Source organism: Triplophysa dalaica, chromosome 13 (assembly GCF_015846415.1).
Source record: "Triplophysa dalaica isolate WHDGS20190420 chromosome 13, ASM1584641v1, whole genome shotgun sequence".
NCBI classification, from domain to species: domain Eukaryota; kingdom Metazoa; phylum Chordata; class Actinopteri; order Cypriniformes; family Nemacheilidae; genus Triplophysa; species Triplophysa dalaica.
Window position 1 is genome coordinate 17317155 of NC_079554.1, and position 70651 is coordinate 17387805.

The 70651-nt window shown below is 38.9% G+C and overlaps 6 protein-coding genes across 11 annotated transcripts in view; 3 read left to right on the forward strand and 3 right to left on the reverse strand.

The window, feature by feature from the left end:
- Positions 1–223: 223 nt before the first annotated feature.
- On the reverse strand, positions 224–3194 carry rpl7l1 (ribosomal protein L7-like 1). The gene is made up of 6 exons (XM_056765295.1): positions 3123–3194; positions 1563–1671; positions 1305–1468; positions 1026–1163; positions 823–932; positions 224–682 (listed from the first exon to the last, which is right to left on the reverse strand). The coding sequence occupies exons 1-6, from the start codon at positions 3134–3136 to the stop codon at positions 474–476; spliced, it is 744 nt and encodes a 247-aa protein (XP_056621273.1). The 5' UTR covers positions 3137–3194; the 3' UTR covers positions 224–473.
- A 2007-nt stretch (positions 3195–5201) lies between these two features.
- ncoa1 (nuclear receptor coactivator 1) lies at positions 5202–46752 on the forward strand. Of its 4 annotated transcripts, XR_008908736.1 has the most exons (22): positions 5202–5714; positions 15770–15941; positions 24162–24267; positions 25871–26052; positions 34062–34168; positions 34370–34547; positions 34684–34863; positions 35055–35153; positions 36343–36483; positions 36579–36726; positions 36949–37924; positions 38195–38360; positions 38452–38631; positions 38707–38833; positions 38917–39085; positions 39231–39536; positions 39773–39874; positions 40173–40572; positions 40656–40830; positions 41017–41203; positions 41989–42536; positions 42620–46752. XR_008908736.1 is itself a non-coding variant. In XM_056765290.1 (21 exons), exons 3-21 carry the CDS (start codon positions 24170–24172, stop codon positions 42154–42156), a joined length of 4089 nt encoding a protein of 1362 aa, XP_056621268.1. In that variant the 5' UTR covers positions 5202–5714; positions 15770–15941; positions 24162–24169; the 3' UTR covers positions 42157–46752. The 4 variants fall into 4 exon arrangements, 3 of the variants coding, with proteins under 3 accessions (XP_056621268.1, XP_056621270.1, XP_056621269.1); XM_056765290.1 differs by having other exon boundaries at positions 41989–46752; XM_056765292.1 differs by having other exon boundaries at positions 25886–26052; positions 41989–46752.
- A 1341-nt stretch (positions 46753–48093) lies between these two features.
- On the reverse strand, positions 48094–50741 carry slc25a27 (solute carrier family 25 member 27). Of its 2 annotated transcripts, XM_056765293.1 has the most exons (9): positions 50313–50741; positions 49944–50135; positions 49719–49803; positions 49522–49644; positions 49331–49443; positions 49159–49243; positions 48979–49071; positions 48769–48871; positions 48094–48699 (listed from the first exon to the last, which is right to left on the reverse strand). In XM_056765293.1, the coding sequence occupies exons 1-9, from the start codon at positions 50395–50397 to the stop codon at positions 48628–48630; spliced, it is 951 nt and encodes a 316-aa protein (XP_056621271.1). In that variant the 5' UTR covers positions 50398–50741; the 3' UTR covers positions 48094–48627. The 2 variants fall into 2 exon arrangements, with proteins under 2 accessions (XP_056621271.1, XP_056621272.1); XM_056765294.1 differs by lacking the exon at positions 48094–48699 and having other exon boundaries at positions 48771–48871; positions 48979–49048.
- Positions 50742–51023: 282 nt separating this feature from the next.
- abracl (ABRA C-terminal like) lies at positions 51024–52801 on the forward strand. Its single transcript, XM_056765296.1, has 3 exons — positions 51024–51088; positions 51907–51974; positions 52385–52801. The coding sequence occupies exons 2-3, from the start codon at positions 51914–51916 to the stop codon at positions 52567–52569; spliced, it is 246 nt and encodes an 81-aa protein (XP_056621274.1). The 5' UTR covers positions 51024–51088; positions 51907–51913; the 3' UTR covers positions 52570–52801.
- Positions 52802–54116: 1315 nt separating this feature from the next.
- Positions 54117–58757, forward strand: heca (hdc homolog, cell cycle regulator). Its single transcript, XM_056763647.1, has 4 exons — positions 54117–54518; positions 55620–56729; positions 57929–58083; positions 58267–58757. Exons 1-4 carry the CDS (start codon positions 54350–54352, stop codon positions 58429–58431), a joined length of 1599 nt encoding a protein of 532 aa, XP_056619625.1. The 5' UTR covers positions 54117–54349; the 3' UTR covers positions 58432–58757.
- Positions 58758–61088: 2331 nt separating this feature from the next.
- Positions 61089–70651, reverse strand: part of txlnba (taxilin beta a) — a 15855-nt gene continuing 6292 nt past the window's right edge. The window contains exons 5-10 of one of the 2 annotated variants that reach the window (XM_056765321.1): positions 67440–67634; positions 65562–65681; positions 64161–64235; positions 63330–63422; positions 62730–62825; positions 61089–62641 (exon numbers count right to left, since the gene is read on the reverse strand). In XM_056765321.1, coding sequence (XP_056621299.1) covers positions 61445–62641; positions 62730–62825; positions 63330–63422; positions 64161–64235; positions 65562–65681; positions 67440–67634 — 1776 coding nt within the window. In that variant the 3' untranslated portion in view covers positions 61089–61444. Of the gene's footprint in view, positions 62642–62729; positions 62826–63329; positions 63423–64160; positions 64236–64294; positions 64370–65561; positions 65682–67439; positions 67635–70651 lie in introns of both variants that reach the window. The other variant, XM_056765322.1, reaches the window with a different exon arrangement.

A 70651-nucleotide genomic window follows, 5' to 3' on the forward strand; every position in this document is an offset into this window, starting at 1 on the left:
AAAAGTAATTATCTTACTATTTTATTCTGTAAATAATACGAATATATAATAAATATGTCCTGTAGCATAACAGCAAACATGTTTAAATTAAAGATAAATCTCTATTTTGCCTCTTTATATTTATATTTTGCTGTTACACCATAGGACCAAGACACATGTAAGGTACATTATTTATTTTATTATATCTACATTCATTATTGTTCATATATAAAACACACACACATTTGGAATTTTCATTCTTTAATAAAAATATTGAACAACATAGTATTGAATAATTACATTTGAACATGTAATTTATTTTGAGGGAAACCCATGCTTTAACTGAACGTTCAGTTAAAACAGCACATAGAAAGACTCCTTTTGGATTGAGAACACTGGTAGAGTAACCATCACAACACAGTCCGGCATAAACCCAATAGGATTTTCCAAAGAGAAGCATCGAAAAGAAGTCCAAACCAAGAGTTTTTTATAGATCAGTTAAGTTTTCTGATAACTGTGTTTATGTCTTCAGCTCTGGGTCCGGGGTTTCCAACATCTTTCATTAAGCCAACTTGGTCTCTAGCAGCATGCCGAGGTACTGACAGATTAAATGGCCACAAGAAGTTATTTACAACCCTGAAGGATTTTCCAGCACAGTAAAGTTCATGAATAAGGTCCTCCAAACAGATGATCCCATGCTCGCCTGAGGATTAAACAGGCCATTCAGTCTATATAACTTCACTGACATTGAAATTTATCAAAACTAATTCTTTATACCATGTCAGAAAACTAAAGATCTGCGTTTTCAAGACACTATTTACCATGTTCATTAAAGATACTTACCCAGATGTTTCTCAATTAGTGTATTGTCGGTAAGAGGAACTTTTTTCTTATTAACCTTTCCTTGTCCCCTTTTCAGGATGAGCTCCCGGACAGATTTCAAGTTGGGAAACCTATTAGTCAAATAAAAATGTAATGAGACATGAGCGAATAAATTATGACTGAAAAGTAACTAAACACAGTGCAAACAGATGATAATCTCTTACCCCCACGCAACATAGGGCTCCACAGTCTTAAGCATTTTTATAGACGTCTTGCTGACTTTGACAAAGGTTCCACTGAAGATCTTCCTCAACCTCAGCATCTGAATGACCTCCCTCACTTTGGGGCTAATACCTTTGATCCTAAAAAGAACCATAAGCAAAGATTAAACCCTGCCAAAACCTACAAGTGGGTGACACTATATTCCAATTTAAATAAGTCAACTACACATATTATAAAACAAAGCTGCATTTTAATATAAACAGTGCAAAAGTAGACCATACTCTTTGATGCGGACAGCAAATGCCAGTTGTTGCTTAGCTGGTGGCATGGCAGGCGGAGGTCGTTTTTGTAGCCTTGCCAGTCGAGTCTCATCTCGCTGACGCTTTTTGCTGTTTTTAAGAACATCTTCCAAGCGCTTAAACTTTATTGGAATTCCCTTTTGTACCTTTAAAATTTAAGACAATATCAGTCTTGTTCTGAACAATTGTATTATTCATTTTACTATTAACAGAAGCATATTTCACGTAATAAAGTCTTACTTTTCTTTTCTGCTGTAATGCAAGTTTAGCTTGATTTGCTTTGATGGCCTGATAGGCTTTGCGTTTCTTGAGAAGGTTCTCAGGAACGAGCTTGATTACTCTCCCACTTCTAAACAGATAAAAAAGATCATCAGTGAGAAATATTCATATTATTTGAATTCATTTCATTAACAAATTTCTGATGTAAAAGATTGGAGGCACAGAGATTGATGTAGCTGTGAAGGCGGGTGGAATGAAGATGTTATCTTCACCTCCACAGAAGAAGAAAATCAATCTGACAGGACTCACAAATGTTCACAGACGACTTTTTGAAATAAAGCTTTATAATGTTCATGTTTGATCATTTATTTTAATCGAATACATCAATCGAGCCACTGTGAAGGACATCTTATGTGTCTTATTTCACCACACAAATAAAGGAAGCTTCCTGAGTCGTGAGCAAGGGGTACAGGTGTACCCTTCCCCTGCATCCTAAAGGGGTGGAGCTAAGGACATTAGGAAAGGAAATGGGGACACATTAAATAAGAAATGAGAAGCAAGCTCCCTGTTTTGAGTGGTTTCTACAGCTGTAAAAACAGAATATGAGGATAACAGCAACAAGACAACATTGATAGGTGATGTAATTGTTATTTCATCTGGAATTATACATCTTTGGAAATATTTGGGATAATGCAAGAACACAAGTGAACAAAATATAACACTGTGCTAGTGGTTTTGTGGTACTTTAATAGAAAACCTTGAGTCATAACAGATGGAAAATTAAAGATGCTTTGCCTAGAAATCATTACATTTATGAATTTGCACAGAGTTTTATCCAAAGTGACTTAAAATCAATGTACTAATTACCAGTATATATGAACCCTAGCAATAGAACACACAACCTTTGTACCACTTATGCAACGGACTAAAAGTAGTCTTTGGTGCTCCTGGGTAGTGCTTGTTTACATCTAGCTAAATGGTCGTCATTTTATGCTTACAACAATTTCAACATGAGGTTTATAAACAAGGGTCAGCTGTTCTATATAACATTCTGATCGCTTTCCCTTCCAAAGTGATCATCCCTATGCCCTACTCCCTTTAAAGAGTAAAAAGCTCACGATGTGGAAACTCTGGAGGGAACAACATAACTGTATCTCCTAATGTATCTGTTTAAAATGAACTTGGCAAAGGGCCCTTCGGAGGGGAATATTACCCGTTTGGAAAGCGCCATATGTTTCGAGTAATAGACATGCTGCTACATCATTACAACACCAACCAATATGCGGGAATGTAAAACACTTGAACCAAAATCTTCAATTTGAACTAGCATTTAACAATGAAAACTGAGTGCGTCTTGTATAGAAAAATGACCAACATCAAACTATTGATCATGGACACAGCTAGACATTCGCCCCATGTGAAAAAGCTCGCGACTTTTTTTAAAACGGCATCAACCTCTAAAATAATCGCACTAATACATAACCAACATTGCGCTTATTAAAATAAATATAAAACATGGTAAAAATGTTATGATATTCACTGTAGATGGTTTTAGATTGGTCTAAATAGTCAAATACATACCCAGGTTCAGCCATCGCGTTTGCTGTGACGATGTCCTGTCGCACGCATATGACGCTTTACTCGTCTTTATTGAAGTAATACTGCCACCTATCGCTTTGGAGTGTTTATCTCATTTATTTTTTGACTCACGTTCACCACCGTGTGACGATGTATTGTGCACGCATACTGCACAATTTGACGAATTAATATCATGATAATAATTATGAATACTAGATTTTCGAAGGAAAACCAAGAGCCAACAAAATGCTTTTCCCGTCTCCTATGTTTCTTTTGCTAGATGTATTGGGATTGTTTCTTAAGCGGTTTGTCCATTTAACTCATCTCGCTTGTCTACTCTGCTTCCTAGTGTTTTTGTAGTAATTTGTGTAGCCTACTCTTATGTTTTCTAGACTCCAAGAATTCTAATAGAATGATGACTGCTCAAACCAAGAATTTTAAGGCATTTATTTTGCATTCCAGCAGTGGTGAATGCAATATATTATGATTCCTGGTCAAGTTTAGTTTTGCATTGAAAGTTTATGAATTTTATATCAAAGGTGTAAGTGACGATGACATGACACATTAATTGCTGTCAAACCCGACATGTGGAACAAGTTATAAATTAACATACACTTGACTTTGATATTCTACTTTGTCTCACATGAACCAGTTGAACCAGTTGTCCAGACACAAGTCAAAAAACTTCAAAGATTGTCTTTAATTGTATTATGCTGTACTACTGTGAATACAAATAAATTTCAGGAATCAGATTAAACTTTTTAGTTAGCATTTGCATTTGTATAGAGTTGTCCTTGTCTTCATTCTGTATTTATCAAATAAGCTTATAATAAAGCAGAATTTCCTGAATAAAGCAGAACTTCCTGAATGAAGCAGAATAGTCTGGTGACTGACAGACTCACTTCTAACAGTCCCTTGCCGCCACCTTGGCCGTATAACTGGACTGAAATCGTTGAAAAATGCCCACAACACTAACACACAGACTGACAGACGGTCTCGTCACATTTTCTAGTTTTAATATCTAATAAACTAGTTTCTTGCTTTTAAAGAGTCATTTGGAGCAAACATTATTATCACAAAGTGTCAATCATCCAGCTGTTTTTAGGCAAAATAGCAAATACTACATTGGTAAATAATGCTTCAATTATTCTGTTCAACATTGTTCAAAAAGTAATTTCTGTTCACCAAGCCTGCATTGACTTGATCCAATATACAGTAAAAGAAGCCTGATCTTTAATGCAAGCCTGTTTTTAATAAATAGTATATAGTTATCCATATTATGGGGGCCCCCATAAGACATGATTCAGTTCGAGCACTGCACAATATAGGAACTATTCACAAGGATAAATATCATATACAGTTTTGAAATGAATTTCTTCAATTTTTGAGAATAACTTGGAAACTTTAAATAGAAGGATTCTAACACACTGAAGCATTTGTTATGATATATGATACGAATAGATTTTTATGTTTCTATCAAATCTAAAGTGGCTAAATTGTTAAATAAATGTAAAAAAAATATGTAGGCTAAAGAGTATACATAAGAGTGTAAATATAAGCTAAATAGTTATTTTGTAAATGGTTCGTTTATATAGTTCGTAAATAGTTTGGGGCAAAACATATATATTTAGTTACCCCCTCCGCCCACCTGGAAAATCACTTGGCCCACATTTCATAGCATATCTGGAGCCGGGCCAGAAGGGACTTTTCTCCCATATCCCGTTCACGTGGGTCGCCTAAATAAAAACAACTTGTCACTATTTCAACTCCCTAATAATGCTGTACTGGACCAACGTATATTATACAAGTGTAAGCATTATGCTTATGAAAAATAAAGAGGGATAATATCAGCAGTGAAATAGTTTGTAAAGCCCAAAGGTTGAATGTTACTTACTGTTCATTCGCACACCCTTGCGGGTCCCCGTGAGTTGCCGCGCTCTAAATGGACCCCGTTATTGTACGTTCTTGCACTACGAAACCCGTCAATTTACACAAACCTGTGCAACCAATCAGATCTTCAAATCATGTGTCTCTACGCAACCGTCTCCGCCATGCCATACAGATCAGCACAGTCGCGCAGCTTCTCTGTGACGTGAGCGATCCTCCTGTTTGTTTGTGTAGCTCGAGGATGAAAATGGCGGTGGGGAGAGATCAACGCGAGAATTAAACACACAAATGACCATTTGACTAGGATGACAGCAGCGCAGCACCGCAAAGGAATAAACAAGCACCCAAGCGTCAACTGTGTGCATTTGCAGCGACAAACACCCGGAGTTTAACGGAGAAATAACAGCGCCCTGGATTTAAAATAGCTTCCGAAATTAGCCCGCTAACCTCGTTAGCTTAGCCTGCACTCAACTGGAAGATTCAACGGCCATCACAACACCGCATAAACGGAATTATTGTGTCATACAAAGATGAACTGCGCTTTTTTCGTTTTAACGCCTCAATTCAAGCTCGGTCGTGTGGACCGGGCTTGCAGACACATTTGCATCTGATTGAATGCATAACTAATCGTTCCATCTGGCAGCATTAGCCAGCAAACACCATCCTAAAGTTCAACGAGCATCTGTTGGAGACGAACGCACTGAACAGGTAACTCGAATGCATAATTTGGTGTGTTTTATGTATATTTGTTGGTGTTTCATGGGAGGAGGAGATCATCTGGCGAGGCTGATCCAGTCAGAGGAAAAAGGCATGTGCAGCATTAAATGCCCCGTGCGCATAGTTATTGTTTTGAATCATTTACTAACCTTTGCACGCACTGCTTTCTTGGTGAAATATATTTCGGCACTTTATTAAAAGGACGTTTTGGTTGGATGTTTGGTTATGTTCTTGTATTGTTTTACTGCATCAGAGGAATACAAGGTTTATCACTTCATCGGGATCCAGAATGATGAATACTGACATCTCAGGTTTGGCAGCGTCACTCATGTGACACGAGCAGGTCTGCAATTGAAGTGCATTGATTTTTAAAGCCGGTGTTAGTTGCATGGCTTATAATTTGACGAGTTTATAATAATTCTATTCAAACTTTTGCTGAAAGCACGAACACAAAAAGTTGTTGAATTTCTTATTTTAATAATAAATGGAGCTGATTATTTGATATGCGTTAATATTTTTCCTGATTTTTTATGTTAAGTGCTTTAATAATTTAGTAAATATGCAAAGCGTTGTTAAATATGTGTAAATTTAATTGATTGAAATTAATTGATAGGCGTGCTCTATAATCTGCTGTGGAAGTTGTTTGTATCGTTATTGCTGCTTAGTAATAACCAGTTGAATACATTGGTTGATATTCAGTTAGGTGGTGCTGGTTTGTTAAAATTAAGCTAATAATTTCATAGGTGCTTTCTTTTTCATAAGTATTCAATAAGTGTAATTTTATAGATGCCTTACTTTTTCAAAATATTAATTCGACGATAATTAAACTTTCTTTCCTGTAGCTCAGTGGTAAGAGCATTGCGTGAACTACGCAAGGTTGTGGGTTCGAACCCTGGGGATTGCAAATACCTATGTAAAAAGCATAGGGTAAAGCAATGTAAATCGCTTTGGATAAAAGCGTCTGCCAAATGCCTAAATGTAAATGTACATTGAATGTTACGTGTAAAAATGCATAGACATCAAATTGAAGTTATGACGCTGCATCTATGCCATTTTTGTAAATAAAGTTAATAAAATTATTTAATATTTTTTTTTATATTCCAAATTAACAAGTGTTAAAGATCCTTGCACAAATAACGATATAGAAAAGTAAACGATATCGTGCATTGCGCTGACGCCGTTTGTGTCCTCGTGAGTCCGCGCGAGCGTCTCCCTGCCGCAGCACACAGAGCAGCTCTCAGCTGTGCCTTCCCAGTCTTTCGGAGAGCTGACCTACATCTCGCTAGAAAAAAGCTTGTGCGGCAGCCTGTGAGAATGTGTGGGGGTAGGGAGAGCGCGCCAGAGAGAGCTAGAAGCAAATGAACAAGCGAGAGAGACAGGAAAGAAATTCTGCTCAAACCAGCTAACAGACACCCAGTGCGCACAGAAGAGAGAGAGGGGACCTATGGCTCAGTGTCCCACTTCTTATCAGATCATGCTTGGCCTTAGCAACAACCGAGGGTTCTTTTTCAATGAGATCCAGAGCCAGAGATGGACAAAGTCAGTTTCCAATTTGCCTAGACATTCGGGCAACAGTTACTGCGATTGTAGCATCTGCTGACTGCTTTCCTTGCCTCGGGAGTTGTATTTACAGATAGAAGAGGTGGGAGGGCCGGTCTCACCCCTAAAGTTCAGAAGTACAGGATGTTGTAACAAGCTTAGCGCGAGTGAAACATCAGTTTCTCCACGCCTGATGCACTCTCTCCTGTTAACCTTGGAATTTTTGACAACCCTTTCTGCTCTGGCACATTTGAAGTTTATCAGCGGTCATTTATCAGCTTTTAATAAAAGATTTGTGGAGCTGTGTCAGTTTGGGTTGTCAGAAGGTCATTGGTTTGTCCTAAAAGGAATTTGAATTGAGAGGTCATGATAGTGCAATTTTAATTTTGGATGCATAATTCTTTCTGAATCAAATTCTATTACCCTGTGATTTTTATAATTGTTTTTTTTTCTTATGACTTCAAATGTTTTAAGGAGAATTTTAACCTGTCATGCAATTGTTGTGTTTCATAAATGAATCAACAATATGCACAGAAAAAGACAAGGCCATGTATGTTAAAAATGGAGACTTTTCACTAAAAGTTAGTCAAAAAGTAAAAAAGTGGTGTGGCACAGTTGTTATTTATGTGCCATGTCAGGCATACACATTGGTTTGGTAAGAAAGCTCCACAGATTATTAGCTAACAAGAGAAACCGCTTTAATCAACAATCCTCCTGATCATATGGGTCCATAAGTACTGTATTAACAGTATTATTAATTTAATAGGGTTATGTTAAATTGTTTTGGCTTGAACTTAAATAGTGACTCATAAAAGTGAGATGGTGGTCTAGTGGGTTAAACCACTGAACTGGTAAATCAAAGGTTGATGGTTCGATCCCAGCATCCACCACCAGTGTGTCCTTGAGCAAGACACTTTACTCCATGTTGCTCCAGGGGGATTGTCCCTGTAATAAGTGCACTGTAAGTAGCTTTGGATAAAAGCGTCTGCCAAATGACAAAAAAAATAAAGGAATATAAAAGTAAAGTTCTGCTTCAAGCCTGGAATACATGTCTTGTGCCATGTTGTCTTTTCAGATAACTGTCGTGAAAATGCCTTCTAGTGCTACTGCTATTTATTTCACCAAACTTTTTTTTTACTATTACAAACTAGACTGGTAAATTTGTAGTGTTTGTCAAAAGTTGTGATACTGTTTTTGGTATTTTTTTCCAGTTTTATAATTAGTGTCATTATCTGACACGATCTGATTACGATCCAAAACTTTTTGGTTTCTCTTTGACGAGTATACCTGTTATGTAATAGTGTTGTTTGTGACAGACGATAGAAAAATTACTACCCGAGTCTGACACTTTCGATTGGTTGAATTTGTGTTCTTGTGACCGCAATATCCAAAAGGCACTGACTGCTTTGGGAACTTGTTGTGATTGAGTAGCTGTTGCAAAAGTTTTTTAATTTAAAAAATCTTTCTGTGGTGATCATTCACTTACTGCTATTAGCAAAACATTGTTGATATAGGTACAATATGTAGATACAGTATTTACTATTTATGAATTTGTACAAAAAAAGCATATTCTTTTAAACCACCTGCTATCTGAATGCTTTCTGACTTGAAATTTTTCTGACTATTTTTGTGTTATATAACAATCAAACTTTAAAGCAGGGGATACCTGCATAACTCTAAAGGTCTTTTTAATAAAACAAGCAAAAACTAAGAAGCCTAATGTCAGATTATGAATCAATTAGTTCAAGGGTGTCAAACTTATTTTAGGGTATGGGCCGGATTGGCCTAATGACTTTGTTGGCGACGTACAGTATGTTGCACATTATTGTTGTCACGGTACCAACATTCAAGTAGTCGGTACCGTTACCAGTAAAGTTCAACGGTTCTCGGTACCAATTTAGGTACCAAAGCAAACCGCAGTACATGCTAATTGAGATACAATTTTATTAATAAAGCTCATTGTTAATATAAATGTATAAAAAGCAATGCCATTTTGGTCGGAGCCAATGGTCGAGCGGTTCGTGCTCCGACATAAGGCGCTGTTGCGTCCCGGGCGACCCGAGTTAGAATCCCGTCTGCCATTTTGTATACATGAAGTACACAAGTTAATTGATGCTGAAATTGTTGTGTGCTGCTCACTGGGGTCTTGTATGCTGATGAACATCCTCCTCTGTCTGCTGCTGTATAAGACAAATAGAATAAACCTCAGTTAGGCAACTGACTGAACAAACATGCATAATCATTATTAAAAGAAACATCCGCTTTATACTGCTTTTACACAATATATTTATATATATTATAAATGCAACAGAACAGACAGATTTATGAAAATATTTGAAAAAGGATGTTGAAGTCCTACATGTAGCAAACATTTTGGACTTAATTGCACTTTATTGCTATATATTCGTCCTTATTGTTCTCGACATGTGGTTGCTATCGTCGTCTATTGCAAGATTAATTACAGTTTGATACTTGATCGAAAACTCCAATAAATGGAAAAAGTCACAACTTTGTAGTTTTTAATGAGTTCTAAACAAAATATAGAAAGTTTGTTTTATATTTGTTGCCTATCTGGCAATGCCCGTATTAATAAGTCAAAATACGATTTTTTTTAAAGATATTATTTATTAAACTGTTTCCCCTGTATACTTGAATGTTTGTCCTTATTAGCAGGGGGTTTCCAAACGTCTCAATCCTTGACCCACCGACAGGTAATCTGTGTCAAACACCAAATTTTTTACATGGCGAAAAAAACATTTGTTTCAGTAGTTTTTATTTGATAACGAATAAATAAGATTAATTAAGTATGGCAACAGCCATCCTGACATATAATAAAGCACAAAATGCTTTTAATTATCTAATGATAAAAACATGATATAGTTTAAAAACAAATGGAAGCAGATCTATTATGTGATGTGAAAATTTAGAATAGTAAGTTCAGCGGATTCTCGCCTGTTTCACGGCAGTGTTAATATTATTTGTCATGAGTCTTTCGCTCTAATGTTACACCACTGAAGCCATCGATAAAGAGGCGCAGTTTTTATACTGTTTTCTAGAGGAGGTCGCCTACGTTTTTCGCGCATGTGAAGCCCATGAATATTCCCAATGAGTTATTACAAAAATAATTTATTAAAGTATTGTTTGTGTCGTCTTTGTCCCCACCACTTTTCAAAAAAAGTTAAGCCACTGCTCACTTTTTGCTGCTGGATTATTGTCCTATGTAAACCGCATGAGCCTGAATAATAGCACAACAGAAGACATTGTGTCACTCACCTAATGTGAAATTTACATTTGTTCATTTATCAGACGCTTTTATCCAAAGCGATTTACAGATGGGGTTAACAATGGAAGCAATTGAGACAGCATAAGGACAACAAAAAGACCGGTCTCATATAGCCTACCACAGAATACAGAGTAGAAAAGAAATTGAAGTCAAATCTGATCAGTCAGGTGTTGACGGAAGAGATGCGTTTTCAGACGATTCTTAAACATGGCTACAGAATCCGCAGATATTTTAGCAGCGAGCAGATTATTCCACATAAGTGAAACCGAGAAGGTACATGAGAGAGATTTTTTTACCTTTATGGGATGGCATCACAAGATGTTGTTCGTTTGCATAGCGCAGGGATCTGGCGGGTACATATGTCTGCATTAGCGAGTGACGATACGGGGGTGACAAGCTAGTGGTGGTCTTGTAGGCCAAGAGCAGAGTCTTGATTTTTTTTTTTTTTTACTTTATTGGACCGACAGTGATTTTTTTTTGAGAGGATAGGAAGCGATGTGGATGAGAGAGAGGGGTGGGGTGGAGGAAAGGACCGAAAATCAAATATACTTTGTTATATAGTTGTAATAAAGTTATTTTAGGCACTCTTTAAATAAAAAAATGATAAAAAATATGGTCTGTAGTGTCACAGAATGTCGGACTGAAACACAACTGCCCTTTGTCACCCTACTACTTAAAATGACACATTATTTTAATTTTATTTTAAGAAGTTTCTTATAAACTGAAAACAATTAGGCTTACTAGACACATTTTATGACCTGAGGATTTGGTTTACCGGTGAGCGTGAGCGCTTGCTCTGGTGTGAGGAGCATGGCCGCACGCGTCCTCCTCTTCAGTGTTCACATGCACTGTCTTCCGATGAGCTCCATGCGAGTGCGCAAGCCCTCGGCCTCTTGCATTTAATTGTCACTTGCATTTAAAATAAAAGAAGCGTTTGTAATACAGCAACACATTGTCGAGAAAGGGCAAAAAGCATAAAGCCGCTCTTTAATGTAGATGTACAGTATTGTGATTTAATTTTGTCCGAGGATGTTATAAATCAGGATTTTTGCGACGGTTAAAGTGACTAGTGGTGGCATCCCGTTGTAAAATAAAACAGTAAATGTGACAGATAAGAGAGTAGAAGATAAACAGATAAGTGCTAACACTAACACGACATGAAGACATCACAAATGTGCTAAATAGTTTGTGACCTCACCAGCGAGACAAATCTGGGAAACATACAAGACCCAAATCATGTCCTCCCATTTATTTTACCCCAAAAAACGTCCATGCAAGCAATTCTGACTGACAACCAAATCAGGTCACGTCTCTTCTCCAAACCAAAGCGCGAGCAGCAGGGCTACTGTCGAACTGCCCGCTCCAGTCTGAAGTACATACCAACCGGTTAAGACGTTTTCATTCAGAAATGTACTCCGCAGCGGCAAGTTCTGTGCTTTAAAATGCTCCACACACTGCCGTCTCTCTCTTAAATGCATTCGGCCATCTCACTTATTTGTGAAATTCACAAATTTTCGGTTGCCGAACATTCGGTGCATCCCTACATTTGACAACACGATTGCACATACTCGAATAAAAGTTTTCTCCTGCTGTAGCTGAAAAGGATACTATGAATTGATCATACCAATATAATAAAAGCAGTCTTTAAAAAAAACTGTAATTTAGTTTTTTTCCTGAAGTCAGCACTATCACACATCAACAATGAATTCGCAAAGTTTAATTGTATTCCATGTAGGCCAAAAAGGCCATTTCAAGAGCTCTCTTCTTTCATCAACACATGTACTAAATGTATACATGGAGACATTAATTCAACTCTGCTTCTGTTCTTTCATTTTTCTCCAGGGGTAAGTGTTTTGAATATTTGAGTGTTTCCTCAAAGTAGTTTGTCTATACACAGATGTTAAAGAAATAGTTTACCCAAATATGAATCTTTTCCCATTATTAACTCACCCTTATGTTGTTCCAAACTCGTAGATTTTCCTTTCTTCAGTCTAACACAAAAACAGATGTTAACCGAAATGATAGTGATTGACAAACTCAGTCCCTATTCACTTCCATTGCTTGGAAAAAACAGTTACTTCTGTCTTGAAAGCTTGTTTACTTATGTTTACTTCAAAATTAAATAATAAGGATCTACTGTTGATCTTTTTTTGTCTAAAACAGTCACAAACTTTGTCATAATAGTACTTCACTGAGTAATAAAAGCTTTGTTGGTATTTTTGTGGCCGCATTAACAGACTGTGTTTACATACTTGTCCTGTATCATTCCTTCCTGTGCTCTAGAAACAGATATTTAAGTGTTTTAAAGCCACTTGTTTTCTGTTTTTGAGATTCTTCCAAACATAGCATTTGCTTCTTCTCAGTCATTTTCAAACACCGGTCTCTGTCCCTGTTATGTGCTATTGAACTATTTTAGGTACACAAGACTTTGCCATGTTGCAATAAAGGAATAAGCCCCAGGAAGCAGTGGGTTACAGTGCATTTTATAAAAGCTAAGTGCGTTGTGGCACAACTCAAAGCAAAGTGCCTAAAACCCCCTTAGCTGTTATAAAATGCACTGTAACCAATTGCTTCACAGGGCTTATTGCTTTTATAAGACGGTTATTCCATATGCGTAGCAAAGGTTTCATAAAATAAAGTGATACTGTAACTGCGGTCTGCCGTTTTAAATCGGGACATTTTATAACAGCTTAGAACTCTGCTAAACCAATCAGAACCAAGGACCAGAACTGACAGTTTTATAATTCATATTTTAGCTTTCGTTACGATGCAGGAAATTTTACTTGTATACACAAACATCTGTACGGTCTATGTAGGCTTTAAGTCTAGACTTTTTTCTGTTGGGTAAACGTTCTTCTTATTTATGGCTTGTATATCTAATCACACTTCAGGCTTGGCAACTAGGTTTGGTCAAAGGTAATGGACCAAGCATTGGAATGTTTTAAGAGCCCCATTAGAATCTGTATTGTCTGAGGGAGCATTGGTCTGGAATCACAACAAAGGCCCATCTCAAGTTTTAAGTTTTAATTGTATGCTAGCGCTATAATCTGGAATTCATTCACGCACATATTCAATCAAACCATCAATGCCATCTGCCCCGAGTCTCACATCTGTTGAGGTGAAGGAAATGGTTGTTCATTAAAGCAGCACTAAAACTTTGCTTTTATCTTCTCTTTGTATGAAAATGATTAGATTCAACATGATGTCACTATTCCGAGTGCTTTTATTAACCTCTGCCAAATACACCAAAAAAGGGGCGCGGCCTTCATTAGAGAAGCGGAATAGCCGCTGGATATATTGTTTATACCGAATACTGGTGTGTATTTTTGTAATGATATGATTTTTTTATATACCGCATTACCGGTGTATGTTGCTTAAACAACGTGCAAAATGGGTTTAATTTGTTTAAGTGGGGTCCCTTTTCACTGTTGCATGGTGACCGGCCGTTCACACAGAATTCATCTTTTTTATGCCGCGGCACTACTTTAACATCATTTTTCTATATAAATGCCAACCTCATTTATATAGTTCAACCTCACGGCTGAACAGCAGCACATTACGTTATATTAAATATACGATTAAAAAAACGATCGTGTTCCCCTCCTATCTGCTCAATATAAGCATATAAAACAATGTATTTTTAGTTTGAACTTTTTCTCTGTACGCTATGATGAGAGACAAGGGTCAGCAAGGAGCACCGTGATGCGATCATTTTCCTCTCACATATCTGATTTAAGCCATTGTTTTATGATAAAAAATATGATTTCAGGAAATCATGAAGCCATTGTGACTATGTAAAACACAACAGACATCACATGCATGTTTTAATGGTACACTTGTTACTATTCTGCTCTTCTAAAATAAAGCTTTTCTAATTTTGTTTTCAACTATTCTGCTAATAGTTTCTGGGTGGATGCTCATAACTCTTCTGGGAGCACCAGTGCTTCCAAGGAAAAAGTCAATTTCGAGCCCTGTTCTTTGTTTCTTTGCTAAAATGTTATGTGTGCAAGTTACCTTTGCATGCTATTCAGTTGTTAAAGAAGTCAAAACTCTGCAGTTATTATAGGGGATACTGTCACTGTCACCATGACAGTATAAAAAGGTTATTTTAAGTCAATCAACAGCACTATTTCCTTTCTCAATCAGTAGAAAATGTGGTAAAAAAATACCGCCATGTACCCGGTAAACAGAATAAATCTGGAAACCCCGTTATAGTCATTTTTGGTCATACCGCCCAGCCGTAAATCACCGCTTAAAAACAGCAAAAGACTGGCTCCTGCAACAACCAATGGTGTGAGTTTGGGGCTGGACTGTCTGTTGACAAATGTCTTTGTGAGATATAGCTGTCAACCCCAACAGTTTAGTGTAATTTTTGATGTGGTTTGCTAAATGCACCGATTGCATTGAGTGTCCGTTTCCTCCTGTTTCTTAAAGTACCACTGACCTCTTGTTCCCATCCTATAAACACAGTGGACCACAGTCACAGTGTTTCCTTCAATAAGCATCTGTTCTTTAATGTAAATGCTCCCTTGTGTATTCAAACAAACAGAAATGTTAAAAACAGAACAGAAATGTGACAAATTCTGTTGATGTAGGAAATATCCGTTATTTGGGTGAGTGTGGGTTACCACAAAAATTGTTATCTTCCTGCAAACATAAGAACTCCACCATTTCACTTTTACTTTCTTATGACATTCAATCACATTACTGTAGCCTTGCACTAACAATGAGAGACATGGCATCTTCTGCCTTTGCATGGGCAGGAAATACTGTATTCACCCACTTTGTAAACCATCAAACCACAACGTTCAAGTCACAACGGATGGCATTAGTGATCTGCAGCAGTATATTGATGTGGATTTGAGCGCAATTGAAAAACATTTGACCAAACCCTGGAAGCTCTTTTTGTGTGGCTCATTACTAAATGCGTTGCCTTGTTTCTATGGCAATGCAGAAAACGATTTTGCGCGCAGAAGCATCAAAGTCTAGACTGCTTCAGTGTGTTACACATTTCCATGTTCACTTGTATGCTGTTGACTTTTGTGTAGTACCATAGTTCCTCTGCACAAAATTCCAAGTAGTCTTTTATGACAGATGAAATTTACAGCTTAACAGCTGGAAATAAAGTTGACGTACAGAACCAGAAACATTTTTCTTTCTACTCTTCTTTTATTGCTGAATCTTTTTCAGAAAATCCTAACAGAACACTTTATTTCATTCACAGGTTACAACAGGTGTCAGCTTTCCGCTGCATCCCCCGGTGGGATGGGCCTGCATGACCGAGAGGGTGTGGCGCCATAGCCCACTCTCTTTGAGGTCTCGCTCGTCTCATAAACCCAGTGGACCACAGCCATAGTGCTCCTCTCGATGAGCATCCCTCTGGAGCCCTAGATCAAGTAAGTCAGCCCGATCCGGCTCTCTGTACACCCCGTTAAACTGCTCATACCACGGAGGCTTGAATTGAAATAATTAGGTCTGCCGACAACTGAAACAGCAGGTCTCTGAATAAATTTGTTAATTGTAAGTTACCAGGGATGTGATAAATCCGTATAAATATGTATTGCCGTATTTTTGGACCTCGCTGGGATCACCCGAATAAATTGCATAAATCATTATAATGCACACGCTTGTTATAAACGCAAACTATTCAGAACATAATTTAGTGAGAAAATCAAACCTCAGGAGTGACAAAGTCATCCAACAGCAATTTGATAGACTGACAGAATGACAAAACTGATAATATCGAATTCAAGGTCATTGCATAAAAATAATATTTGAACTTTTCTAGATACATTTACAAATATTACTGCTGTATTGCAAAAAAGTGAACTTGTTTTCTTTGCATTATTTGAGATCTGAAAAAATACAGAGCATCGTTTCTCTTACTTTGACCGGTTTCTCCAGTTTGAATTTTGTGCAAACAGAAAAAAAAAGAAAAATAGAGTTAGTAGTTCACAAAATGGAGCACAAATTTTCATTTAACCTACATACACATATAAATTGTAAATTCAGAAAAACAGAAAATAATTTTGAAATGATTTCTTAATGTTTTCTCTGGCTGTATTTTATAATCTTTATAATGGACAGTTGAACTCAATTTTGTTTAAGATTTTTAGGAATATGTCAAGTAAAATAAGTATATGCTTAACATATAGGAGTGTTCTCACAATCATACTCATTTTACCCGGGATTCTGCTTTTGCTTAGACTGGATGCTTCGTGGTAAATCAGCAGACCTTACTGTTGTCATGGTAATGGGAAGCCTGATTTTGCCCGCACTCCATCCGCATGTAATCTTTTATTGTGCGGATACATTTTTAAACTTAAACTTGGATAGTTTGATTATTAGTGTCATTTTCTTTTTGTGTGTTTGTTACATAATCTCTTTCATCTGTTCTGAAACTATCGTTCTCACTTGAAGTGATGGGCTTTGTGAGACCTGTTTTATTGCACTTATGCTTTTTGTTGTCCTTATGTTGTTCCAATTGCTTCCAGTGTTAACCTCATTTTTAAGTCTCTTTGGATGAAAGCGTCTGCTAAAGGACTGAGGACTTTTTTTACCATTTAGTTTTTTTTTCAATTGGACATCAGGTTTTTGTACAAATTTAGAAAACTGAATTAATATTTAAGCAATGTCTACCTATATGTGTTTTAAAAGCAAGTTTACACTTTAATTTAGCGTCATTTGACAGCTGCACAATAAAGAGATTTTTTTTTCTAAAATAGAGCTTGCTGGAAATTGTCCACTTATCTAGCACAGTTATAGTATTTGAACCCTCAAAAATACTGACGCCTCATTGAATTTATTCAGCTGTCTTAATCTGCCAGGCAGAAATTGGTCAGACATGCATAAATGCATAATTTTCTTCCAGTTTTGTGAATAATAGGAGATTAGCACAGTACTGTACTGTAGGTAAACGCTGTCAAATGAGATTGCACCTCACTGTTATCATTCAGGCCGTTTGCACGAACATGAGTTGAAAGCAAAAGCTCACCAAATGAAATTGCTACATTTTCTAATGTATGGAAAAATGCTCATGTTAATCATAGAGTTGCTTGGAAACCAGTTGAATCGACAGACCTCCCCCTTACTATGAGGGCAATCACTGACTTGCATGAATTAGTCAAAGACACTAATGGCTTCTCAATTTAGTTTGGAAGAAAGCCAGTTATTTCCTTTATTTGACAGTTTCGTGAGGACGCCTTTGTTTTATTTTAGGCATGATTTTACAGGGATAAGACACCTGCTTTTCTACCTTATTCTGAAACTTGGTCGTCAGATTTCGTCTTAATGCTCCTGCATGCTTAAGCTCTCCCACCAATTTTCTCCATAATTATCGGCTTTTCTTTGACATGTGTTTCGTGTTATGGAACCCGTGATCTTTTTAATGTCAACAGTACAATGTCGGCAATAACATTTGTGTATTTATGCGCAGATGAGAGTCAAATTAACTGTGAACATGCAGAGTGAAAGATTTTGAAAGTACTTGAAAGATGTTTAATTTAACGCACAATTTGGTGTGGTAGCATCAGTTCCTTTTTAAGACCAAGATGCTGGGGTCTGCAAAGATGAATGCTACTATCAAGTTACACTGAATGTTCTGTTTTACTGGTTCTATAATTCACCGTATATATATATATATATATATATATATATAGGTTATAAAAGTTGTAGTATTTTGAGTTCCAGGCTTGTAACCGAAAGACTGTAGTCGTCATGAAACAAAAGGTGCTTTTTCTCCCTATTGTGAAAATGTATCCAAGTAAAACAGCTTCTAAAATGTAAAAAAATGAAACTATTGCTGTATTTTGAGCATTTGCCTCTCTCAAGTAAAAATACCAGTAAAAAAATGACATGACTTCCCCAATTTTTTTTCTTGTAAACTTGCTGTCTTCCTGTAATTTGACGGTGTTTCACCGTATTAAAAAAAAGTCGAAATCTGTAAAAAAAACCTGTAAAATAGTTTTACGTACTGTTCGAAGGGCTACTTGAGTTACAGTAGTTTTTTTTGGGCTAAATTAAAGGCCTGAAAACAGGGCAGAAACAATAAATATGTCAACCCCATGAAACCGGCTGTAGGTATGACCAGTCTCGTCCATTACCATGATACTAAGCCAGAAGATCTGTCCGATTAGTCATCAACACAGGTATAACACAGACACTCACATTTGCCATTGGCAGCGTATAGCAGAAAATGCATGTAGATCCAAGGGTGTGTGAAAATTCGAAACCGCTCGGATTAGCCTTAATTGACCTCTCCTCGTTGTATCATCCGACACTCCACAGGTTTCTCAAAAGAGGGCAGGTTTATCGGACGTTAGCAGAGCCTAATTTACAAGGAGGGCTTCCAGAAGAATTGTGTAGAAATTCTTGGGTGTGCAGGCTAGGGAGGGAAGGATCAGTTTGGTAACTTGAGTGTACCTGGTTGCTATGACAATGGTATGAATGTACAGTATTTAAATCAAGGGTGCGAAATATACACAATTGTGTGATGCAGAGAATAATTGCTTGGTTACATATATGGAAACAAGATTAATCGTCATTCCTAGTATTCCACCAAATTCAGAAAAAGGATAAACAACCATTGCTGTTACATAACACTATTGTGCAGATGTCAATATATTATCATATCACAAGGTTCGTCTGCTCAGATTTGTCGTGTGGATTTAGTCATATTGCCGCAGAAAGAAATATCACGATTCTCGGGAAATATTCAATTCACTGGCACACCGTCAAAGAATGAGTCACGACTGCTACAGCATCACACTGACTTCACGTTTTCAGCGAGGGCTGTATTTTCTTTCCTGTGCTGGATTGCTATGGGGAGGTAGACGGCAACAGTGACTGCAAGGCTTCTCATGGAGCAAACCATTGAGAGGCGGAGGAGGGCGAGTGTGTGCAGTCAGGCGTGGAATTCATCCGTTTTGAAACTTGCACGCTCCTCTGTCCACGCTGGCCTTTTGTGTGAGATCCTCTCCACTTTCTTGTCCATCCGTCCCCTCTTAGCTCATTTGATGAGAGCGATTTTGTTTTGTTTGCCTAGTTTGAATGCTGATAAGAGTGTGTAAACAATACCCCTCTACCCTAGCTCTCGGTGGTCCGTCCCTTTCCCCCAGCGACATGCGTTGCTGCTCCTTCTGCGCGCGAGGTGATTAGCGTAGCTCTCGGCGAGAAGGAGCCCCGTATCCTGGGAAATGGCGGGACACGCGGCCACAGCCCGTGCTGACAGAGGGGTTAGCGCAACTGTCGTGGACCGTTCTTTCACCGGACAGGCTGAGTTGGCCAACTTCATAGGTGACAGCTGAGCTCTGCCTCGGGTGCGTGAGAAGGAATATCCCTCCCACCTATTTTCTCACTTAAGCAGGTTGTTTACCTTTAGGTTGAGTTGGTGTGCATGCACGTGTGTGGGTGTATGTGTGTGCCGAGCATGTGAGGAGATCGCAGGCTTCTCTGTCTGCTTTAGGGAATGTGAGGAGAATGTTACATGCTAAAATGGAATTGGGTTCACCAGGTTTAGCCAAAGTGAGCTTTCTGTCATAATTTTTTTTATTTCGCATTTGTATGTTAGTAGAAAGAGACGGATACAGTTTGGTCTGTTTGCTAGAACTGTATTTGTTGATTTCGGTGTATTATTATCAAAAGTAGATTTATTGAAAGACCTGATGATGGCGGTTGGTGGATTACCACAAGGAATGGACCTCCGTCCAGCGTTCATGTCTCAGGACTTGCCATAATCAGGTCAGCAGCCAGCCCGCACAAGTACCTGTTCGGCGCCAGGGGAAAATTTCACCCTTGATATAAAGAGCAAGTCAAGACACACACAAGCTCACATGTTCCACCTGCTGAATAAGATAGCAAGTTTTCAAAAATGATGTTATTCATTTATTTTACATTGATTATTAATATCTGCTGATAGCTGAATACAATCCATATTTTCATTTTGTTGTTGTTTTTATGATGTGCTTGTCCAGACCTCAAGACAATTTTTTTTGCTATGTACTGTATGTGTGTTAAGAAATCATGAAGAGCACTGACGTCTGATCATTTGTGCAGTTGGAATTTTGCTGTAATGAGTGTCAAGTTGTGTCAAGTTATATGACTCTTCTATTGACTATAAGTGCAGAGAAAAAAGATTAGTGTAAATGAAAAGAAATGATTTAAAAATAAGTGTCACGTGAAGTCTGATTTGTTGGTTTTCTTGCCTCTTGGCTGTAAAAAATGATGAAACGTTCTTTTTTCCTGTGCTTTTAAATCGATTTCATTTAAGGTTCATTAAAAATACTTTTTTTATTAGATATTACCTATGAGCGGCAGTTCGTACGTATAATGTAACCAAAACTGATTGAAAGCTGAAACGAGACCTAACTGACCAGTAGGCAGTCTATTATACACTTTGGTGGTTAAAAGGATAGTTCACCTTCAAAATTTAAATTTTGTCATTGTTTACAAGCCCTCTTGTAATTTCAAGCCTGTATGATTTTCCTCTGCTGCACAGAAAAGAAGATATTTTGAAAAATGTTGGGAACAGAAAACTGTTGATGGGTTGGTGGGTCCAGCGGTTTTTGGTTACCAACATTTTTCAAAATATCTTATTTTATGTTTTGCAGAAGAAAGAGATCACGCAAGTTTAAAATATCAAAATGTAAATGATGGCAGAATGTTTCCTTTTGAAAGTGAACTATTTCTTGAAAACACGATATACACACAGCATCTAAAATCGTATCTAGCAAGGCATTTGAGCTGCAGCGGACAGCAGAAAATAAAAGAGACTTCTTCATCGAAAGTAAAATGTATACTTTAGACTCTAATAGAAATCAGTCTTTTGAAAATTTAGTAGATCTGCCTTCGTGCAGCGGATATTTCTTTGTGATATTCTGTTAATGATAATTTGACAGACTTTCCATTAGTTTAGCACACTAGAAACACTCATTTCATATAGCTGGCTCATTTAAAACAGCCTATTTTTGCAATGACAGAAAACAGAAACAGCATTTCGGGATTGCACATTTTCTTGAGAATACATTTCAAGTTGATGGAATACATAATATCTCCGAACTGTTACCTGTGGATTGCACCATTCATAAGAGCTTTGACTGAGGCTCTGAAAGCGTTTGTGTATAAGTTTATCGTTTTATCGTGGAACCCGAGCAGGCTGGCTGGTTATTGTCAAGTCTGAGTGCCGGGATCTTCATTACCTTTGGGTTGTTTTTTGACTGACCATATTGAAGCAAGCTGTTGATAATTACAGTAAGGGTCACACACAAATTGGAGTCATTATGCCTCAATGGAATTCTTCGAAAGATCCAGCCTTATTTTTTTACTATTTTGCACGTTCACATGCACGGTCATGTTTCACATTCTCCGGAGGATTGACGTGAAGGCTCAGGAGCCTTGAAGAAAGGGTAGTAAACTCAATAGAACATTAGTTCAACTTGTTTCAAGAATTTCAAAAACAATTTGGTAATAAGAGTTTGAAAAGTTTTTTGATGACACAAACAACATTAACATAATCATTTTCCCCAGGGCGTAATGGTGAGAGAGTTAAAAATTGAGAACACTTATGTTAATCCTTTGTTACAAGTTTCATCAGATGTTTTTAGCTGTGATTGACATCCTTGAATGTGTCATCAGCAAAACTGGTGGGACAAGAAAATCTCGTCATGTTTTGCTGGCTAATCTAAAATAGCAGTTTCATGGCCTTAAATGTTAGAACCAGCCTGATTTTTGTAGTTTTTCAACTTAAATAGGCTTGTTTGAGGTAATTTTGCTGAAAATGGAGCTGCCATGGATTAGGGGCCACTGGAGGTTTTCAGCAGACCCACAATAGCAGTCTGTTCAGGGCCTGCAGATCAAAGCAGACTACGCCCCCAAGAACCAAGCGGTGGTCTGTGTGACGGCCTTCCCGAGTGGAGAAATAGAACATGAGATATGGCGAATGATCCTCTTCACCTGAAGGAATTAACAGGAAGTGTTTTGTCTATTTAGTCGCAGATGTTCTCTCAGTTGGGGCTGGTCTGAGATGTTCAGTTCTAGTGGTTCAAAGTGTGATGTTGAAGCAACCAATTTATGGAGTGGTGGGAACCTGAAATTTGCAGGTCAAATCTCCAGTTCATGAATCTTGACCTCTAACCTTTGTGTTTTTAAGCAAGGCCTTTCGTCGAAGTTTGCTCTTGTGGCCATACATATTCAAATGTTGCATATTTGAATACTTTTCACCTGAGGATAGATTAACAGAAAGCTTTTATAACTTAGCATTTGATTGAACACCACATGCTGGCATTGTTTGCACAAAAAGAAGTTGTGCCATTTCTGTGAGTTCAACAAGTTTATCTTTTCACCCTGTGTATTGCAGTAAAACCACTTTCATAGCTAGAATGAAGACTAGCTCTATATCCTACATCGACAGGAACTTTTTTTATTTTATGAAGGGTTTGTGCATGGGTAAGTGAATGGTGTAATGTTTCTGAATATCCACAGTGGTTTTGTTCAGCGGTATGTGTGCATCAGTATCAAATGCTGTGTGTGCTTTAGGATTCCCTTATGCAGAGCTTCATCGAGTCCTGTTTCTATGGTAACATACTAAACTGAGGACACCTGATGCTCGTAGGGAACATTGTGCGTTTGCTCAAGTAAACAAGACGTGAAAAGTGGCTTTCATGGCTTTATAGCATTTTCTAACATTCTCTTTTATTAATTTAAGCCGCTTAATTTGTTGTGTCTTTGTTTGGCTTTAACATACTAAAATGGTCTGGAAATGGCATAACTAACCACCAAATCAAAAGATAAAGGCTTATTTTGCATTAAGGTTAAATTAGTAATTTTTTAAAAGATCTATTGACAGAAATGCAATATTGACAATATTGGCATTGTAATATTAGAAAAAAAAATATTGGAGAAAAGTGTCTGAAATTTTGGTTTCTTTTTAAGAGATTTTATTTGAGGCAATAAAGTTCTAAAGCAATTAAGCATGGAGAACAATAGAAACCCTGTTTAAGATCTCTTCATTACAAGAATGTGCGTGTTTGAAAATTTTTAATTCCCAGTGTCACAAGAATAGCCGTTACTCGCACATTATTGTCACAGATGGGCATTTCTGATGTTGCGCCTCTAGGTGTTTACAGATCTTTTCTCATGGTGGACGTCATCACAAATCAAAGCAGGCTTTCAATTAGCAAACCCCTTAACAGCAGATTTACGATCCCCCTGCAAGGAGCCATTGATTACGTGCATGCTAGCGGGAATGAGCTGTCACCTCAGGCCGTGCTTGACATGCACTCATCTATCTGATAAAACTCCATCCCATGAAGAAATGTTGCATTTCATGCTGTTTACATTAATATGTTACCTGTTATGAAACTGGTTTTCTGGTTGTACCTAATCAGTTCTAGAAGCGGCACCTGAGTTTTTTTGTTGGATGATATAATCTAAGCAGGTTTACGTGAAACGGTAATGTCTGTCGTTGGCCGGTTTCCATATGATTACTGACTCAGTTCCATTGTTTACACTTGGCTGAATGACTTAACTTTAATTGGCATGCTTAGAATGGATTTTATCTGGTTTAGTGAAATGACTCATTTGACTCCAATGGCTGACTCGTGACTTTCCCTGTTTTGCAGGTGTGCGTATGGTCAAAATGAGTGCTGCAGGGGACAATGCCCTTGACCCCCACACCCCAGAGCAACGGAAGAGGAAGGGCTCTCCATGTGACACCTCCGGTCCAAGGTGACGTAATGATTCACATTTAAGTTACTGTGCAAGAGCTCAGTTATTTTCCCAACAAATAGCCATTAATAGGAGACATTTTCAAGTATAACAGGCATGTGTGTTTGCAGTGGTAAATATGTCATTTTGAAATCAAGTTTTATTTTTAAATGGTGACAGAAAATTTTTATATGCTCAAGTGTACGCATTTGTAAAAGAGCCTACTAAAAGAAAACATCTCAATGAATGTCAACTAGCATTGAATCAACTCGCATTGACATATGGCGTTCGCGATTGACACCTTAGCATTGACTTCTGGGCGAGCCGTTGTGCTGTTTTGAGGTCCAGCGAGGTATTTTTGAAGGTTTCCTTGTGGCTGTGTAAGGGTTGGCTAAAGCAGAACTGGTCTGTCTGGATGAGTGATACTCTTCCATAGGGCCTTGGCGGGGCTGATGTAACCGCCTGTTTCTACAGCAACCCCACGCAGCGCCCTGACCCGTGTACACAGCGCGCATGCGCACAGCCTCGGCAAAGCACTGACCTACTTTTCCTCTCTCTTCTCCCCACGCACACACGGTAACATGTGCACGCACTTGCAAGTCACTCGTATGTACACGCACTCGCTCACCCGGGATCGACAAAATTTCTAACAGATAAGCGCTTTTCTCAGTGCTAACACATGCGTGTGCGGTAGCGTTTGCTCACATGTGTGCAGCACCCACGCCTGCGACACCCCCACACTCTGTATATGTTAGCCAATAGCGCGGGGAATGCTCAAGGATAAACATGGCCTGATGAAACACTCTTACTGAGCCGCTTTAGAATCCTTGCATTTTTCTCAAATCTTTTGAATTGCTTTCTTTCATGTATTTCCACGCTCTTCGCCTTCGATTACGGCACTTTTTCACCTCGACATCTCAAATCTTTTGTTTTCAACCCAATGATAAATGAGCCCTGATCTGAGGCCTTCACATTCCATTGATATCTAGCATTATTTTACCACAGCCCCCAGATCTCTCTTGTTTTTAGCCTTTCTCTCGTTCCGCGCCTTCACTCAGCTTGATAACCCATGCGCAACATTAGAGAAATGTCGCTAGCGTATACAGCAACGTAAGGACCGTGCCCGGGTCGGCCCTTATTAGCTATACAATGATACATCTATGTTTATATGACTGCTTTCGGCCACCCACATCGTGTCCTTGTGTGCACCTATAGACTCCTTGCACCCAGCGTTCCTTTAACTCCCTCTATCAGGTGGCGAAACACTGAGGCTGAGGCTGAAGACGGGGTTCTGTTTGTTACAGGGGCTGTTTATGCTCACAGCACGCTCTGAGCATCATGAATTATTCACTCCCCGTGTCCTTGCAGAATGCACATTCAGCCTCTGTGCCAAACTTTACCATCTCAAGGCTTTGTCTTGAAACATCATAACATCTAGACCAGCAGCAATCTAGCTTTCTTCTGTTTTATCCTGGCAAAATTTTGTTGTTCATGTGCCAGGACAGGATGGGAGAGTTGATTGTTATATAAATCCACATAAATAAATGTTTTTTTCACATACGTAAGCACAGTGTTTAAGATTAATGCAAACAGATTATCCTTCACTGTACTTTGCAATAACCAGATACTTGTGTGGCAGTTTGGAGAAACGACGGCGTGAACTGGAATGCCGCTACATCGACGAACTGGCAGAGCTTCTGTCGGCCAACATGAGCGACATCGCCTGCCTGAACGTGAAGCCGGACAAATGCCACATTTTAAAAAGCACCGTGGATCAGATCCAGCAAATCAAACGGCGTGAGCAAGGTGAGACCCCTAATAAATGCACTCAATTTTTTTTTCATTTAAGCGCAACACTGCATATGCGCTGGAGTTCAAGAGTTTCGCTTTTTTTATCACTTGGTTTGCTTGTTGACGTCCCTGATTAAGTTGGTTGGTTCGTTCACGTCTCTGAGGTCATTGGCTTAACTCTTGTTTTCGTTCAGGATAAATCAGGGTAACAAGAGTGAAAATGAAATGTGAAACACACATAAAAGGTTTCAGTGTGGTTGTAAATCACAGTGGTGAGAACTGGATGGTTCTGTCGTCACTCGTTTTTTAAGAGCCTCTAAATTGGTGGCGCAGAGCTTTTACTGGGATATTTTTTGGGACCCAAAGGATGTGATTATTTGCTCGCCTCTTTGGTTGGTTTTAATGAGTAACTGGTCAGAGCTCTTGGGAAAAGCCATAAAATGATAAGAACACATTATGTTTAAGGCACGCCGTTACAAGGTGCTTTATTATCTGGTTGCCACAATTGTATGAATTAAAAAGAAATAGTTTGATTCCTTTTGTCATAAAAAGACAGTGATTGTGTGTAAAGAACATGGAAACACATAATAGTGCGTAACTGATGATGCAATGTTCTTTTTTGGATGAGCCGTTCATGTAAACCGGTTATTTTGGATGTGTGTGCACTGTGCAGTCATGTGTTGTGAGCCTAAATGATATAATGAGTAAACGATAGTTTATTGTGTAATGTCATATTTAAAGGGCGACTAACAGTTTGCAGTCTATTAAAGCATTTTGGCAATATATGATGATTACTGTTTAAAAGAAGTGACCAAAAATACCAAAATCATGAGCATCAAAGTTTGATTTCAAGTATTAATTTCACTGTGATTTTAATATTTGACGTGGCATTACTCGGTCAGTATTTAAGATATCAAGGTTATTATAGAATGTTCTTTACATTATGTAGGATGATTGTATGTAAAAAACATAAAATCACCAAAAATTACTTGAGCTTTCACAATGTAAAAATCACTACCTGTGCAAATATTTGGAATAATGTCAATACCATACATTATGCATTCATTTCATATTAATATACATCCTCACTTTCCAAGCAATATAAACATACTGTTTTCGCCAAGTTCTTAAGATGCATATGTATACCTGTATTTTTTTTGATGACAAGTCTGCCTGATGGTTAAATATTTTCCAAGAACAAGCGGTGAGATGTTGAGTAAAGTCTTAATGAGCCAGGCTCCTTTTCCTATCATTGATAGTTTTATTTGTTGGTAGGTTATTTATGGTTGATGTTAAAGCAACACCAATGTAGTATTAATTTAATTTGTGTAAGCAGTTCTCAAACCTTCCAATATTTACATTTGCTTTAGGAATGTACTTATTTCCACAAAGAAGCTCTTCTTGAATCAATGGAAACAAAATCACAATTCCATGAATTATTCCTTTTCCATCTTCCAATACTTGAATTTGGGAAACTTGCAAATGCATTGAACAGGAAACAATGCATGTCATCCAACTTCAGATCTCCTGTTATCTCACCCTTGGAAGTCATTCAGTACATGTCCTGGGTCATTTGTCATTTTGACACTGGTAAACATGTCAGCTCATGATTTACAGCCCTGAAAAATAGTTTTGTTGGCATGGTAAATTAAAGAGCCCCTGGAAGAGTCAATATCACTTAGGCAAATACAAACCACTAGAGAAGGTTTATCTGAAGATCTAAAAATGTGTTTGTCAGTTGCAGATAGCCGTGGGCTGTGTGTATTAGGTGGACATGCACTGGCTAGCGCACACATTTAAAGCTGTGTCTGATGTGTAATGTATACACCATAATCCTTTAAAATGGCACTTGACAGATAGTCGCTGAACCTCTGCTCTATATCTGGCACAACTGCGTGTGCTGTGGGGGGAATAAGTGATTATTATTAGCAAGTTTGTCTCTGGGAAATAGGTTAAATTATATTGCATTGGAGCACATGATGAGGCAATGCTGATGTTTTTACATACATTTAAGGGAAAAAAAAAATTTTTTTACACAAATTTATTTTTACTCAAATCTTTTAAAGCATAATACTGCCTTAGATGTACTTGTGAAATGTGTTTTTGTCATAACCTCTGATATGGTGCAATACAAATTGATTTGTATACACAGAGTATATGCGTATAGAATATTGTTTAAAAGCTGCTTTGGGTTAGTTTGACAAACAAATGTTTCTGTCCTGTGTCAATATTTAGGGTCATCTCAATCTTTCACTTGTTTTCGTTCTAAGGTTCGTCACCCAGAGCACAGACCCTTGTGTTTTCGTCCCGAGCTCTCGGCCCAAGGGAAAGGGGGGCCGCAGGGGCGTGCGAGATGGCAGCCAATGGCTGGGCTGCCCTGCCCCCTGACCTTGTGCAAGAGAGGGCCTCTCGTAGGCCTCAGCTTCCCCTCTCTTCCCGCGTGAAAGCGAAAATGAGCTCGCCACCCGTCCTCTAGTGTTGAGTCGAACGTGACAGATGTGCACCTGCATCTGTTTTTTCAAATGTGTTTACCTGGACTGTGACCTGACCAGTCACTTATGACTCTACCAATGATTACAATCATCAGGAATATTTGAGATTAGATTGCACATGTTAAAATACTTCCTTTTATCTATGAATATTAACTACACACAACTTATTTAAACGATACATGAGTTAATACAGTGGAAAGCATTGTGTTTTGCAGAAGAAAAGAAAGTCACACAGGTTTAAAATGAATGTAAATGATGACATAATTTTCATTTGGTGGTGAACTTCTCCTTTCAGTGTTCTGACATAACATTGTGCCAGTCGATCATATAAATGTGAGATCAATATTGACATTTTTTACTTGGTTACTTCGTTTGTGCAAGTAACAAAAAACTCACTTTTCACTATTCATTTCATTTGGAAATACATCTATACAGACATTAAGCTAAGCAAGTTCCGGTTAACTCAGACCTGCAGGTAATTCTGAAGTGCTTTTAACGTATAACGTATAATGTACACATTTGACTTAAAAGCGGTCTTTTGTAGAATCAGTCCTGTTACTGCGTGGATATTGTAAAGGGTGACCGCTATCTATGTGTCTGTTAGTTGATTGAATGAGGACACAAGAGAAAATGTCCCCTTCACTTTAATGAAGGATACATCAAAGACATTTTTCACATTTCAGCCATGCTCTCATAAAGCAGTGCACTTCATTAACATTCCAGTCCCTCCGCAAATGCACTTGAAAAAATCAAATCCGATTCAGTTTGAAACCTGAGAAAGTCAGAGTACCTCGAATGACAAAGGTCAGGAAAACCGACAGCCATTAGCTCTGTTTGGTCAGAATGCCTCCTTGAAATTGTTTGGTGTATTAAGCTTGAGGACTTTGTATAATTGATAATGATTTGTTCACTTTAATGATTATAAATGGGATGTAGGGAGGGATGCACGATAAATCATAAACCGTACGGCTGTACGCTGGTCACAGTTAAAATACAGTACAGGACTATCTTTCTGTCGTGATCATTCACTTACTGCTATTAGCAAAACATTGTTGGTGTACGGTATGTAGAAACAATATTTATGAAGGTTAAATTATAGGGGCAGATTGTTTGAATTAGCTTTCTGTCTTGAGACCTGTTAGACATGTGGCTATTAAGAATTTTTTTTGGGTTAATCTTGAAGTTGTTTATTAAATAAAAAATATACCAGAAAAGTTTGAATGTTAAAGAATCGTTAACTAGTGTGAAGCAGGCTTTGTTTATGATTTTCAGGGGGAAAAAAGAGAACTATTGGCTACCTTGTTTTATGCAGTCAATGTTTTTAAATAAAAGCAGTTGTCCCCTTTTTGCCTTTTGTGAGTCTCAGGGAATTTTATATGAATATTAAAGGTAAATTTTAGATACTGTATATCGGCCAATACATTGGTTATCAGCTTTCAACATTAAAGAATTATCAGTTAGAATTATCGGCAAAAAATTACATATCGGTGCATGCTTAATTTAAAAAGAGGACAGAATGAACAGATTGAATGGATTCAGACTCTGAATTACTTACATTTTATAAAGAATGAGTGGTGCTGCAAAGCCTAAAGGTAGGGCGTTGTTGGTTAGTCTGTTGCTATGCGGGATGTGGTTGCTAAGGTGTTTCAGATGCTTGCTTTGTGGTGACCTGTTGGCCCGAAAGAGCCCCCAAGTCTGTGTAATATTTTGATCTCTGGTCTCACCTTCATTGTAAATGTTTTATTTTATCGGTTTATAGTAATAGTGCTTGTCTCAGTACAACTATGCCCTTATTATACATGAATTCTAGTTCATTTGCTCTTTTCATTAAAACCATGAAAATGATGTTATCATCTCTTGTATTTTCCCTGGAGGAGAAGAGGAGTGGGAGAGTGTTCTGGCAAATATCTGTGTGTAGGCCAGCTGTCTGTGGATGAGTGTGTGTCACACGCCCAACGCATAAAGCACTTGTATCACTCCGATTGAAGCCCTTTTGTTATCGTTTCAGGTATCGCCTCCTGCATCACTGCCAGGGTAACGCTGCTGTCATGGCAACTGGCTTTGTTTAAGGTGGGAGTGGTGTTAGAACAGTCCTCATAACAGTGTTATTGGTTGACGGGGAGACAGACTAAGAGACATAAGGACTATCCATCAGAGCTCACCATTGAGTTTTAAATGAGGATTGTGGGTGGGAACATGTGATCCCTGATGACCTCCTAGAACCTATTGACCTCATCTCATCAAATAGTAATGGAGTACGGGATATTGCACAGCTTAAAGGTGCTGTGTGTCATTTTTTGGAGGATCTATTGACAGAAATACCTTACGCAATGAAGCGTTATGTTTTTATTGAACAGGGGTCTTCAAACGGGGGTCCACGGCCCATAGGGAGTCTGCTGTGGAACTGCAAGGGGTTGATAATTACTGTTTACGCTCAGGCAACTTTTTGTTTAAAATGTGTAGTACTGATGGTGCACGTCAAACAACTTGCCCCGAAAATAATGCAGACTCATTGCATGTTGCTCTCTAGTCTGATATGATGCTCTGCAAAAAAAATAACTTGTGGTCATTTCCGTGTACAGCAGTGACAATGCTGATCCACGAGAAAGACAACGGAGCTCAGAATTATAAACATGCTGAGAAGCGGAAGACAAGATCTGCACTATTTACTTTCGCATCCAGAGACAACATCTATCTATACTAGAATAGTCTTTGTGCCATTAACCAGGGACAGTCATCTCATTAAAGCCTTAACAAAAACCAAGGTTTAAGTAAATGTTTAATTGTCCATCTCACAGTAAAATGAAAATGTTTGATGCTGCAAATCACTTAAAATAATCAAGCAATCTATATTAAAACTCAAATAATACACAGAAAAGTATGTAGCCTATGTGCAACAATGACATAATAATGCTGTAACAATAGGGTTGTTTTTATTTAAATAGCTCGGTTATACACGGTATAAGGGGGTCCCTGCTCCATGCATCTCTCATCTAAGGGGTCCTTGCCCCGAAAAAACGTTAAAGACCCTTGCATTAGGGTAATCTATTTCTATCTACATACACCGCGGGTCCCCTTGCATGGAATTCATCATGCTGTTTCTACAGGTGCCCTAAACAGACAAGCTGCTCTACAGAGTGCATTTCATAAATAAGTTATCTCCTTCGGCAAAGAAGCGAAAAAGTGATGACATCTTAGTCATGTGTCAGCCACCGTAGTGCTTCAAAAGAGAGTGGGGAGAGTGGGGAGGGTGGAGTATATCTTTTTCTGTATATCTTTTTTCTAATGCAGAGCACAAATGGAGATATTTTGGACCCCATTGACTTCCATTGTATGGACATAAAATCACCAAGACATTTATCAAAATATCTTTTATGCACCACAGAAGAAAGTCTTTAGTTTTCTTCTCCAATCTGTTTTCCCTTAAGGTCAACTACAGTTCACAGATTGAACAAGACTAGATGAGCAGGGTGCATTTAAAGGTAACCCTTTTGCCATCTTGAGCATTGGGGTTTGCTTCCACCACAGTAACGCAAGGACAAATTAAGCATAACATGACAGGACAGCGTGCTTGGAATGCATTGGCTAAGCATTCACGTCTGTGTTTGTCCACTAGCATAGAATGTTGTTCTGGCCCGACTCTCCGTAGCGTCCAACAGCTCCTGTCCCCTCCCTTCACACTGACCTAATTTAAACTCGCACTCCAAAGTTCAGAATGCGATTGAACGGATTCATGCCGTCCTGCAAAGATTTCTCCACTACGCTGCCCAATATGTATGTAAATACGGTGCATGCATAGTGCTCAAGCTCTGATCTAAATTTAGCCTTCGCTTCAAGAAGTCTTCACTTAGAATCCAACCCAAAACAAACAGACTCGTCCTCTCTTCTTTCCAGCCGTCGGACTGAGCGGTTCTTCTCATGCGGTCCTTCAGAAGCTTTGATCTGAAGAGGAGAAGGAAGGTTAAGTAGTTTGGCTGAGGAGTAATCATTGATACGTTATTTTAGGTCTTTTAGTCGAACTGCCAACAGGAGTGACCGAATTGCGACTCGTGCTTCTTGAGAGCACTCGGTACACTTATTGCGCTTGGCTTCCATCCAAAAGTACCACTTTACTCGCATTAGTCTTGGAGAGGCCTGCGCTGCGTAGCTTTCATCCACCCAGTCCAGAAAAGGAAGAAGGACAATAGCGAGATGATGTGTGTTTCACATGGCTACAAACAAGTACACGTAATCCAGGCTCTGATTCACGGTCTCTGCCTATGAGTATTATAGTGTTGAATACTCATCAAATCACAATACTGTTAAGAAAACCACTCATCTATTAATACAGCATGAACACAATTCATTATCGCTTCATCCCTGGATAACTTGATTCACTAATTTTTTGTTGTGTACCTTATGCCCGTACTCGCCGATTGGCAACAAAACACAGACATATGACTCTGTTTCACTTACCGCGTGCGGTTCATGACCGGCATCTTTTAATGTTCGGATCACTCCATCTATCAGTTTCAATCGATATGCAAATCCAACTTTTTATATCCACCATTTATAAACATTCCTCACTGAAATGGCGTGATAAAAAACACAACTGAACATTCGCGAACGCAGTGGTCTGTCTCGCTTGCTCCAACTGGTTGACATGTGCGCATGGTCCTTCTCCCGCTCTACCTGGTTGTTGCGTCGTGCACTTTTTCATCTGGCTCTTGTTAGTTCACGCGTGCTCTTTCATTTCGCTCTCGCTGGTTGACGCATGAGCGTGCTTTTCCGGGAGAATTGTCCAATAAGGGACTAGGTAAAATTGTTACGTAAGGGAATGTCGATGTTCTCAAAAAAACTCTCAGAAACCTACACAAACTCTGGGGGAGTGTATAGAGCAAAGAAATACTACGACATACGTCCGACTTGATTTTTGATAAGTTGACCAGAGAAGCCAACATGTTTAACATTGTAGAGAAGTCAGAATGCATGAAACTGTGACATTTAACTTAATATTGTTACATATTTTAACATGCTTTTATGTTTTTAGTTTACTTTTTAACAATTCTGTTATGTGGTTTTTTGTGTACTTTTATATTGCCATATAATATTAATTTATTAATTTATTTTGTTTTTTATTTATTTTCAGTGAATAAATTTAGTGCCTCACCTAACACTTTCATTTAGGTTTACGTTTTTTCAGTCAATGTATATTTATTGTGTTGTTATTGTTCTAGTGATCTGTAATCTTGATTTTAAATATAGTTGGTTTCACCAGATAACTTAGAGTCTGTGTTCGGTTATAATATAACCATATAATATTTATTTTATATTTAATTTATATGAATTTATATAAAAATTGTATTAAATAGTAATTGTACTAGACAGTTATAGACTCTTTGCGGAGGTCTACCGGAAGTTTTGTTTGGGCAACATGACGTTTGTTTATGTTATGTACAAAGTAAACTATTGTCAAATTTAGCTTGTAGCGATTCCTGATATGTTGATATTGTGGCAGTTGATTTTAACGTTATGTCTTTAATGTGTTCACAGAGAAAGCAGCTCTAATGTCTCCAGATGATGAGGTGCAGAAGAGTGACATATCGTCGAGCAGTCAGGGCATGGTGGAGAAGGAGGCCCTCAGGCCCCTCCTTTTGGAGGTGTGTTTATCTTGAGAAATTGATGTGGTATGACTTCATATTTGTATTCTGTTCATATCTGAGGCTGGCCCACTTCCAGAACACATGAACTGTGGCCCTCAGCCGCTTTTTCTCAAATCACCCCCTCTTGGCTGTGTGCTTCATGTATTATCTTCTTCTTGTCTTGTCTTCCCCGCCGCTGTTTCCTGTCCGTTCCTCAAGGCCCTGGATGGCTTCTTTTTCGTGGTGAACCGTGAGGGTCGCGTCGTGTTTGTGTCTGACAACGTCACCAGTTATCTGGGTTACACCCAGGAAGAGCTGATGACCTCCAGCGTCTATAGCATCCTCCATGTGGGAGATCACAACGAGTTTGTGCGTAACCTGCTGCCCAAGAGCCTTGGTGAGTCTTTCCGCGAGGAAGGTCACTGGGAAAGCAGACAGATAAAAGCTGTTCCAAATTTCCTAAGTGAATGGTTTGAAATGCTCTGTGTTGGTTGCACACCCGGTGGTCTTACCTTGTCTACTTGTGTTTTCAGTTAACGGCGTGCCCTGGCCTCAGGAACAAGGCCGGAGAAACAGCCACACGTTTAACTGCAGGTTGCTGAAAAGGCCTCCGGATGAGATGGACACGGAGAACCAGGAGGCCCGACAGCAATACGAGCTCATGCAGTGCTTCACGGTTTCACAGCCCAAAACAGTACAGGAGGAGGGCGAGGGTGAGACCACACACACTTTATAGCCACATAAATTTAACTTTGTTTATATGTTAAATGAACAAAATTCTAGTGCTGATTTGATGCAAGAATTATTAAGGCATGTTATTCGTAGGTACACTCTTAACAGAATGATAAATCTGTAGTATATTGGAACTTGTCCAAAACCACATTATGATGTTTGTTGTCCACAGACCTACAGAGCTGCTTGATCTGTATAGCATGTCGAATGCCCCGTCCACCTCAGATCCCTGTTAGTCCAGAGACCTTCATCACCAAGCAGGACCCTACAGGTAGTTTTTCATTATGTACACACACGTTCCAGTCTCAGCTGTTAAGACATGTTGCTCTGGACAGATATTATAATGAGCCAAGCTTTTTTTTGTAGCCCATGAGACACCTTGTGTTTTGTTCCAATCTTGCTTTACACTTAAACTAATAAAATGTTTCCCGCAATAGGGTTCTTTTTTAATGCTTGTTTGGTTGTAAATCTGAACTTTGTACAGTTTTTTTCTTGACTAACTACATCCACTTAATCAGAAACTGAAATGTCATCAAGCTGAATCAATAAGCTTTCCATTGATGTATGGTTTGTTAGGATAGGACCATATTTGGTCGAGAGACAACTATTTGAAAATCTGGAACCTGATGGTGCAAAGAAATAAAAATATTTAGAAAATCGCATTTAAAGTTGTCCAAAGCGCATATTACTAATGAAGGGAAATGAATGAATGCTCTCTGTTGTCTTTCCGGTGTAATGACGTTATGAAGTGGAGATGAACCCGAAAGCGGTAATTCTAAGCTTTAGATAGATACCAAACTTGAGTGGGTGATTCCTAAAGAGCAGGCATCAAAGACTGAAGTTTGTAGGCGTGTTTCTGTACATTTTTGTTGGCGATTTTGCTGCATCCACTCAAAAAAAATAAGTTTTGATATATTTACATTAGGGAATTTCCCATTAGCATGATCTTTATTAAAATCCTAATGCTTTTGGCATAATTGAATAATCTATAATTTTGTCGCATACAATGTATTGTTGACTATTGCTACAAATATACCTGTGCTTCTTATGACTGGTTTTGTGGTCCACGGTCACAAATCTATTAAAATAAAATATGTCCACAGAGTGGATTACACACTGTTACAAAAACTATTCCAACATTTCTGAAACTGATTACAGAATTTACAGGTTTCACTAAATTTTTTATGTATGTTTCACTGAATACAAATTAGTAGAACGGAGAGATTACGCAGCTTTGGTGTTGCACCGATCACCCAGGGTGTCGCCTCTTATCAGCCAAGAACAGAAGAACAGTTGGAGCACAATAACAAACATGCCGAATGAAACTGAAACCTTTTCTATTCTTGTACAAGGAAGCGCTGAGCGATTGTTGTCAGATCTGGACTTTGAAAAGATTCCTCTTCGGTTCTAAGTGCTGTTGATAAAAACCTAACGGTCTTTCCCCGTGGGGTTGTGTGCAGGGAAAATCATCTCTATTGAGACAAGTGCTCTGAGGGCCACAGGGCGACCAGGCTGGGAGGACCTGGTCAGGAAGTGCATCTACGGATTCTTCCAGCCTCAGGGCAACGAGCCCTCCCATGCCAAGAAGCTGCTTCATGAGGGTAAGCACTTTACCTTTTTAGTTGCTATCGTTGTTTAGATTTTATTTTGATAATAAATGCGGAGATAAGTCATATCAACTTTTTTGTCTCAACAGTGATGACTCACGGCATGGCCGTCAGCCCTCTATACCATTTCACACTCAGTGATGGGACGCCCCTCAGTGCGCAGACGCGCTGCAAATTCTGCTGCCCCTCAAACCCAGATGTACAGCCCTTCATCATGGGCATTCACACTATAGACAGGTACCACACCCCTCACCACAAATTTGCTGTCCAGTCAATAGACTAGAATCATCTAAGACAATGAATTTGAGCTATGAAACCTCTGAATTTTTTTATGAGCATGACATAAATTCCATACGTTTAAACAAAGCTAGATCTGTTAAAAATATATCCATGAACCTCAAAGCAGCAGATAGGTTTGATTCTTAGAGATTTGGTTTCTGACAGTTTATGTTTATTTAGGGAACACAACACTGCTAGCTCTCAGGAAAACACTACCCCCAGCCTTCCGTCTCCTGCTGCTCCTCCCTCCCGTTCACCTGCCCTACAGCCCTCCAGTGACCTCAGCCTCCATCTCAACAACAGCAACGGCACCTGTGCCACTCCTGGACCCCCTACACCCACTCCGCCGGGTTACCTGACGCCCAGCCGTGTCGGGCCCTCTCAGCAGGTCAGCAGCCCGTCTCCACTAGGCAGCCCTCTCACTGCCACCCCTACCTCATTCATGTCACCTCGACCTCCTCGGGGAAGTCCAGGCCTGGCCAGCAGTCCCCGTGTTTCCGGCCACCCTTTTTCACCCATGGCACCCGGCATCCACTCGCCTGCTGGCAGTCTGACCAGGCAGCAGTCCGGCGGCGAGGGTTCCGGTTTCTCTCTGCCCTCTCCTCTCCCCCCTAGACAGACTTCAACCCCCAGTAGCTCTCCGGCACGTCAGCCCCCTGCCAAACCCCCAGAATCCGAAGAGCCTAAGAGTTCCGCGGTGGGCAACCCCAAACTTAACCAGCTCTTGGACGCCAACCCCAGCACGGCCGAACACGACTCCCAACCCCGTCCTGCGGCTCAGTGCCCAGCCTCTCACAGCAGCCTGACTGAGCGACACAAGATCCTTCATCGCCTGCTCCAGGACAGCAGCCCCACAGACGTGGCCAAGGAGCCTGAGATCAAGAAGGAACCTCCCACAAGTCCAAACTCGGCCTTGGCGGCGAGGATGGGAGTCGGGAAAGAGCCGCAGGACCACCAGCTGCTTCGTTTCTTGTTGGACACGGATGAAAATGACCTGGAGGACCTGCCACCTCCATCTGCGCTAAGCCTTCAGACGGTCAAGGTGAAGTCAGAGAAGAAAGGGAGCAGAGATAACGTGCCCTGTGCAGCTGGCGCAACCAACGCAGCGACTCCCGCAGCAACATGCTCACCGAAATCCAGTGACAGGCAAAGCCGGGTATTTATATCCGCCCTTATTTATTCATTGTTTGTACTGAAGTTTATGAACTTAATATTATCCATTTATTTTGGGAGGGCTATTCCTAGGAGCCCTTTTTCACACCCATCACATTTTTTCTATTCCTTTGTTGTTAAACTGTTAAACCCATGTGCTGTTTTGAGACAATCATGCTTGAACTTTGTCTTGCTCATGCTCTGCTGTGACTTTTGAAGTCTGTGACCTTTGCTCTCATTTCCACTCCACCACTTTGTGTGTTTACACGAGTAGCAGTTTCCCAGTACTGATTTGGATACTTTGAACCAGCTGTTGCCCTCTCTGAGAAGCCCGGCAGGAGGTAAATCCACAGAGGAGCCAGCGCTTATCCAGCCCAACGAAGACAACCATTCCATCGGGCTGAGCGTGAAGAGACAGTCGGCGGGGACATCGAACCAAGGTGAGGTCCATCTTACTGTGAGAACACATTTCTTAAATACCAACAAACAGAAAAATCAATAACTTCAAATTCTCAATTGCAACTTTTCCAGATGGCTCCAATCTCTCAAGTCAGTCATCTTTTGAGTTCTGTGACCCCTCCACGCCGAACCAGGCACAGAGTCAGGTCCACGTTACGGATCTTGGGCAGACAGACCCATTTCAGCCATCCAAGGAGAGCAGCAGTCCCTTTTCCAATCCAGCCAACCTCAACTCTTTCAGTACGAATACAGGTGAATCCATGTCAGCCTTTGAAAGCAATAAAGAAGAATGCTAACAGGAGTTAACATGTGTCACTTTGTTTGTAGATTTAGGTTTGGCCAAGCTGGAGCTTCCTGATTCTCAGCAGTTCCAACCCTTGTCCCTGGTTGACCCTATGGCCTTCGATAGCAGTATGGGCAACCAGACACAAGCCCCTCTGTCATCTCCTCAAGAGTGAGTGTTTTTCTGAATGTTGTCTGCCAATCGTCTTTGTTACAGGTAATTTTAATGCAGATCATTTTGTCTACTCTGAGCAGACAGTGTGTTCCATGTCCGCTGGATGAAATGCTGTGTCCTCCCACCACCCCTGAGGGTCGTAATGATGAGAAGGCACTGCTTGAGCAGCTGGTCTCTTTCTTGAGCCGCACCGACGAGAGCGAGTTGGCCGAGTTGGATCGAGCGCTGGGCATCGACAAGCTTGTTCAAGTAAGTGTTACATGCACAATCAGACAAACAGATCAAATGCAATTCCAGCTTTGAAGTTGACCATAACACATGCAACACAAGTAGGGGTGTCATAGTGAACCAACTAGAAACCCAAAGGCTGACTGCTTCACTGCCTCATCTACAGAGGGGATGCCTCGAACCAGTCACCCAGGCCTTTACTCTGCCTCAGCTCGCAAGCCCTGTACCCGTGGATCCCAAGCTCCCCAGCTACCCCTCCCAGTTCCCCTCCTCACCCTCGCAGTTTCCTCCTGAGATGGGCACGGCACAAGGAGTCATGAGCTGCGGGGCCCCAAGAATGCCGTTCCCAGGCAACGTGGGTATGACAGCACAGCCCGGCATGAACCGAACTCCCGGTGCGCCCAACCAGCTGCGACTGCCTCCCAACCAGCTGAGACTACAGCTCCAGCAACGTTTGCAAGGTCCACAGCAGGTAGATAGCATTCACTTCACTGCATAATAATAAATGTGATCTCACAACCTCTAAATCCTCCTCTGGGATTTTGTCGCTTTGTGTAACCGATCGGGCAAACGCTTTTAATTTGCCCTTTGAAATAACATGCTGCGGAACTAACCTAGTCTTTTGTCAGCTGCAGCTGCCGAGCGGATGAGTGATTAGTTGCACTTGTTTAGTGGTGATCTATTGCCCGTATCTCTTTTCTCTATCAGCTCCAGAACAGACTCGCCACCATGAGCCAGTTCCCACAGGGGGGGCACGTTGCCATGGGGATTCGTCAGGGCATGCAGCAGCAGCCTCAGATGCCCTCTCAGGTTAGTGTCGCATTCACAGAGACGGATCATAAATGCATTTTATTAGGGTGTGTTTGACTGGGTTGATTGATTTGTTTTGTATAATAGATACTTATTTTTTTTTAAACTTTTTTGTAAAAATTGTAAATAAAGAAATGAAATAAATATACCAACAACATCATTAGTGTATTAAAAAAACATATAAATAATAAAATAGAGCTACTGTTGATTACACACACAAAAAAAATGTTTATGTAGAAAACAAATGTCTAATACTTTAGATACAATTTTGATCAACTATTACTCATCTCTCTGTCAGCCTCCGCTTAACGCTCAGATGATGGCCCAGCGGCAGCGGGAGCTCTACAGTTTCCAGCACCGGCAGCGGCAGCTTTTGCAGCAGAAAGTCATGCTGATGAGGCAGGGCATGAATGCTGGACTTCTGGGAGCGCAGCGGGTTCCCAAAGGTCCCCCACAGCAGCAGACTCAACCTCTACCGCAGCAGCAGTTCGGCTATCCTCCAGGCTACAACTCCGTGCCTGGAAACACCCCTACCTCCCCAAGCCACTTTAACCCCTTAGGGGGACCTCTGGACCCCAAGCTGTCCACCAGAGGAGGCATGGGAAACCAAGGCATTATGGGAGGCATTCAAGGGCAGTTCGGAAGCCCTGTGAACAGTCCTGTTCAGCAGGGGCTTTTCCAGCAGTTCGGGGGTCCTGGTACGTCTCGCATGATTATCTGGCCACTTTCAAAATCATATCTTCACTTGATCGATCTTAACTTGTAATCTTTTCTCTCGCAGGCATGATCCAGCAAGGAGATCAATCCTTTGCTCCTGAGCTCAGTCCAACCAGCCCCCTACTTTCACCCCAGAACTCCACCTCCCAGAGTCCTTTGCTCCAGCCAGCACAGCCTCCACCCGGTTATCAGTCACCCGACATGAAGAACTGGCAACAAGGGGCAATGGGCAACAACAGGTAGTTTATATTTAAAAGGGTTTGAGGTGATATTAAGTGTAAAGAAGCATAAATGAGAATGTGTGTCACCAAATATGATTCTTGCAATTGTTTGTGTGTGCATTCATTTTCATTTAAACCAGTTTGTCTCAATCTCCTGGTTTGAATATATCAAACATCGTTTGATCTCTCTGTTTTGTGTGTCAGTATGTATAACCAGGCGGGTCAGCCTGCCTCTCAAAGCTTTGGCCAGCAAGGCGTGTATAACAACATGAGTATCACCGTTTCAATGGCTGGAGGATCAGGAGCGGTGAGCTCTCTACCTCCTATTGGACCATCCGTCGGCATGGGCAACAACAACCTTGGCAACGTCACTGCAATGTGTAATGATCAGGTAAGATGGTCTCTGTATTATTTATTGAGAAAACGTAAGGCTTAAAGGTGCAGTTTGTAAAAAAAAACGCCACTATAGGGTGCACAATCAAAACAACAACAATGCCGTAGCTTGATGACGCTGTTAAGGAGTGTGGAATGAAAGGATATATTGTTTTCAACTCCACCGCTGATGGCCATCAATCAGACGGGAACGAAATGTCATGTTTGCAGATGATGTCAAGTTTAAAATTGTTGCAAATAATTGTTGTCCAAAAAAAGGGACTGCTCGAACCAAGTTAGTGGCTTGCTAGACGCTTGACACTACTTCCGCATTTGTCCAGGACACTGTTGTCTTGGAGTTTCTAAGTCAGTAAAGGCCATAATAAAGGGTTACGCGGATATGTCGCCATTGACAGGCGACTGCACAGCCCCGTGTCACTGTTTAGGATGGCGATTTTCTCACGATTTACAAGTAGTTGGAAACATTTGAGATATTGTAAGTACTCAGATGAACAAAATACGTAACACTAGCTTTGTGGTTTTGGGATATTTTACTGCAAAATTATTTTACTTTTTGTACTTTAAGTACTCCAAGAAAAGCATTTTTAAACCCTGCATTCTTTCTTTTGTTGAACCCAAGTTTTTCATTTTTTTCATTGTGGTGCCATTTTCAGTTTCATCTACTTCATTTTATTAATAAAAAAAAAGTGTTTGCATAATGCTAACTTCTCCTTCTGTGTTCCACAGAAGAACCACATGAGGGTTGTGAACATAACTTGATGCTTGACATTCCCCTTTTCTCAGGTACAGCAGGTTCAGGTGTTTGCCGACGTCCAGTGCACGGTAAACCTGGTGGGCAGTGACTCCTACCTGAACCAGTCGGGGCCCATGGGGTCCCAGAAAGGCCCGAGCGGAACCCCCACACCCCAGTCTCAGCAGAAGAGCCTCCTCCAGCAGCTCCTGACTGAGTGACCCACCCAGTACCTGCCAGAGGACCGTTCCACACGTAGAGATTTTTATTCTTCACCTTTGGTTTCTATACAGTATATCTGCAGGGTTGATGTACGGGCCCAGGCTCGTGAGGATTCACACCCGTTCGACGGAGCGCTCATTCCCGGTCACCTTTTGTAAAGTCTGCTTCCTGAAAGGAGAAAATATCACGTTCCAAGAATTTGCTAAGTCTGTAAAAGGACCTGCTGCTTCAGCCGGCTAAACGTCCTGTCAGTCCAATGTTGCAGTGCTTCTTGGAGAGCGGCGCAGCAGCTGAGCTCGGATTGGGAAACTGGGGCGGGCTGTTGCCATGGTGTTGCTATGTTCACGGTATTGCTCAGTTCCAGCTGGATCTGTGACTGGTAGGCTCTTCTCAGCAGTGCCTGATGATGGGAAAAAATTCCCACCTCTTTGTTTTTTTTTTATTGTCTGTTGTTGTTTTCAGAAAAAGCATCGCCAGGATGGGAGACTGCTCTGTAGTACACATTTGTATGCCGCGGGCTTTCCAAGACTGTTTTGAAACGGCAGACACATTTTTTAATGTCCTACACATTTCCCCCCAGCAGCTGTGAATACGAGCCACTTAGGGTCAACTCAGCCTATCAGTGTTGTTTTGCGGCTATGTGTTGTGCAGGTTGGTATTATTGTACAGCAGAAACGGACAAAGTTGAGACAAACCCACACTTTGTTATTTCCTTTAAAACAAACCTCATCAAATTACAGTCAATTCATGTTTTGAAAGCATTGAGTTTCAAAACCAGTTCTCGTTTTTTTAATAGCTTTGAGAATAGGATTTGTTTTTCATTTTATTTTAAGTTTTAAAGGTTCAAATCAAGAAGCCGTGTGCACAGAAGTAACACGGCACGATATTATCCGGGGTATTGCGTGCTCTATGCTTATATATCATGATTTTTACGATCGATGTTAGTTATCGAAATATGCTTTGAACAGCCCAAGTAAATGTTACATACGTTATTTTGCATTGTACACAGGCGCAAATATGTAGATTGTACATTGATTTTCAATTCAGTCAAGTGTTTCAAGGTTGCTCCTGAAAACCACAGGTGCTCTGTCCCGATTCTGCGGTGCGCAACTTTCGCACCATCGGCTGCATTCTCCAGCTCTTTGACTGCTCATGAGACTACTGTTGCCCAGTCAGACACTGTTCATCAGTATTTTTCTTCGCTCATTTGAGTACTTGTTGACCCCTCTATAAGAAAAAACTTAAATTTTTTAAACACAAACCTCATAACATGCATAACATGAAGAGGTAAAATAAAGCTAGTTTTCCCTAACGTAAAAGATGTTAACGATAATCGGAAAACCTCTTTTTGGTTTTAATTTATGCTAATTTATTGACAATTGTCAAGCCCGTTCTTCAAAAATATAGAATCGTGCAACAAAATTAAAACACCAATCGAATTTCTCTAGCCACTGAAAAAGTTCCCTTCACGTATTTTCATTCTGCTTTTTACAGTGTTCTTCTGTTCGTTACACACGTTGTGGAGTTCAAGTGGCGGTTCTTTGTGTGTATTCTCTGTAAGCAAAGAATGGCTCTACTTTTCCAATGCCACACCAGCTCAGACTTACGAAAGGAAAAATGTTTCGTAAAGCAGATTCTCATTCATCCATTTTTCAGCCGGCAGTGTGTGCTTACGAGATCGCGCCACTGTTTGCTATATATAAATGTATATAGACGTTACAAAAAGCGAGATGAATTGAATAATGCGTAACACATACGAGAACAGTCATTTTCAGTGGTTGGACATTTTTTGGCTCACTGAAAGAAAACAGACGTTGTAACATGTATTTCTGCCCTCCTCTTCAAGGAACAGGCATTCCTGTATAGATAAAATGGTTGGCTTTTAGAAATCCTTTTTTTACGCAGTGGGTCAGATTCATTTTTTTATCCATTTAATGAACCCTACCTGTCATGGAGTTTCTGTGTTTATGCCAAATATACCAAACTAGCGAACAGCTCCTATTAATAATGTTTTTATTTCGTTTCGTTTCTCTGTTATAACGGCTCTCACAGTCAGTACACGACATGGAGGTACAATAGAACTATTCAGAACCTGGCTTATCAAAGTATTGTGTATATAACAGATAAATGTGAATATGTATCTGTTCAGAATCAACAAAATGTAGTGCTCCGAGTTTGTGGTAATAACTACCTGCTTCCATTTTTTTGTTTTTCTTTCGTTTAGGTTTTTGAGATGTGTATGGCTGTCCGAAAGTGTGTGTGTGATTAATACTGTATATCTGGTGTTTAAAATGGAAACAGACAAATGTCCTGATTTGATTTGATTTCTTTCTTTTTATTGAATACCTGCAACTTTTCCTGTGGGTGTTGAGATTGCTCTATATGTAAGAATGGTTTAGCGACTGCTGAATGTGACTTTGCTGAGGGAGAAGCAGCATGGACTGGCTTTTGTACGGGTTAATTTAAAAAAGGCCATATTATTTAATTTCTCTGTTGTCAAAGTTTAAACAGCTCTGACAAAGTGGAACCTTGGTTTGGGAACAGCGCCGGTTGGGTTTCGTCAACTGCCTGTTGTAGTTTCGCCATGTGTAAACGCTCTTGAGACAAGAACGAAATGATGACCAAAGCTTCAAGATACTAAAAGATTCATATCATATGCAACGTTCATGCAATTGGACAAAACAAATGTAGCATTTAGTTTTGCCTTAGTAGGCGTCTCGCACCCCGTCATGTTTAGAACACTACCATTTGAGTTTTGGTTTCATTTTATATATATTTTTCACACGTAGCCCCTAGCTAGTTTGACCTATTCTATAGAAAAGTCGTTCAGTAGTGAATTATCTTTCCCCTGTTTCTATCGATTTACCAAACATGCAAATGCCTCCTCGGGAGGGACTCTAGACACTGTTTTCAGGAAGAGAAATCTCTAACAGCTAGCTATGCACCTTAAGGGTAAATATAAAGCATTTTGTTTTCAAACTGACGCAACTCTAAACTGATTGTTACTTTGAGTTTGACCGCAGTTACATCAATCTCCTCTCGTTTTTTTACTCAAGGATATACAAAATTTGTAGTTCAAACAAGTGGTTTTGAGCTACTCAGGCTAAAAAATCATACTGATGCAACTATACTTGGATATTTGACTTTATTTAGCTGGATTCTTTATACCAAATTTGAGGTGCCTCTTGTATATATTTTCTGCATAGAGGACTGCTCCTCATGGTTCGATGAACGTTTTCTTGTTTACGAGGATTTTCTTATACTGACCTTTGTAAGACTTTTGCTGTATTTTACATGACTTTTTTACTAATATCTACCAGGAACTTGCAAGGAATACAATCTAGTTTTGCACTTTATATGCGAATCGCAAGGAAAGATGCCATTACAAAGTACAGTCTTAAAATCGAAGCTAAAACAAAACGAATACCCCCCTGAATGTATTTTGCCATTTCGCTTTCTTAGAAAAATGAAAAGAAAAACGTCTCAGGTTCTTCAGGAAGAACTTGGCTGTATTATCATTGGTTTCCATTAAAGGAGCAGGGTAGCTGAGCTTTTGCTACATGGCTGTTTTTTCTGCTGCAGAACTGTAGAACTAACTATGCCTATCTTCTTCAGGTGCTCCACCTCCCCTTGCGCCGTCCTTCTACTCAATGTCCGGACCTCCTGGCTCTATCTTTTCAAAACATTCCTCATTTATCTCTCACTACCATCAGCGTTTTAATGTATCGAGGGCTTTGGTTTCGGGCCCTGCACACGGTGCCAAGTGCTATCAACCATTTATGCAAACCCGTACAATCTGCATTTCCTCATTGTAGTCATAGTAGTAAATCCTGCGTAGTGACCACCACACACTCTCCTCGTCATTCAGATTTCATCTCTACATGCTATCCTATATAGTAGCTACTGTTTACCTGAGATTTTCGCATATTGTAAGCGCTGCCTTATTAATGTACCGATATTGGTTGTGTCAGTGAAGGGAAGTCATGTGTGATGTAAAACGGCACTTATTCCTTCAAGGCAAGGTTCCACTTTTCACCTGTAAAATTAATATAAATAAATATATAGATATATACATTTTACTCATTTTGTCCAGTTTTGTATAATACTTGTGAATCTTTTTCTTAGGAGGTATCTTTGCAGCTGTGTGGGACATTATGAATGAAGATGTATCTGGGAGACTTCTGCATGTTTTGTCATGTTTTTCTTTTTTGTTTCGTTTTCTCTATATCCAGGTTTATCTGGGAATGCTACCTTTCTTAGGACGTTGTAGACAATCAGTCACATGCTGGGTCCAGCACCTGCGGGCTGCAAAACTGTGTTTAGCATCTACTGAATCAGTCTTATTTTTTCTTGTCCTTTTCATGGAATTATGTGGCTGCTCAAACTGAGATTTGAAGTTTACACTCATACATTACACGCATACAGTAAGACAGACGAGAACATTCACTTTACACCTCGTGCATATGGCCCCATTTGTTGCTTTTCCAAGGTGAAGATATATACCTTGAAGGAAATTATGCTTTGACTAACCAATCTATAACATCCATGAATGTGAGAATGCAACACATTGCAATAAAGCACCATGTTAAAAAGGACTGCCAGTGCCATCTTTATCTACATTTGCCCACAGTGAAAATAGCTATAAACCTTTAACTTGGATTCACAAATTCGGTCCAGATGCTTCGGCAGCACTTAGTCGAAATCGTTCATTTATTAAGTCATAAATGGCAAAATGTGAGACAGAGTCAGCAGTAGTTCCATAATGGGTTCTTGCAGACACATAGAGGGAAAGATTTAGCCTCCATGCAGATATCAATTCATTAATATTTCAATCACTTCTGATGTACTGCTTGAACTAATTGTCATTCTTACCCATAAAGAGAACAAATTTGTTTTATGGTTTAAATGAGAGAAAATGTGAAAAAAAATCAAGCAAGGCCTTTCCACATTCTCTTGATACACACTGCTGAAATTGTACTTGATACAAATGTAAATGTTCACACATACACCATGTAATGTTTATTCTTATTGCCACGTGACAATATGCAGACAAGTCTCTTTCTGGGCTGTCACACACTAGGATGCAAGTTATTATTTGAAAAGTTTGAACTTTTTGAGAAAGGGCTGAACAGTATCTTTAGGATAAGGCTTCAAAGCCAAGCACGTGGGAATATTCTCCGGCTGCTCCATCCATAGTTTATGGGCTATGGATTTTTCACACAAAATATTGGAAAGGGTGGTGAGGGACGCCTCGTCTGGTGCCTGTTGAAAAAGAAAATGTTAACGTTATACATTAATGTAGGAGCACACGTATCTCAATTGAAGCACTGCATTACACCAATTAAAGAAGTGTTTGTAGTATTTAAATACTTCTTGGATATAACGCATTTGGCTCGTTTCTGCGATGTCAACAGTGCCGCCATATTGGGGAGGGAAATGTTATGTTCGAAACAACTCGGAGGTCGTAAGTACGAGGAAGTTATAAACATGTGAAATATAGTGCTACGTTTTTGGGTGGAAAGATACAATATTGTCCTAACCATTTCGTAATAAATTCATATAACGCTTTTTTACTAAACGTACATAACAAACCATTGAAATCGGTGCAGAAATATAGACGCTATTTTTCTTTTCATGCAGAAAACCCAAAGCCCCGGGAGCGATTGCCCTTTCCAATATGGCGGCGGCCATTGCGGCGTCTATATACAGTACGGTACTAACCTGTAACACTACTTTGTGCATGGTGTCCAATTCTGCCAGATACTCCTGGGTATCAGGGTCGTTGTAGTTTAAATGAATGGCTGCAGTGGCTGCATGACAAGCTTGAGTTATAACGGCACCTAAAGGCCACGATAAAACGTGGATCAGGTCTGATCGTACGATAACATATTGCACTAAACGCCTGGATGTGCTGCCACTCGGCGTTGCCATTTTACTACACGTGAAAGTCCTTAGATAGGAAATGACGTTGTCAATGAAATCTTGTTTAGGGACAAGACGACCTCTAGTGTTTGGATTACGTGTGTGCACATTTTTTTATGTTGTTATTAAAGGGGTTCAAAGAAAGTTAAGAAAAAAATCAGCATTTGTAAAAATGTTTTGGCTACAAACGCAGCTACATGGACACAACGTTAACCATAACAAACCATTAAACATACCACTAGATCAGCGCATTCTACATAAACTTTCAATAAAAAGTATTAAATGAAAAGATTAGCATCCAAGACAAACAGTTCCACTTTTATTTTCTTTAATCCTAATTGAGGCTTGACATAGTATATATCAATATGTGTTGATATAAAATGACAATTAACATTTTTGTTCCGGTGTCCTTGAATGCGTGCGTGTCTGTAAATATAAGTGAATTCACACATAGTCCTAAGTAGACATAAATATTTAGTTCTTAGGTTCAGTAAAATAATACCGAGTTTTATTCTGCCATTTTTTTTTTTACTCAACTTTTACATTCATTAAAATGAGCTCAAGCCCATTGCTCGTCTCATTTGCTCAAATGTTAGCCAGAAGGTTAAAGACCAGGGAGCCTGAAAATAAAAATAGTGTTAGAAAATATCATAAATATAAAACTCATATTATATGTGAAATCATCTTACCATTCTAAACCAGGTCGGTAGAAATCCTTTATAAAGCGATAAAAGACCTTCTACTCTCACTGATTGAACCAGACAGTCCATAGAAGACTTGTAAATAAGACCCCTGTATGAAATGATTGTAAAATTATTTTACAGTAACAAATAATTCTGCATAACTTAATGTAAATATTTTTGGCTGAAACATACGATGCACAACAACTCATAACTGACCTTCCATTTAAATCCCGTGGCTGATTCATTACTCGAGTTTTTACAACATCAGCTGGTGTTCCCATAGTTGCTGCAACCAATCCAGAGCATATGCTATACAGAATATTCAACAATTTTTTTTAAAATTATAACATGGTTGTTTTGATAACAATAATAGAGTAATAGAGAATAGAAAGTCACCTTGACAATCCATGACAAAGCATGTTGTCCTGTATGGATGTGTTGCTCAGTAGAAAATGCTTTACTGTATCATAGGTCATCAGGTCTGTGAATATGAAATAAAACATTTCAGACACAATACAAAAGTACAGCTGTCAACAGATTTCCATCTCTAAACTACTTTCATTCATACCTCCTAAATTAACCAGAGCAGCTCTCTGAACATTGGGCACCCATCCAGCCCAAAGGCCCCTTATTCCTCCTTCTGTAACAATCTTCGTAAAAGCATGGTAGACCCCAAGTACCCTGTTTGTTAAAAAAGCCATATACTCAAAGCAAGCAGCCACATAATGTGACGGCTTATAAAGCATGACCGTGTCTCACCTTGGAGGCTTCCCTTCTAGGCGATGCATGCCCTCCATTTGCATCTGAACCTTCACTAGATCTGTCGGACTAGCAATGAACTGGCCCAAGGCACCCGATATCATACTGCCAATCACTGCTTTCCTATGGATATCACAGAACACATGTTGATACGAACTATAATGATTCATGTTCCAAATATCAGACGTTTCTCTCACCAAAATGGAAAGCTTCCATCTTCAGACCTTCCCAAAACAGACTCCCTGAGTTGTTCGTAGGCCAACATCCTTCCTCCAGAATAAACTAAAAATGAAGTTTAGAGGTCAGAAGAGTGAAAACGAGTGCATTTATATGCATGTCGGTTTGATGCTGAGTAGTTTAAGGGATGGTTCATTTTGATTTGTGGTTAGTTTGTGTTGTCAAGCTTATACAGATTTTTTTACCTATATGCCTATAGATAGCTGGTGTGACCCCCTGCCATAATTTGAAGGGTCCCTCTTCACGCACTATACCCACAGCTGTGCTTAGCATGCCTCTGTATTTGGGTTGAGTATGCCTACTGCCACCATTCTGTTGGGTACCACCTTCACCCTGTATCTGAAGCCTGGTTTTGGTAAGGTCCAGGGGATACGTTACTATAACAAAGGTAGAAAACACACAGATTTGTGCATATATATATATATATATATATATATATATATATATATATATATAAGTAGACATTATTTGCAAAGTAATTTATGTGATTAAAATTGCATTTGTATATTTAAAAAGAACGTACAACATGAATAACTATAAAAAAATACATGTACCTAATTCTGCAACAGTTGCAGCACATGCAGACAGTGTGAACTTTGATACTCGGGGCCACTGCGAGTTTTCCTGCAAAGGAGCCATTGTGTCTTCTGTTTCACACAAACCGATATGTGGACATTCAAATAATAAATGCAAGACGTAACACAACAGTGTGCAGTTTTCTCTAAGTCCGAAGTCATGCTTTGTTAAACGTTGACATTGCACAAAAGGACAACGACCTTTAATGAGACGTTACGGTTGGTCCCTGCATTTACGTAGTACGTTTTGACTACAAAAGAAGCCGGTCGATATGCGGAACTACATTTCCCAATCGACAGGGACGTTGACGGCACACTGATTGGATAGTCCTTTATACACATGCGCCAGGTTACGACAGGTCTCGGAACTACTGTTAATATCCCACTTTCAGACTTCGTGTTTGTTTAACTCCTACACTTTTTGTTAACTACTCGAAAGCAACAAACGTTTTTTGTATAGCACTATAGTAATATGTGAGAATAAATTGTTTTTTACTGCCACCTGGCGCCAAGGAAATGCTAGCAAAGTTAAGCAGAAGCATCGCATTTTCTCTGGAATCATGATTTAGTCAAAATATCAAAGTGTGTTCATTTTATTTAATTGTTTTCGGACCGATGAACTATTTAAATAATTATATGAACAGGTAAACTTTGTAACAAGGATAATCTTAATGGTGCCTTTCACTGTGACGTCACATACAAAGCCACCTATTTTTCATTCAGTCTACAAGCGGCGGCACAAAAGCATCACAGAGGTATGTTTGCGGTGGATAGTTAAACTGCATTTAAATGGTTTATGCTCCTTGTTATTTATCCTTGTATTATATAATGTTTATTATCAATTGGTTATGGAATAGTAATCCAGAATTGGTATGATCCGGTTTAAATGGGTTTTATGCACAAACGAGAGTTCATTTGTTTAGACTATTAATTTGTATGTACGTAACATAACACTGTGTATTTTATGGTCGTATGAATAAAATCGATATGATTCAAAACAATTTTCACTCATTTACTTCACTTTGGGTGTTAGGATTTGCACTTCCGCATTGCATGATCAGACGAAAACCCTCGTGCTCCGTGAAAACCGTGCTTGTTTATTAACCGTACTGAAGTATTCTTCAACCACGATCTTCTGACCTGTCTTGTATTAATAATGTTGGTCACATGCAATAGTTCTTGAGCAAAGTTCAACACGATAAGTATTTGTAACCCATAAATGGTCAGCATCTGCAGTAAGCCGGTAGGGTGCGGCGTTGCAGTTCTCTACTCCTCCATAGGGGGCGCTCGATAATTAGACAAGTGTATATTCAAAATGTCTAAATCTCAGTGTTTAGTTATTTCACCCAAGTGTGTATTGTTCATTGTTGTAATGCAAGAGTGTGTATTATAAATTAACTATTATTTATTCCTCCAGTTACAGTGTAAAAATGTTTTTTTGTTGTAATGCACGCACGATTTACCATAAATTTGAATAAACCCAAATGTGCTGTTATGGACCAATTATGGCAATGTGCGAGAAAGTAAACAAGGTCATTATGACATTAACCTATAAATGCATGTATGCTTTTAGTGACAAAATGAATGTGGAACATGAAGTCAGTCTGCTTGTTGAGGAGATTCGTCGACTGGGCAACAAAAGTAAGTTTTGCTTTATATTTTTGAATTTTACAGAAATATCCAAATCGTGCATTCAATGTAAACATTTTTATCTGTGTTTCGTGGGATTCAAACCCATGACATTTTTGCTATACTCTACCAACTGAGTTACAGGAACGGGCTGGTAGCCTGGTCAACATCTTTTTTAGACATATTTAAAGATATACTTGTGTGATGCTAAAGGGTTGAATTAACACGTCTATACAGGTCGTAAATGTCTAATACTTACATCTCCTTACGTGTCTATAAATAAAGACTTGTGGAGTTATAGGAGCCTTTCTGTTCATTTATAAAATCTTTAGACCCTTTCAGTCTCTTTTACTCTGTTGGTAGGATTGCTCCTGTAACATCTAAGTTGTTTAAACAGAGAGTTTACTCTTACTGTCATACAGATGCAGATGGGAAGATCAGCGTCAAATTTGGAGTCTTGTTTAATGATGACCAGTGTGCCAACCTCTTTGAAGCTCTGGTCGGAACATTGAAAGCGGCCAAGCGAAAGAAGATCATCGCATTTGAAGGGGAGCTTTTACTGCAAGGAGTTCATGATAATGTGGATGTCATATTACTGCAGGATTGAATTTGACGGTCTTTTTCAGACGTCACTGCTTCAGTGAAAGCAATCTACATTTTGATAAGGAAATATACATGAGAATGTAAGATTTTTGTAAACTGCATTGGAATATTTTTATACACCAGTTTTTTTTCTCTCAGGGGAGTGATTTGCACAACAGTTTTAAGAACGTTGCAATCTTCCCTGTTTAATCACGTACAGCTGAATAGCTATATCATTAAAACATTACATTACAACATTTGTAGTGTGCATGGTCATGATTATACCTTTCTGGGACATTGAATGAATTAATATAGGACATTGTTTTCAATCTAATGGAAATGAAAACGTGCGGCCAGTAAATGCCGATTGTAAAGTCTCAATTAGATTATATATTGATGTCTTATTATAGCTAGCTATAATGATTAAGCCCAACATAATTGTTGTCTTCCAACAGTAATCATAAAGCAGTGTGTTTGCAAAACCCTTTCTTTTTCAGTTATTTGTGCCAATTATAATTTCATATATGAAATATTATATTACACATAAATATTATAAAGGTTTTTATGAAACAAGAACGATTAATCAGGGAGCAATGTCCAATAACCTGTTTAACTAAAAAATATTCCGTCTTTGCAGTGAAAAAATTGTCTTTTTCAGACTTTCTAGTTGATGTTAAAAATGTCACACAAAACTCCCAAAGGTGCAGTTTGTGCCTCACAGAAGCTCAGGGAGAATCTTAATATACGAGCAACAAAACAAAATATAGTATTTCGCAATAAATATAGGGGAGTTGATTTATACTGGGTTATAAAAATCACATATTGCTGTCTGTAGAAAAAGCTATGAAACTTAATTTAATGTTCTTTTTTTATGAGAAGAGCATCAAATGTTTACATGTTTGTTTTACATTCTCTCTTTCAATCTGAGCTTTGATTTATGTTTTGTATTTGTGCATTTAAAAAATGACTTTATTTATTTAAAAGCACAATAAACGCTGGCACACAAAAACTGAACTGGTCTTAAGATGCTATCTTTAAAATCAATGAACTGCTGAATGCTTCAGATAAAATGTATGCTTTTTTACATTGTAATTTATATTTTAGTATATGATTTATAATTCAGCCTCTATTACATTTAGACCAGTCATTTCCACGAGGGTCATTTTTATTTACCTTAGACTTATGCAAAATGAAAAAAAAACTCTATTTTAAAGAAAAGTGTACATTTGACAAAAATGTTGAGAATTTCAGGTCAATTTCAAGACAAGTAATCTGGATCTTATTACAGATAGCAAAGAAAATGGATTTAATGAATCAATGTTGAATTGAACCAATTAACAAGTATTCAACATTAATCAATCTTTGCTGTCTTGGTTTAATAAACTGAAATGTTATAGGCCGCATAAAGCTTTGCTATTTTTGTTGTCTATTTCTGGCAAAACATTTAAAGTCTTCAATAATAACAGCATTGGGTTCAATATTGCTCGGGACACCCTCTTCTAAGTCTGTTCTATTAATAACCCTGAGCTTCGGATCAGAGAAGAAGGCGGAGTCAGAAGAATACAGCGCCTGACATTCTCTCTCCAGAGCAGGAATCAAAACAAGAGAGGGACACGCCTTCTTCATGGTGTACCTATGCTGTCAAGATCGCATGCACGATCCGGAGGGGGATGACGGTCGAACCGTAACATCTGCATCACCTGTACATTACCGTTCGCATTGCATTCGTCAAGCAGCATCGATATGATATCTGCGGAAGCGCTCGGTCGTCGTTGACAGACCGCATTCACACTGAGCGCTCCATTATGCCCAACCAGAAGAGCAACAAGGGGAAGAGAAATAAACGCACGAACAGTAGCGGAGATGAGCAAGAAAATGGAGCCGCGGCGGCCGCGGCCGCAGTCGTCACGACGAGTGGAACAGCTGCGGTGTTGACCGGGGCCACGGCTGGTCCTCCGACCGACAACAGAAGCGGTAAGATTGTGACAGTAGATGTCTCGCTATAACGCGACTTTATATCTGGAGTTCCTTATGTTGCCCAATTGCTGCAACTTGCTTCGCGCGCATGCCATCATCCTCACCATAACCATCATTCTTGTAGTGAGAAGGGAAGCTGTTACGACAGTGTCTGGAGATAGTTCCGTTAACTCATGCATCTTCTTAAGCGCCCTAGCTGTAAGGTGGCTGTGTAGGCCTTTGACTTTTGCATTTGATATCTTGTCAACCCTGACCAAATCATGTACGTTTTGTCCATATTTACATTCATATAATGACGTGCACTTAAATATTTAGTGCGTTTAAGGTTTTAAAAGTAATGCATTTGAGTGGCAATAATGCACATGTACGATAATGTATTTATGATTCACACACACATTAATGCAGACGTGTTTCTGTCACACTTACACTTCATTCATTTAAGTGTTGCATAATATTTGTCCTTGCTGAGTGGGAATCTCACCCACAGTGTTGTCATAAATAGCACAGTGATGCATTTACATTGAACAGTTTGTCAATTACAGCAAGGTGTCAGAAGTACGTTGTCTATTAATAGTTATGTTCTGTTTATTTGCAAAAAAAGGATTCATTCCTTCATGCATTCATTCATTTTACCCATTGATGAATGTATGACAACCTCAGTCAAGATCATATATATACATACGCATTTTTTTAGTGTGTTTATTGATCGCAGGGAAAGTAAATCAATAACTTTTTAACACGTAATGAACCACGTAATATAGTATCTGCTTTATTTTTGTTTGAAGAGATGCTGTTGCTGTTTACTGTATAGTCATCTTTATGCATAAAAGCTATCTTTATCTTAGGTTGCAGTTCACTTATTTACAATCATAAATTCATTCATTATTCATACATTCATTAAAAAAGAGTAAGGTGTCGGAATCACATTGTCTAAAAAAAGTTACATTTTGGTAAGTTTGTTTTCTCTTTAAAATATATATAATATAACATTTTTGTCACGGACATCACATACGTACAAAACTTCACTACATATTGTGAGGTATAACAAAATTTGGACTTGAACACTGTAACAAGCTCAATCTTCATTGTGTTTGCCAGAGGCACCATGTGCCACCCCTTTATTGTGCAGTCTGGGTCGTCCCATTGACCTTGAGAAGGACGACTACCAGCGGGTCGTGTGCAATAGTGAACTCTGCCCCTACGGCAACTGGATGCACCTGCAGTGTTTCTACGAGTGGGAGAGCAGCATCCTCGTGCAGTTTAACTGCATCGGCCGGGCCCGCAGCTGGAACGAAAAGCAATGCCGACAGAACATGTGGACCAAAAAAGGCTACGATCTGGCATTCCGCTTCTGCTCCTGCCGCTGCGGCCAAGGACACCTGAAAAAAGACACGGACTGGTACCAGGTGAAGCGCATGCAGGACGAACGCAAGAAAAAGATGCCGGAGAAAGGGAGCGGGAAGCTTTGTCTCGGTGCCACAGGAGGTGCTTGTGGGGGGGCCGGGGGTGGTGCGGAAGCACCCGATGAGCCCAAGAAAGGGAAGTCACCGGGAAACCATAAACTGGCTCACCGCGGCTCCAGTCAGGAGCTTTCTCGCCGACAATCGGTAGATTGGCAGCTAGCTCAGGAGAAAGGCTATGGGCTTCCTCCCAACATGGGTAGCGGGGTGTCCCACGGTCTCCGGTCACCTTGCGAATCCCCTGCTCAGTCTCCTCCATCCGGCTTCTCCTTCTCACCCCAGTCTCTCGGTGGTCCGCGCAGCTCGAGACATCTGGGAGAGTTTCTGAAGAATGCCGTTCACATGGAGGGTCACAGAAAGCACCTGCTGCCTGGAGGTGTAATGGCACGCGGGGCTCACCTGGAGCAAGGAGCGGCCGGCATGTGCCTGCCTCGGCTCTCTCCAGGAGACAACCCCGTGCAGTTCCTGCGGAGGCTGGATCTCTCCGAGCTGCTCACGCACATTCCTCGCCACAAGCTTAACACCTACCATGTGCGGATGGAGGACGATGCCCAAGCCGGGCAGGGAGAGGATCTCAGGAAGTTCATTCTGTCTGCTCTCAGTGCGAGTCACAGGAATGTTGTGAACTGTGCCCTTTGCCATCACACTCTGCCCATCTTTGAGCAGTTTCCTTTGGTGGATGGAACGTTGTTCCTGAGCCCATCACGCCATGATGAGATTGAGTATGACGTGCCATGCCATTTACAAGGTGAGGGAATCCATCATTCACACTCCGGTGGGTCGGTTTCATAAGCAAAGGAGAATATGAAAGCATAAAAATGCAACTTAAGAGACCATTCCAAATTTTCTAGATTCCCTTTCTAGATATATTGGGGGCCATTACACTACAGTGTATGTTGAATTTCCACCAAATCAAACCTCTGGAGTGACATAAAGTCATCCAAAAGCAATGTGAAAGATTGACTGACAGCATGACAAGATGCATGAAAACTATGATAAAAGTTATCAGATAAAAATAATTTGAACTATTGTATTGTATAAAAGTGAATAAGATCTATTTTTCCCTTGCAATATTTGAGGTCTGGAAAAATAAAGAGCCTCTTTTCTGTTATTTTGACCTGTTTATCAGGTTTCATCTTCTGCGAATATATTTTGAAATACTTGATATAGGTGTGTCGCAATATTTCAGTATTGTACTGATAATTTCTACGATCATTATTGTTCAATACACATACGGTAATATTACAAATATTCCCTTAAGACCGTTTTCCCTTAAGACTCACAGTGGTAGTTTGAGTAAAAAGACAAAAATATTTATTAAAAATGAAATAAAAATGAAATAAAGAAATAATTTATTTATTCATTTAAAAAACGTTTCTACAGTATCAGGATAAATACGTTATTGTGAGTTTTTTTGGCCACGATAATCATGTAGTGAAACCATAATATTGTGACATCGTCCTTCTTATTTGGTCTTTCACCAGAAATGTGTGATAATATAACTTAACATTTACATTTAATTACATTAAATATGAAAATCACATTGTCAGTTTCTGCTTTGTTTTGGTATCACTTCACACTGTTATTGTCACTGGGTCTGGCTTTTTGATCAAGATTGGAAATTAATATTTGAAATATGTTTTGGTTACATTCAATACAAAACAAACAAAAATGTTTTTTAGTAGAGTTTGTGACTATTTGACCTGCTGTTCAAGTCAAGGAAGGACATTTTGAGCCCGACAAAAAGAGCTAGGGGTAGAAAAGTACCAAAATAGCTTTGAGCTGATTTTGAATTCACTGCCCGTCTTCATGTAATGAAGCAGCTAGACGTCTGTGAGTGATAATAATGCTTTGATCATGCCATATTATTAATTCCCTAATAGAATATATTTTCATTCATTAGCGTCTGATTGCGCTTTTAAAGTGTTTTCTGTTCGTATTCAAAAGGGAGGCTGATGCACCTTTATGCCATATGTGTGGACTGCCTTGAAGGAGTGCACAAAATTGTGTGTATCAAGTGCAAGTCCAGGTGGGATGGAAGCTGGCACCAGCTGGGCACGATGTACACATACGACATACTGGCCGCGTCCCCGTGCTGCCAGGTAATGCATTTGTTTGTCTTTGCACATAAAGACTGGTGAATGTTTATACATTTTATTTTCTTAAATACAATATGCATTTTTGTAAAGTTTTTACTTCATCAATATTCATAAAACACTTAAGTTACAGACTTAAAATCGAGTTTCTCTGTTTTAAATGGAAAACTGCTCTCTCTGTCTGCTCAGGCCCGGCTAAACTGCAAGCATTGTGGGAAACCGGTCATAGATGTACGCATAGGCATGCAGTATTTCTCCGAGTACAGCAATGTGCAGCAGTGTCCACACTGTGGCAATCTGGACTATCACTTTGTTAAGCCATTCTCCTCCTTTAAAGTCCTCGAAGCTTATTGACAAAAGTTGCAATTGCATGCTAGTACTTTTCTCTGTTTATTTTTTCTATTCATAGAATTACTTATTTTGGGCTCTTGTCAAATCTTTGTGTGGGTTTAGTTCTGTTTAGGACGAATTAGAAAGAATCAAAGAAATCGTGACGTTATGACGTCAACTTTTATAAAGAGAATGAGGGTGTGCTTTGCGAGTATTCTAACGCCATCCTTGAAATGTCTAAGCTTGCATTTAAAATAAAGCAACAAAACTGTGACAAGTGAATGTATCTCTGTATGCCAAATTTGCTCTTTTGTACAAAAACTGAGAAAACAATAAAATATATAAAAGGATTTCTTTTCATACTGTGATTTATTATTCAATGGTTTGGTCAGTTATCATTTTAATCTAAAACGTCCTTTATTAAATCCCATTCTGCTCAGGGGCTGTCTACGTTATTCCGGTTTTACATATCAAATAGCGGTTCTCAATGAAGACCTTTATTGGAGATCAAACGATGTGTTCGTAAAAAAGTAATGTGATGAATATTTATTTTTCATATTTTTTACATATGGAATTAAGGCTAATGACTTGACCAGCATAACATGACCCATGTGTCCACAACACATGTGTAAAATAGTGTATAATAATAGTGTATAATATAATATATCAGACTGCTGCTCAGTTTTTTTACCATCACGGCTTTGACCACATGAAGTCACAAAAACTACTTGCAACCTAATAACAAGAAAAATCGATCAAACCCTTAACACTTCTAGAAGCAATAACCTTATAGACATTTACAAACACCCTCATGCGATTATAATAGGATTTTACTGCGTTTACACTTTACCTCATTTAAACACAATCTTTCGATTTAAATAATTCGATTAAACTCATAATCGCAATTCGAATAACCGAATTAACATGTGGCACGCGGCGGTTTTAATCGCAATATGACGGCATATACCTTAACCGCATTTATACTGCTCTGATCAAAGGTACAAATAAGCTTCTGTCACGCACCTTAAGGGCAAATTCATGGTAAACATGACTGCTGTTGTACATGTAAACGGGAGAAAGAGGCGTTCTCATGTCATGTAAACATGTTACTGAATTAAGTCTTACTCTGATTATTGGCAATAATCGCATTGCTGATGCGCATGTACACGTAGTCAATTAAGGGGTGATTCACATTTCGCGTCTTTTGTGTGCGCAAGTGCGTTATTTTAAATGTAGACACGCGGCAGCCGCGCGCAAATAGGGAGCGACGTGGTCGCGACGCGCATACAGTGACGCTCCGATCACACGGGGCGTCAGCATTAACGCTTGACGGAGGGCGTGTCTGAATTGACAACAGCCAGTTAATTTGTTCTCCGGTCTAGCATGAACGCAATTGGCTAGTGCCTAAACTAGGTTATTTGCATAAGGTGATCTGATTGGCTTACGCCTGCGTTGGCGCTTGAAAAGTTAAAAGTCAACTTCTTGCCGCAAGCAATGCCAGTAGAGAGACCCTGACGTCACCCATTCAAAGTCAATAGGCTTGAGGCGGGGGCGCATGACATCAAAGTACCGCGAGAGCCATTCGAATAACCGTAAAAAGTTTGGTTTCGAATCGCTCTCGCGGTACTTTGATGTCATCAGCCTGTCGGATCTTGCGGCGCCGCATCAAGTCGAACGAGCCTGATGAGAAGCGTTGAATTTAAATGAACTTAATTTTTTTATTTATTTTGAAATACTTATGAATGTTTTCTTCTTTAATGGCTCTTGACTACACACCTGCTCACTTAACTCGCACACGCACCACAACCTGCAACTTTTGACATGTATTCACATGTATTCACAGACTCCCCGCAGGTAACTGAATCTCATATGACTATAATCTCGCATTCAACAAAGTGTTGTTCTAACAGATTGTGTTTGTGTATGCATATGCATATTTGTGTGATAAGCTAGGTCAGTTTTTCTTACAAGGATTTGTAATGTGACAGAACTAAAATACGGTTAGACTGAGCAAAGCCTTTGAACTTATGTGCTCTGTGACTCAATTTTGAAAGCAGAACAGGATGTAAATACATTTATATATAAATACATGTCAATACATATTCATCCAGCAGGTATAGACATTGAATGGTACTGAAAAGCATTTGCATTAAAGCATTTTGCTTTTTAGGCTGTTTCCATGGAAACTACTGCTTGGGTAAAAATCATGATGTGCAATAGATGACTGGCAGTTATCTATGATGGTGAAACTAAATGTTAACCACTATTAATGTTGCACGTACTTGATGTTTCTCCTAAACTTGCTTATAGTAGAAATAAAATAAATTCTAGAATACATAAGAGGTGTATAAATAATCTGAAAATTAAATCATTTGAATGTGTTCATATATAAATCTTCAATAACTTCATTGGCTTTTGACAGCAGATTCGACAAATTTGAGTTCAGTCTCTTCTGAAATTCTTATAGACATTTTTAAGATTTATGCAAGTTTGCCTTTGCTCTCCATTTAATCACTGGTGTGCAGGAGAAATAACTCAGATATTTAAGTGGTCCCATCTGTGATATTTCTTTCTTATGAAAATGGCCTGACAATGATTTTCTTCATAAAAAAAATCAAGCTACATTTTTCATCACAAAACACAATATTAGGGAGCACCAGGCATAGGTTTGTCAACAACACTTAGAATTGTCAACAGATGTTTATTAAAGGATGAGGAAAAATATTACAAGTTGAAAAAAAAACGTGTTACATTCTGAAAGTTATCCATTGCTAGACCATAAACCCATGCTTAATGTAAACTTTCATAAAGAAAAGTAGCTTATGACCAATCGGTCATACAGTATATGTAACCTGTAACTCATGAACAGCAAGACACTAAAAACAAACTCATCTAAAAAAAATAGAGAATGTGATATGCACTTATGTTTGGCTTAGTTATTATGTAGCCTGTAACTCATGAACAGCAAGACACTAAAAACAAACTCATCTAAAAAAATATATAGAGAATGTGATATGGTAACGCACTTATGTTTGGTTTAACTTTTATTCCCACCCTTAGCCGAACCTTTCTTCTTGGAAGAACCTTGTTTTTTAGGCTGGGGTTTGCTGGTTTTTGATTTGGCTTCTTGGGATTTTGGGGCTTTAGGTTTTGCTGCCTGTGCTTTGGCTTCGTCTGATGCAACGTGTTCTTCCTGGACATTCTCCTCTTTTGCTTGTTTGGAGGTGTCTGTTTCAGGCAACTCAGATTTAACATCTTTAGCATTTTTTCCCTCAGGTTTTCCCTCTTTTTTTACGACAAGCTCAGTAGGTTGTAATTCGGATGTATCTTGTTTGGTTGCTTCTACTTTTGTCAAGTCTTCTTTTTTTGTTTCCTCTTTGACTGACTCTTGTTTTTCTGGCTGTGGTTCTGTGATTTCGGCTTGAGGAGGTTCTTGAGGAGAAGGTTTAGATTCTGGTTGAGGTTTGGCCGGTTCAGACGCTGATGTTTCATGTTTAACAACGTCTACTTTTGCGACGTCTTCTTGTTTTGGTTCCTTTTGGGTTGACTCTTGTTTTTCGGTCTGTGGTTCTGTAGATTCTGGTTGAAGAGGTTCTTGATGAGCTTTGGGTTCCTTTTCAGCTTTGGCTGGTTCAGACTCACAAGTTTCTTGTTTAATCACTTCTACTTTTGTCACTTCTTGTGATGGTTCCTCTTTGGTTGATTCTTGTTTTCCTGTGTGTTGGTTTATTATTTCTGGTTGAAGAGCTTTTTGAGGAGATTTGGGTTCAGTTTCAGGTTTGCTTGGTTCAAGATTTTGGGGTAATGGCTTTTCTTCAGTGACAACAACCGATTCTGGTTTCTCTTCTTGTTTGGTGGGTTCAGGTTGGGTGTCTTCAGGAATTGCTGAATTCTTTTGTGCAAATTCGGATTCCTCCTCTTCCTCACTATCTGATTCCTCAACATCATCTTTTATGGGTTTCACCAAAGAAGCGGCCAACTCCTGAAGGCGGATCTGCTGCTCTCGCAGTTTCTCCATCTCTGCGGTCAGTACAGGGCTAGGACCGAGCTGTGGAGCGAGCTCATCCACCGATGGCATGTCCTCCAGAGGTGATACGGCTGCTTTGTCTGGGAAACGGATCTCTTTAATCTTAGTGTACAGGATTTTTCTCTCATCCTGCAGGACTCGGCACAAAGTCTCCAGGCGGTCGATCTTCACAGTGAAGAATTCAAACTCTTTAGCCTTTTCTGATCTCTGTTTGAAGACAGCAGTTATAAAGCAGTTAGCATGTGCTAATAGTCAAATGCACATAAGTTTTGTGTGTGCAGAAGTTAGAAATGACCTCATCTATCATTTCAACTAGAGCTTTGTTGCAGCTTTCAAACCGTGTCTTCCATATATTTGACTCCTTCTCCAGTTTCTTCATCTTCTTTGTCATCTATTCCAATAAAAATAGTCATGAGCACTTTTTGCGATTGTATCATTTATCGATTATAAGACTGGCATTATAAAACAAATGTCATAGCAAGTAAATCCTGAAAACATGTTTTTACATTAAATAATTTAGGACTTTTCAACTTCATTCGTTTATTTGTGAGTAGACTTTAATAATTTAATAGTCAGTTTAATTTAATTAAAATTAAAATTAAATAAATGACTAGAACAGCCAATCAAAGTTATTGTACATAGTATATCGTTGTATATCGCTTACTAGAAAAAAGTTTAATATACATTTAAATATTATTTGAAATCGTTATTATTTATTAAAATTATTGCTGAGATAACATTCAAAATTTTGTGTAGTTTAAATGAAGGCACAAATAATAGCTAAAAATAAAAAAATCACAAGTGTTAAATATGTTACACGTTAACACTTGTATTTTTTTCTCTGTACACGCACACGTTTATGATTTTTTTTATTAAGGTGCATATTTGAAAATACCTTTTCCATTTCCTGTTTGAAAGTACAGTAAATCTCATTGCTCTTCCCCAATGTCCCCTGAAACTCCTCGAACTTTTGGGAGTACAACACAATCTACAAAAATAAAGGCTAGAATTACAATCAGAAATGCATCAAAAAAACAAACAACATGCACAGTCACGTTTATATCTTCAACTCTGTCTTCCATTCACTTGGTTATCTTGCTGTTATATTCCACACCACACCAGATAAAGTCATAAACCAGTCTAGAATTGAACAAATCTCGGTTTGTCTAAGAGTCCAAATCGGATTTTAATATTGTAGACTGGTTATTTTGTGTCAAATATAGAGTAAAACAATAATCAATGTTTAAACTTCAGTTCATGTTGTATCAATTAGTCATGGCAAATGCACCAGTCCTTTCTGCAATAACTCTCACCCATTGTTTTAGAATAGCATCGCTAGACACTATAATGACTTAACAGAATAATATCCTTCCATCTATGATGTGCTGTGGGGAAGGAAGTCTTCATATAGCTGTTACTGTGATTACCTTAATGTCAAATCCAATGTAAAAAGCATCAGCATCTTTGTGTAGATTCACACACAGTGAGATTCTCCTGCATTCATTTCTCTTCTGTATTCACATCTGCCTTTTTCTGTTCTCTCGATCTAAATCTTCACAGTAATTCCTGTCTGTCTCTCTATCTGTCTTTGTATATATCTATGCTTTAAGATTTTTAAAAGATTTATGGGGATGGTAAGGAGCTCAACTGGACATTGCGATAGACGCCAGAGCTAGAGAGCATAACAAATGGGATTGTGGGTAATGCCACAGCAGTATATATTCACCTGAGCCTGCATGACAGTGTGCTGTTCTTTCAGCTCTTTAGCCTGAAGTTTCCATTCTGCAGCCTGAGTGAGTAACTGGTTAAACACAAGACACACACACGACCAGATGAGAGAGTCCCGAAACTCGTCTTTACCTGTTTCTTCATCTGTAACTCCTGCTCCCTCATAGTGTAGCATTTCTTTGTTTGTTCAATTGTCTCTTTAAGCAACTAACAACATAAATGGTGAGATGTTAACACTGCAGTAAACAAAGACCAAAATTTACTTTTATCTTAAAATGAACATATTATGAATGTAATATATACTGTATATACACTCACCTAAAGGATTATTAGGAACACCTGTTCAATTTCTCATTAATGCAATTATGGTGGTGGTGTAACGGTGTGGGGGATGTTTTCTTGCCATACTTTTAGGCCCCTTAGTGCCAATTGGGCATCGTTTAAATGCCACGGCCTACCTGAGCATTGTTTCTGACCATGTCCATCCCTTTATGACCACCATGTACCCATCCTCTGATGGCTACTTTCAGCAGGATAATGCACCAAGTCACAAAGCTCGAATCATATCAAATTGGTTTCTTGAACATGACAATGAGTTCACTGTACTACACAGCCCCCCACAGTCATCAGATCTCAACCCAATAGAGCATCTTTGGGATGTGGTGGAACGGGAGCTTCGTGCATCCCACAAATCTCCATCAACTGCAAGATGCTGTCCTATCAATATGGGCCAACATTTCTAAAGAATGCTTTCAGCACCTTGTTGAATCAATGCCACGTAGAATTTAGGCAGTTCTGAAGGCGAAAGGGTGTCAAACACAGTATTAGTTTGGTGTTCCTAATCCTTTAGGTGAATGTATATCTGTAAAATATATACTACATTTGTATTTATGACTGCTGGATTATTGATCATATTATCTGTTTGCACATTTTGTTACATACAAAGCAGGTCATTGCGCTCCTGTCACAAAATATAGACATTGTGTCCTTCAGTTTATCATATTGTGACGCTTAGTCGCACTAGATCAACTCTGAATGGCAAATTTTCCACTTAAGTAAAGTGTGTTGTGGAGAGGAGTATGTCACGATATGTTTACTTAAGTGGACTGTTTAATTTGAATGCACACAAGTCACTTACACCAGCGGATGTCTGACTATCAATTTTATAATGTGATTAAAATAATGTATCATGTTGCAATTGTTTTAACATTACCTTCCACTTGCAAGTAAGAAGTGTAATTCTCAAAAGCCTGTCATGGATTTAGCTCTTGACACGTTCATTTGAGACTCAAGTTTGTAATGGAGTATTCCGTATAAGGACATGCAAATGCATTTGTCAGCCCTTCAGTTTACACTAGGCATATCTGAAGAGCAGGAATCGTATAATAGTGTGCCTTACATATTCCTTCTCTCTCTTGTGCTTCTCTTCTGCTTCTTTAAGTAGCATTTTTGCTTCTTCCAGCTTGGCGTCAGACACTTTCTGCTGTAGATCTCTGTGGTTGAAGATCTTCTCTAAACTCTAAATGAAACACACAGACTTAGACTTAACGGAGCAATACTGATCATACGTTTTTATTTATATGAGATATTTTTTAAAAAGGTTCCTTTTGCAACAAATACAGTCACGGTACATTTGTGATGAAGTTTTTCTGGCATTTTTTCTGACATCTGGCTCCAAAATTGACGCTTGGGATCGTTCAGGAAGTACGATTATTAAAACCAATGTATGAACATTGAAGTCATAAGTTTCATAACATCGTGACACAACTTCTTCAAATGTCTTTTAGGTCAGTCAAATCTTTATCTTGAAATGAGAAAAGTAATATAGAAGCGTATAGTTGGACCTTGGTTTTGAATAAACCATGTAAATAAAACTTTTCATTGATGAAACTAAATAAAGCTTTATTTGCATCAGTCAACACATCTAACTTTTCTTTATTTCAACAGGTTTTGGTGATCCTGGAATTTTTTGAATTAACACATGTTTAACACAACAGACCTCTTTCCTCAGTAACACCACATTTGACACCAGATGGCAGTAGAGAACCACGCTTCGTTTTGACATATAAAGTCATTTAAATTCTTGCTGAAAGATGGGGTCTGTCTTAGCCCACCACACAGCTGTGTGCAGCCTCTGTGGCACCCATCAGCATGACAGATTGAGCTTCACTTCCCTCACATCAGGCCTGTCATTCCATCGGTCGATCCTCGTGTGATTAGATAAGGCGTACAAGAGAGCGTTCTGTAAGGCGCAAGATTCACTGCCAAACATCCCTGAGTCAAATAAAAAGACACAAGTATCTTTGGCGGTGTCTATAGCAGGTTTAAGATATGTGAGCGTGCAGTTAGTCTCTAACGCTTGAGGTGAAATTACAGCTCTAGCAGACACGAACTGCCTCCCTTCAGATGTGCACCGAACGTTGAATAGGCTATGAGTGATTGTGGCGTTTACTCGGTTGCAAAAAGCAAAAATAATGACCAGTTAAAATACGTTTGGATTCAGATTTTCAGAAAATAGAGAATAGACATTTGTCAACCAACCTTATTACAGTCACTTAATCCACAGCGACTGTTAGCCTACTTAAATGTCTTGACTGTGTTTTGGGGAACAGCTTTAATGTGATGTATGGCTGAATCATCTTGACAGATGTAAGATGTTTTACACCGCAAACGTAAGTAGAGCTTGTGTAAGTGTGCATCGTGACTGCAGTCGGGATCGAAGTATTTGTCGTAAGTTCAGAGGTCGGATGTTCAATGTTCCAGACTTTCCGGGTTCGAGGTGGGAAATATAGGAAACCCGACTTGTGTGGAATAAAGCATTAGTGTTTATTTAGCTTGCCTACTAAAATTTGATGAGTGCAGAATGATGTCGTACGCTCTTGAAAATAAAGGTTCTTCACGTACAATGTCTAAATGTTTTGTTGTCTAAATGGTTCCATAAAGAACCGTTAACACCCAAAGAACCTTTCGGTTTCACAAAAGGTTCTTTTTGGCCAAAAAAATGTTTTCAGATCATAAAAAGATAAGAAACGTAATGGTTCTTTGTGGAACCAAAAATGGTTCTTTATGGGATTGCTGTGAAGAACCTTTTCAGCGCCATTATTTTTAAGAGTGTACAAAGCGTTGATCCGCATTTGTGCAAGTTTTAAATGCTAATTTTTTAAATGCTTTAAATCTTCTTAATGTAAATTCAAGTGTTTTAGAGACATCCATATTCATACTAAAAGGCCAAAAGCGTCAATTTGGTTTTCATGGATTTAGCAGTGCTTGTGTGTACCTTTTCTCTTCTCTCATACTGTTCTACAAGGGTCTTGAGTTTACTGCCCAGCTCGCTGTTCTCATGACACAGCTTGTTGTTACGGCTGCTGTGCTGCTCGATCTGAGCCTGAATGTCCACTAGTGTGCTCTGGAAATGAGCAGTGATCTCCCTCCGCTTCATCTCATCCTCCCCCAGCCTTTGCAGACTCTCCTCCTGCAGGGAGAGATAGAAAGAGAGAGAGGTGGGAAATCAGAGAAAAATAATGTTGCCTTAAGTGATGAAAGCATTCAAGATCTAGAAGGAAGTCAGAGTGTGAGATGGACGGCTACGATTAGAAGTGAGCGGATTTTTTGAGACTGCGTTTGGCTCAGCTCTGCTATCATCAAAGTATGAGAGATAAGACCATCCGTTAGGACACGACTCTTTGTTTTACAGATAGCAGAGAGTGACAGGAAATTATTAGGGGGAAAGGGAGTTTCATTGGATGTGTTGTAGGCCAGACTTGAACAGAAGCATGTCAAAAACAGCTGTGCTAACTGCTGCACGCAGGTCAATAAGGAAATCATTCAGACCAAGTGTACATTACAAGACCAAGCATGTCATCAAACAACACTGAGGAATGGCTTGTGGTTGTTCATGGAATGATTTGCATAGAACGGGAGAAAAAAAGTCAATTTCTCTCAAATTACTAAAATCTTCCCTATACTTTAAGTTCATATACTTAAGAAAATGTCAAATATATATTTAGGTATATTTTATAGTAGGTCTACTAATATCATGTGCACTATTTCTGTATTACTGGTGACTAAATTGTCCTGGTGTTCAGTTAATAAAAGTACTTTAAGTGTAAATGTAGTAAACTTTGAGTACACAACTAGTTTACAACTAGTTTTTGTTTGTACTGCATTTCTACAATTGAATTGATAGGTATCCTGATAGTTTACAAGAACATTATTAGTTTATGAAACTACCCTCTTAGGTACACTCTTAGTAAACAGTTTAGTAGTTTTTAAGCTGAAAGTATACAAATCATTAGTTAAGCATCAGTACATAGTTAATTAATCATTTATGAAGCATTGGCCCCACATTAATAGACATTATTAAGCTGTTTATAAATACAGCTATAAATGCTTTGTTCTTGATTTATAAGCATGTATATAATATGCTTAATAATCAAATTTTCATACTTTATTAAGGATGAATTCATCATTTCTAAATTAAGGATTACATTACTTACAAACCAGTTAGTTAGGAGTTGTCAGTGGTTCATGAGATCATTTAGAAAGTGTAAGTAAAAGAATAATAAAGTCTTTGAATGCATATTATACATCTTATTATTCTGAAATATAGTGACAGTTACTTAATTTGTTAATAAATGCTTTTTTAACACACATTCCTACTGTAATTCATGATTAATTAAGGTAGTTATAAAACATTTACTAGTTGTTAGAGAACTATTTTATGTGAGCTCATCTAAAGTGAGGACTGTGTATGTCTTGTAAAGCATTTACAAATGAGAGTTGCATATCACTTCACGGTTATATTTTTTCTGGAGGTGTGCAGGAATTAAAAAAAATTCAGAAGATTATTTTTCATTTTATATTAATTCATTTAATGTTAATTTATATGTCCGGTTGTACAATTTTAATTTTGCAGAGGTTTATTTTTTATTTTATATTAAATCTTTTTATATTCATTAATATGTACAGTTGTACAGTTTAATTTCTTTTGTATCTCGAAATAAATATTTCTATGTTCTGAATCCCTCTGTGTTGTGTTTTTCCTATTTCTGTTTAGAAGATAACTGAGCCTTTAACTCTCATTTGTAAATGCTTTACAAGGCATACATAGTCCTCACTTTAGATGAGCTCACTAAAATAGCTCTCTAACAACTAGTAAATGTTTTATAACTACCTTAATTAATCATGAATTACAGCAGGAATGTGTGTTAAAAAAGCATTTATTAACAACTGTTACTATATGTCAGAATAATAAGATGTATAAATGTGCATTCAAAGACTTTATTATTCATTTACTTACACTTTCTAAATGATCTCATGAACCACTGACAACTCCTAACTAACTGGTTTGTAAGTAATGTAATCCTTAATTTAGAAATGATGAATTCATCCTTAATAAAGTATGAAAATTTGATTATTAAGCATATTATATACATGCTTATAAATCAAGAACAAAGCATTTATAGCTGTATTTATAAACTGCTTATTAATGTGGGGCCAATGCTTCATAAATGATTAATTAACTATGTACTGATGCTTAACTAATGATTCATAGCGTGCAGTTATTATAAAGTGTATACATTATTATACAGTATACAGTATATGGATTATATTTCAGATGAATCACAAAAGTGTAAGAATCTCAGTCTTGGATTATGTGCTTGGCTTTAAATGCCATGATCTCATTCAAATAAACTGTAGCTATTTTGTGTGAATTCGTACAAAGTATACTGTACACAAACATACAATTGACCTTTTGAAAAAGGAATGAGATTAAATAAACTCATAGTTACGAATTACCATGAGATTGTGTTGGAAATGAAAGCTGGTTCTTGAGCTAATAATCAGATGATAATAATGAAATCTCATGCTCGATGTCCTCTCCATTGGTGGCTTGAGATAAACAACAATATCATCTTTCTTCAGCTTCTCGTGGACGTGCGAATGTTAAACAGGCCTGATGTTCCATGTTTGCGCTCAGTAAACACGAGCTCCTGTACCAGAGACCCAAGCTCCCTGACTCAGCTAATGATCGGGAATCCAAGCGCGGAACGTTCCTCTCAAGAGGCAAATCTGTTTGCTTGGCTGTGTTTACACATGGAGTAAATCTCAAGCTCTCACCTGGGAGTAACGGAGCTGTTAAACTCAGCTAGGCAACCTCAACGGGGAGGCGAATCGCAGACACATACACACGAGGGAAGTGACCCCACTCTAAAGACTAAATCTAATTTACTGTCCTCATGGCTGAGATGCTCTTACACGAAGAGTGTAGATGTTCTGCTCTGACCTGTTCATTAATGGCTTTCGTAATACTTGAATCAAATTGATTGGACAGGGAGCAAGGCCAAATTCGGCCTCTTGGGGGCAATATTATCAACTCTTAAGGACATGCAGGGTTGATATTACAACAAGAACTTAACAGGTCCTACGCCCATAGGAGAATACGACACACAGGTAATTAGAAAGCTCACCACATAGACAATAAACACT

Excerpts from the sequence above, each read along its gene's own strand:
- rpl7l1 (XM_056765295.1), bottom strand. Across the intron at positions 933-1,025 it reads GAGCCCTATGTTGCGTGGGG|GTTTCCCAACTTGAAATCTG; the intron begins GTAAGAGATTAT and ends TTTGACTAATAG. Across the intron at positions 683-822 it reads ACTAATTGAGAAACATCTGG|GCGAGCATGGGATCATCTGT; the intron begins GTAAGTATCTTT and ends TTTAATCCTCAG.
- ncoa1 (XM_056765290.1), top strand. The coding sequence starts at position 24,170 with ATGGTCAAAATGAGTGCTGCAGGGGACAATGCCCTTGACCCCCACACC. Across the intron at positions 38,361-38,451 it reads GGCGGGGACATCGAACCAAG|ATGGCTCCAATCTCTCAAGT; the intron begins GTGAGGTCCATC and ends CAACTTTTCCAG. Across the intron at positions 38,834-38,916 it reads CCTCTGTCATCTCCTCAAGA|ACAGTGTGTTCCATGTCCGC; the intron begins GTGAGTGTTTTT and ends TACTCTGAGCAG.
- slc25a27 (XM_056765293.1), bottom strand. The coding sequence starts at position 50,397 with ATGGCTCCTTTGCAGGAAAACTCGCAGTGGCCCCGAGTATCAAAGTTC. Across the intron at positions 49,444-49,521 it reads CTAGAAGGGAAGCCTCCAAG|GGTACTTGGGGTCTACCATG; the intron begins GTGAGACACGGT and ends TTTAACAAACAG. Across the intron at positions 48,872-48,978 it reads CCACGGGATTTAAATGGAAG|GGGTCTTATTTACAAGTCTT; the intron begins GTCAGTTATGAG and ends CATTTCATACAG.
- abracl (XM_056765296.1), top strand. The coding sequence starts at position 51,914 with ATGAATGTGGAACATGAAGTCAGTCTGCTTGTTGAGGAGATTCGTCGA. Across the intron at positions 51,975-52,384 it reads TCGTCGACTGGGCAACAAAA|ATGCAGATGGGAAGATCAGC; the intron begins GTAAGTTTTGCT and ends ACTGTCATACAG.
- heca (XM_056763647.1), top strand. The coding sequence starts at position 54,350 with ATGCCCAACCAGAAGAGCAACAAGGGGAAGAGAAATAAACGCACGAAC. Across the intron at positions 54,519-55,619 it reads TCCGACCGACAACAGAAGCG|AGGCACCATGTGCCACCCCT; the intron begins GTAAGATTGTGA and ends TGTGTTTGCCAG. Across the intron at positions 58,084-58,266 it reads CCGCGTCCCCGTGCTGCCAG|GCCCGGCTAAACTGCAAGCA; the intron begins GTAATGCATTTG and ends CTGTCTGCTCAG.